The sequence below is a fragment of the Lissotriton vulgaris genome, chromosome 7, assembly GCF_964263255.1.
Source record: "Lissotriton vulgaris chromosome 7, aLisVul1.2, whole genome shotgun sequence".
NCBI lineage: Eukaryota > Metazoa > Chordata > Amphibia > Caudata > Salamandridae > Lissotriton > Lissotriton vulgaris.
The window spans coordinates 1,320,095,067-1,320,167,155 of NC_141695.1; the positions used below are offsets into that span (position 1 = coordinate 1,320,095,067).

The 72,089-nt window shown below is 43.0% G+C and overlaps 2 protein-coding genes across 2 annotated transcripts in view; both read right to left on the reverse strand.

The window, feature by feature from the left end:
* Positions 1–20,086: 20,086 nt before the first annotated feature.
* On the reverse strand, positions 20,087–34,639 carry LOC147703595 (serine protease 27-like). Its single transcript, XM_086931937.1, has 6 exons — positions 34,527–34,639; positions 30,559–30,657; positions 27,540–27,702; positions 25,461–25,732; positions 23,135–23,307; positions 20,087–21,306 (listed from the first exon to the last, which is right to left on the reverse strand). Exons 1-6 carry the CDS (start codon positions 34,570–34,572, stop codon positions 20,989–20,991), a joined length of 1,071 nt encoding a protein of 356 aa, XP_086788063.1. The 5' UTR covers positions 34,573–34,639; the 3' UTR covers positions 20,087–20,988.
* A 34,960-nt stretch (positions 34,640–69,599) lies between these two features.
* Positions 69,600–72,089, reverse strand: part of LOC147703596 (serine protease 27-like) — a 13,714-nt gene continuing 11,224 nt past the window's right edge. Inside the window, exon 6 of the mRNA XM_086931936.1 lies at positions 69,600–70,951. Coding sequence (XP_086788062.1) covers positions 70,634–70,951 — 318 coding nt within the window. The 3' untranslated portion in view covers positions 69,600–70,633. The remainder of the gene's footprint in view (positions 70,952–72,089) is intronic.

Genomic DNA, 72,089 nt, shown 5'->3' on the forward strand with positions numbered 1-72,089 from the left:
CGCTTTGTCTTGGTATTTATTGACTGGACGTCCTCTAAATCAGGTTTTTCTTGTGTCCCAGTTCCTGATGATATAAGAAAAGTACATGCCCATCATGTTTTTTAGTCATATTCTACTCTGTATCGGGCATATTTAATTCATTCTTTTAACTACCCATTTTTAGGTCGGGTTATTTACTGTGTGCTATTATCACATATTTATTCTCTCTCCTTCTCAATTTTTAGCAAGAAAATAAATACAATTCTATCATATGTCGTTATGGGTTGTAATTCTGAATTTGATCGCATTAGTTCACCCATTACTCTATCCCCCTGTCTGTTTAGTAGGAACATTACATCTATTCATTAATCGTGTTGGCCGTCTCAATGTTCATGTGTTACCCGGCGGACACATTGTCTCTACTACCCGTATTTTGTCAAAAAGGGTTATTTGTTTTGTCCTTACATAAGTATTTATAAATTTCGAGGTACCAGTATTGGTAAAACCACCTCGTTCGTGAAGGCTCAAACATTATGTACTTGTCCCCGTTATATTTAAAGGGATCACTGTGGGGTGAAAGCGCATGAATAAGCTTCATGTCTTAACATGGGTAACACTATTATTACGTCTCGTCTCTATCATTAATACAATTTCTCTACAACTATGGTTTCTCAGCATTGGGGATCTTACGTTTTGCGAGAAAGCGATACGGGTAACAGAGCCTATCCCGCCCGACTGCTTACCTTATTAGTATCTCGTAACGCCGTCGACACGTCCTCTCTCCCGTGGAATGATATATAGAGAGAGGATCAATCGCTGCTTTTTATACTCGTAACGGCAGCTTGTTAAGATTTAATTAAGTGCAGCTGCAACACACCGTATGTTGTTAGTCTGCTAAAAATGTTGTATTTCCAAAGCACGGCATGCGGAATTATTTATGTATTTATCTAGTGCAAAACCTCAGGTTTGCCGACTAATTCGAAAAACAGAACAATTATAACAATTTCACGAAGGACAAAGAGAACTCCATCTTGGTAGTTTCCTTGCAGTTTGTAGTTTACGTAATTTACGTTTTGTCACGTCTGAAGCGCCATTTTAGTAGTTTGTTTATTTTCTATAAACTATATTGTTGTTATTTTAGTCGGTCCTATCGTACTCACAAGGCTCTCTTTTATTTCTCATATTCTATGTATTAGCCCGGGTCATAACTACATCCGTAGTGTGTGTGTTACACGTATCTTGGTGTTTTCCGTGCAATACCATCGGAAGTTATGGCGCAGGTTGAATACCCCATATATACACATATTAATACAAATTCTAATATTCGTGTGCACATATTATACATCAAGATACCAAAAATTGGCCCGTAATTACCCTCAATATCTATAGTCCGTATCACCAATCATCAATATTATACACTTTAAAATGCTAAAAAACATGGAGGTTGCATTGTTGTCAAATATACTTCAGGTCTTTCCATTATAAATTCAATACAGCATGCATTTCCATACCGATTCAGACATAATTGCACATATTACATTGTCAATGTGTGTCAGGAATTACAGGTTGGCGTTAAATTTCTCGTAACTTATATATATATATATGCATACTATTCCATTGTGGACTCGATATGACATCAGTTTCAATATAGGTTTAAAAGTTATTACACATGTTGCTTTGTCCATTTACATCAAAATCACAGGTTGACCATAAATTTATTGTAGATTATTTAGTTCATATTATGCACAACGGGATATAGTGATAGTTAGTACATAGCGTTGTACTTTAGTTCAATAATCTATATGTATAAATAAATCATCAACAGTGCAATGAATGTATTTCTATTTTACTTTGCTTCTCTTTTACGTGGGTAAATATAATCCAATTCAATATTCTATGATCCCTTCTAGCTATACTTAGTTCCAGACTATTCACTTTCTATTTTATTTCCGTTCGGTTGTGCGTATAATTTTGGTCTTGAATTGTGCCAAAGGCCTCCCTGTTTCACCCTCATCTGTTCATTTGTTTATTTCTACGGTTATGAAAAGGCCCATGCTAGTTGGTATAATCTTTTTTGATACATGCGTGGGCCCTACTGTTCTACAGGCTAGCCTCTAGAATTTATTTAATCAGTCTTTCCCATTCTTCACGACAATTTAGTCCAGAATGATGGGTCTTGAATTTTGACATATAGATGTATAAAAAAAAGATTATACCAACTAGCATGGGCCTTTTCATAACCGTAGAAATAAACAAATGAACAGATGAGGGTGAAACAGGGAGGCCTTTGGCACAATTCAAGACAAAAATTATACCCACAACCGAACGGAAATAAAATAGAAAGTGAATACTCTGGAACTAAGTCTAGCTAGAAGGGATCATAGAATACTGAATTGGATTATATTTACCCACGTAAAAGAGAAGCAAAGTAAAATAGAAATACATTCATTGCACTGTTGATCATTTATTTATACATATAGATTATTGAACTAAAGTACAACGCTATGTACTAACTATCACTATATCCCGTTGTGCATAATATGAACCATATAATCTACAATAAATTTATGGTCAACCTGTGATTTTGATGTAAATGGACAAAGCTACATGTGTAATAACCTTTGAACCTATATTGAAACTGATGTCATATCGAGTCCACAATGGAATAGTATGCATATATATATATAAGTTACGAGAAATTTATCGCCAACCTGTGATTCTTGACACACATTGACAATGTAATATGTGCAATTATGTCTGAATCGGTATGGAAATTCATGCTGTATTGAATTTATAATGGAAAGACCTGAAGTATATTTGACAACAATGCAACCTCCATGTTTTTAGCATTTTAAAGTGTATAATATTGATGATTGGCGATACGGACTATAGATATCGAGGGTAATTACGGGCCAATTTTTGTTTGGTATCTTGATGTATAATATGTGCACACGAATATTAGAATTTGTATTAATTTGTGTATATGTGGGGTATTGAACCCGCGCCATAACTTCCGATGGTATTGCACGGAAAACACCAAGATACGTGTAACACACACACTACGGATGTAGTTATGACCCGGGCTAATACATAGAATATGAGAAATAAAAGAGAGCCTCGTGAGTACGATAGGACCGACTAAAATAACAACAATATAGTTTATAGAAAATAAACAAACTACTAAAATGGCGCTTCAGACGCGACAAAACGTAAATTACGTAAACTACAAACCGCAAGGAAACTACCAAGATGGAGTTCTCTTTGTCCTTCGTGAAATTGTTATAATTGTTCTGTTTTTCGAATTAGTCGGCGAACCTGAGGTTTCTAAACAAACTTTTGCACTAGATAAATACATAAATAATTCTGCATGCCGTGCTTTGGAAATACAACATTTTTAGCAGACTAACAACATACGGTGTGTTGCAGCTGCACTTAATTAAATCTTAACAAGCTGCCGTTACGAGTATAAAAAGCCGCAATCGATCCTCTTTCCATACATCATTCCACGGGAGAGAGGACGTGTCGACGGCGTTACGAGATACTAATAAGGTAAGCAGTCGGGCAGGATAGGCTCTGTTACTCGTATCGCTTTCTCGCAAAACGTAAGATCTCCAATGCTGAGAAACCATAGTTGTAGAAAAATTGTTTTAAGAATAGAGACGAGACGTAATAATAGTGTTACCCATGTTAAGACATGAAGCTTATTCATGCGCTTTCACCCCACAGTGATCCCTTTAAATATAACGGGGACAAGTACATAATGTTTGAGCCTTCACGAACAAGGTGGTTTTACCAATACTGGTACCTCGAAATTTATAAATACTTATGTAAGGACAAAACAAATAACCCTTTTTAACAAAATACGGGTAGTAGAGACAATGTGTCCGCCAGGTAACACATGAACATTGAGACGGCCAACACGATTAATGAATAGATGTAATGTTCCTACTAAACAGACAGGGGGATAGAGTAATGGGTGAACTAATGCAATCAAATTCAGAATTACAACCCATAACGACATATGATAGAATTGTATTTATTTTCTTGCTAAAAATTGGGAAGGAGAGAATAAATATGTGATAATAGCACACAGTAAATAACCCGACCTAAAAATGGGTAGTTAAAAGAATGAATTAAATATGCCCGATACAGAGTAGAATATGACTAAAAAACATGATGGGCATGTACTTTTCTTATATCATCAGGGACTGGGACACAAGAAAAACCTGATTTAGAGGACGTCTGGACAATAAATACCAAGACAAAGCGAATACCTGTGTACACAATACATACAGGGACCCAAGAAATCATTTCACCAGGTATGTAATTTACGGGGAGATGTGCGATTTATATAGATGTAAAATAAGAACTCAATTTAGTAATATACTGAGATCGGGATGTTTCTCTCACAGATAGCTGGATAAATAAGAAATCCACCAATCAGAACACCCTGCTCAAATTTAAAGACGCAAAGGAACAACGAAGACACGTTAAAAGTTATTCTCCTGTTTTTAAGTAAGTAATATGAGAAACAGGGTCAGTCTCTAAACCAAAAGAGGGTAGAGCATTAAGGATAACATTAGTGTGTCCTTTCTATGTTATAGAGATCAAAGAAATGGAAACATAGACAATGGATACCCCCAATAGGAAGCGGGATTAACCGAAACAAAAGCACTTAAAGTAAGATTGTTTTGCTTCAACTTATAGAAGGATATTAGGTACAATGAGTGCCCAACACCATAAAGATAGACACGAACTCTCAACAAAATTAGATATTAATTGTTTTTATTTAAATTTTAGAAAGAAGAATTATATTTGGTCTCTATAAGTCTGTCCTGAAGAAGGTGCCCCAAAGAACTTAACGCACCGAAAACTCGTCGACAAAGGTCTGCCCGAAGTACTATATATTCAGAGATTTTAATGTATGCAAAAGAATTAGTTTTTTATCTTGTGTTTGATAGTTTGAGCAACAACAAGAATAGGATTTACTTTTGTATTAGATTAGGGAATGCTCAAACATACTTTTTGGATATGAAATGTTTTGTGATGAATTTTATATGAATGTTTTTAACAAATGAAAATAAAATGTTGAGATGAAAAAGTCACTTTATTGTGGTGTAGTAATAAGTACCTGTATAACCATTTTGTTCAGTAAGAAATAAGGAATATAAAAATTGAAAGTAAACCGATTGGTCATAAAAGCCAAACTGAATAACACAGAAAGGAATTTTGCTTTGCTATACCTTGATACCCAGTCCTTTCTGGTTTTCTGGGACACTCTATTCTTTTGAAGACTGGAATGTATTACAGACAGACTCAGATCTAGAAAAAGCTGTAAGCGGTTCACCGCAAATCACTTTTAGAAAGGCACAATCATTTAAAGATATTCTTAGTCCAGCAATGCTACCAAGACTCACTAAAATACCAACAGGGAATATACAAGGATTCTTTGTGTGTGGCAGGTGCAAAGCCTGTAAATATAGTTACAGCTGTAAATCAGTAAAGTTATCCGCACACTGTGGTCCTTTCAAAATTCAAAAACATGTTTCGTGTGAGACGGAATATGCTGTTTATGCCCTGAGGTGCCCATGTAATTTATATTACATTGGTAGCACAAAACACAAAGCTAAAAAAAGAGTTTTGGAGCACCTCAGGGCAATTAACCATCACGACAAACAATATCCCATTGCTCGACACTTTTTCAACACACATAAACAAAACACTAGTCTGCTCTCTTTTGTAGTATTAGACAGTGTTCCCAAAAGAGAAAGAGGAGGGGACAGACTGAAGGAATTGCGAACATTAAAATCGAAAATGATAATCAAATATCAAACTTTGTATCCTTCAGGACACAATGGAGATGAGGGACTAGCGGTCCATCTGGGTTAAAAAGCATCCTCAAAAACTTTAGGGTATTTTCTCTTAATGCTCGTGATAAACATTTCATTGTCATTATTATGACCATTTTGTGAAATAACAGTATTTAAATCATCTATATTTCTTGGAAAGTCACACTTGTACTCACAACACTTACAGGAGAAAATGCATTAGGGTCAAGTTGTATCCCTAGTTCTTGTTGATGTGGCCAACCAAGAATAGATACACCTTTAGACGCCACATACACGTTGCCTTTGATCGTTCTACCTTTGAATTCAATATCTGCCCAAAAGTACCCTTCATGATCGATTCTATGACCTGAGTACCCTCCCGGTTGAATATCAGGAAGACACAGTTTACTTACCCCAAATCTCATTAAATAGTTTATTCCCTATGATGATGTACCATGAACATGAATCTACCATCAATTGAACTGGTTTATCATTGATAGTAGTGATACATGAGGGAAATTTCCTACACTCAGTTTCATTCACTGAAAATATGCAATTTAAACTATGTAGAACAACTTCTTCCTCTTGAGAAATGTAATTAACCTTGATGAAAAGAACGGCAGACATTACTGAAATGTCTGTTTTTCTCACACTTCATACATACTTTGTCCCACGCAGGTCACCTTTTGTAATTACCAACATGGTTAAAACTGGCACATTTATAACATACAATAGTGTTCCTTTTGAAAAAATTCTTGTTATCAACATGTTTCTTATCCACCTCTTTTTTGAAAGAACTTTTAGGATTTGAACTATTACTTATTTGTTTTTTTGCCAACAAAACTTCTGGTTCAGTATTTTGTACTTTAGCAGTTTGGTTCCTTATTTCAGACACAAATAATTCAGATTGTTTGATTCCCTTAGCAATATTGATGACGGCGCTAAGAGTAGATTCTACAGCCAACCAAAGTCTTTCTTGAATTTTTTACTTTTAGTTTTAGTTTTCATCCTTATATGATCTCTAAGCACCTGTTCATAGGAAATAGTTTCAAATGCACACGAACAAGCCAGAGAATTTAATGCTGACACATAGTCCTCAATAGATTCCTCAACTTTTTGGGCACGTGAATAACATTAAAATCTTTCCATTTCTGTGTTAAACTTTCTCTCAAACCGAATTTTCATTTGTTCGGTAGCCCTCTCTAAAACATCCATGTCTCCTGCTCCTTCAATTGGAGGTAAACTGTCAAACTCCTTTATGCCAGCACCACCTAAGCAATGTCTTAATAACGCAAGTTTTATTTTAGCTGAACATCCATCTTTTTCCAGCACATCTACATAAGCCAAGCACATGGGAAACCATGAATGTCATTCAATATTTGGCTCTCCGGCAACTTGTAGGAAATGTGGTGAAGCAGCAATATTAGACATGGTTGAAAAATATTTTTTAGAAGTATAACAATTAGAAGAAGAAAAAAAAACAATACCTTGCACTTTTGAAGAAAACGAGAATATGGAAGACAATAGTGCTTGTATAGGTGAAGAAAATCTTGAAACTTTAGACTAAATAACTAATTTGACAAGTTATATAACACTAAATGTGTTGGGAAGTATTGCTGAGGAATAGACACAACTCCGACTCGAAAAGCAGAAACTGCCGATAATTTCCAAGATGGAGGTACGTAATATGCGTTGTGTTCGATGTGTGTGGTCAAAGTCTCTCAATCCCAGAATGCATTGCCTAACATTCGTGAGAGAACACTGCTGGAGAAGAACTGTGGAGCTCGCACAACGTTCGATGAAAACGAGGGCGCATTCAGGATTCAAAGACTGCCACAGAGTAACGTTTCTCTTCTGCTCGATGATGCGGTCGACAAGGAAATGTTTAAGTAAGTCAACAAATAGTTAATAGGCTTGGAACCAAAATTCAGAGCATGCACAAATAAGTTATATTAACAACAACAAGGGACCCCAATTCAGTCAACACAGGACCTCGGGGAACATACTTTCGGAGCAACAGCGGCCCCATGCATTCAAGAATATATAAGACAATAAATATAGACAGAATCAAATCTATATTTGGAGTGACATGTCCAGCTGGACAGAGGTCTTTTTGTTTACTCAATAAACAAATGATCCATACAGAAAGAATACCTCCAACAATTCACCAGTGTGGTACACAAGCCTGTGCCCAAATACTAGCAGGTCAAATACAGAAGGTGGATCACGAACATAGAAGGGCTTTTTAATGCAAACAAACGTTTTCTGTTTAAAATTCAGCTGTACAGAAGTGTCTATAGAGCACCATTACATTACATAGAAATCAAGTTTTGTATAGGGTGCTAGACAGGTCGACGGCGTTTCGGTCCCCCTGCTTAATCATGGGGACCAAAATCAGGACATACAATTAATGCCTTAACATTATTTAGCCTCTAATTGCCTAAGGAAGAAACAAGAAAAGAAATATGTACATCTAGTTATAGATACAGAAGGTCATTTATTCAGTTCATCAAGTGACTTTAGGTGGAAGGTGCACCTATTCGTTTTTCACGTGAATTAGATCGTTTTTACCTCATCATCAAGTGAAAATATTCTGTGGTGGTGTCGCTTTAGGAATATTCCTTGGGCGTGTCGCTTCAGGACGTGACTTGGAATATTCTGATATTGTGCAACGCTGCAGGAGTGGTGCCGAAGTGGTGATCGAGCAGGGAATGGATTGCACTCGAGTGCCAGTGTTCAGGCAAAAGGAGGACAGACCTCCTCAAACATTCCTATATCATGGTGCGGGCTTTACAAGTGATGTAAGGAACACAAACGGCAGGTGCGAGCAGCTAAGCAGAATGAATTGCCTCGCTGCGAGATGTGAAAGTTTACGTGCCTACAAGTTGGGAGGTGCTGCGGGGCTGGTTATTAAGGTGAGGCCAGGAACGCTTCTCAAGCCTAAGAGCAGCTGCGGTGGATAGTTTACACGGCATGATTACCGTCGTTGCGAGGCGTTCTAGTTGCCAATTTAAAACAGGCTTACCAGCGTGTTGCACTGGTAAATGACCGGCAGTAAGGTGTAGCCTGTATTCGGTTCGGCAGCCCTGTAATTGGAAAGTGAATTAGCGGCCGGTGAACATAATTTTGGATCTAGTGATCGCCGGTGGCCGTGAAAAAGCTCTTACCAGAATCAGGCGAGTTTAGACCGTGGTACAATATCGTAATCCGACGGTGCCAGGATACCACCTGTCGGAAAGTACAGTCCATCAAAGGAATATAGTTTGAAACAATGGCAATGTGGAGGAGCTACGGGCTGCTCAGAACTTACCGGGTTAGTTGGTAGTTTCAATCTGTTCCCTGGCGTGCGCGGGAGAGGGAGGAGGGGAGTGAAGAATGAGTGGAGGGAAGCCGATTGGTCTGTGATCAGAGGGCGTGCCCGGGCATAGAGATAGACGATGGACACGGGACTGTGCGGCCATCTTGGGTGGGATAAGGTGCATTTAACCAAGGAGGTGGTGCACAGTGCAGGGTGAAAGTGACTCAATGTTATAATCTAATTTAAAATCACAGTAAATATAATTGGGAGAAAAAGTTAGACAAGAGAACAATTGTGAGCGATTTAAAACCAGGTCAGAATTTTTGGGTACAAGATTGCGGATCAGATTACAAATAAGGGCAGTCCATTCCTCTTGAAGGTTCAATCCAGAGTTCAAGCTGTCCGTTTTCAATATCCATTTGAGCTCTTCTCTGTTAAGCATTCGAGTCAGGTCACCTCCCCTTGGTGGAATGATGACTTGATTAATCACAGTCCAGCGGATTTCATTTTCCGTGTGCCCTTTGTTGACAAAATGTTCGACCAAAGGGGCATTGGGTGTTCTACACCGAATCCGGCTGCGATGTTTAGATATTTGCAGCTTGATTTTCTGCTTGGTCTGGCCCACATAAATTAGGTTGCATGGACAAAGAATGGCATATATGATGTTGCAACTATTGCAGTTAGTAAAAGTTCTTAATTCATTTTTAACTTCTTTGTATACAAATTCTTTGCAATCTATTGAAAAATCACCCACAACACATGACCCGTACTTAGAGTGACCTCGAAAGGGTGGTAACGACCAATGGTCGTGGAGTGTGGTATTATTTGCATTGACAGAAGGTAGGGCTGCTCTTACCAGCTGATCTTTAAGATTTTTGCTTTTTCTAAATGCAAAGAGGGGAGTTTCCCAGTTGAGTGGGCTTGAGTTCAGTATGTGCCAGTTCCTTTTTACACTTTGTTTGACACGATTGGAGATGGTAGAAAAGGTAGTGACACATACCATTTTGTCAGAGGTTTGTTTAGGTTTAGGCTCCAGAAGAGTCTCACGGGGGCAATACCAGGCCCTTTTCATAGAGTTTTTAATTAGGCGCCTTGGATAGCCTCTGAATCTGAGTTTGTCAAATAGGGTTTTAGCCTCTTTAAAGTAGTCCTCCTTCTTAAAGCAATTTCTCCTTAATCTAAGGAATTGAGAGTATGGCAAACTGTCCCTCAGGGCCCTGGGGTGACAGCTGCCATAACTAAGCAGGGTGTTCCTTTCCATCGGTTTGCGGAAAAGGGATGTACACAGTGCCCCATCTTGATGTTGAATAGTGAGATCTAAGAAAGAGATACTAGTCTTGCTATGGGTAAGGGTGAATGTGAGGCTGTTACAATTGTTATTGAGCCAGTGCAGGAGTCCCGGGAAATCATCAGTTGAACCACCCCAAATGAGGAAAATATTGTCTATGTAACGCTTCCAGGTATGCAGCCCCTGATGAAATGGGTTGCTGATGGAAAGAATCGTGTTACACTCCAACCAGTCCATATAAAGGATCGCCAGGGTGGGGCAAAAATAGCGCCTATAGACGTGCCTCGCACCTGCTGGTAGTATTGGGAGTCATACATAAAGAAGTTCTGGGTGAGACATATCTCAAGGAGTTGTACGATGAACAGAGTGGGAACCCTGTGGGGGCGTGGCCTGGTGTTTAATATGCTTTCTATGACAAGGAGCGAGTCTCTCTGAGGTATATTCGTGTAAAGAGACTCCACGTCAAGTGTACATAGAGTCTTGTTTTCATGATTGTAGGAATGATGTTCAATGAGATTAATCATATGCATGCTATCTCGAATATAGCATTTGGTTACTGGCATGAAGTCCTTTAGGAAGAAATTGACATAATGACCCAATGGTTCTAGAACCGATCCACACCCAGACATGATCGGTCTGCCCGGGGGATTATCCAATCTTTTGTGGATTTTGGGCAGCGTGTAGATGACCGGAGTTCTTGGGTTAATGATGTTGAGAAAGTTATGTTCATGCTTACTCAAAAAACCATTATCCAGAGCTTCCGTGGTTAGTTGTTTAATTAGGGTTTGTATATCTTTAGTAGGGTTGCAAGGAAGTTTGCAATAGTGGTCCGTGTTAGAGACTTGGTGTTGGAGCTCTTCTTTGTAGTTTCCAATATCCTGCAGTACTATTCCCCCACCCTTATCAGCTGGCTTAATAATCAGCTTGGTATTGTTTTTTAGAGTGGTGATGGCAGATTTTTCTTCCAGCGAGATATTGTATGGTATGAAAAGATGTAGTTTTTCCAAGTCGGAGATTTCCTTTAAAATAACCTTCTCAAACGTGACGATTTCTATTGGGATCATGTTAGAGGTGGGTGAGAAGGTTGAAGGGGGTCTAAACGGAGTTACCACAGTTTTGGGCTCCGAGGGATTGAGTTCAAAGAAGGCCCGAAGTCTCAGCTTACGGAAGAAGCCCATTAATTCGGACTGAAGATCCAGGAAATTTGGATAGGTCGTTGGGACAAAGGATAAACTTTTACTTAAGATGGAGGACTCCTGACTAGAAAGGGTGTGGTTAGATATATTAAAGATAGGGATAGTTTCCAAATTGGTACTACTTGTTACCATTGGTAAAATTTGTGTCTGGTCTGGCGTTCTCCTGGAGGATTGTGCCATCTCTGTTGCTGCTCCCTTTCTTCGGGGGTTCGGAGTTGCCTCTGGCTAAAAAATGGCTCTGGTTGCGTGTCGGGCCACTCGGTCCCTCACCAGGATCAGAGCTATCAGATGATTCAGCAGATGAATCAGTAAATCCCACCACAGTGTTTCTTCTATTGAAACGTCCCCAGGGTCTTGGGGTTTGTTGGTGAGGATTGAAATTGCGATTTGTGTAAAAGTGTTTCTGCAAGTAGGGATAAGTTCGTTCAAGGGTAAAAGCTTTAATGTCTTTCTTCACCTTATTAGACTTTTTGTTATGTTCAATACAATGGAATTCTAAGACTGTCTTTTCAATGTTTTCAAGTAGGGCCTTAGCGTCAGTAACCGTTTTGTCATCAATTATTTGTTTTCAATGTCTTTGATAATATCTTCCAATTTTTTGAGTTCTTCACCTGCAGTTTCTATTCCTAAGACTAGCCAATGCCTAGAACAGGTGGTCCCAATACTACTAAAGCCTGTAATGTACTTCGGATTATCAGTAAAAACCCCAGGGATATTTCTGACTTGTAGGCCCAGTGGGATAGTATTGGATTTTAAATATTGGGTGAGCATAAGAGTCATTAATTCAAGTCGTGCATGTTTTTTCTTTTGTTTTTCAAGGTCCTCAGACAGACTAGAGCTGCCAGTCGTATTAGGTTCTTCTTGGTCAGTGAACAAGGAAGGTCTTGCGCAAATCTTTTGAATATATTCAAGTGAGTATAAGGGGGCTGAGTCAGACATTACAGTTTCAGACCTGGCGTGAGAGAAGGGTAGGGGGTGAGAGAGTGTACAGACCCGCTCGTGCCCAGGTAGGGAGGCGAGTAACCACTTGGGAGAAGTGGAGGGAAGGAAAGGCCATTGCAATCAGTTGATTGCGCACAGTTATATTAACAACAACAAGGGACCCCAATTCAGTCAACACTGGACCTTGTGGAACATACTTTCGGAGCAACAGCGGTCCCATGCATTCAAGAATATATAAGACAATAAATATAGACAGAATCAAATCTATATTTGGAGTGACATGTCCAGCCGGACAGAGGTCTTTTAGTTTACTCAATAAATAAATGATCCATACAGAAAGAATACCTCCAACAATTCACCAGTGTGGTACACAAGCCAGTGCCCAACCACTAGCAGGTCAAATACAGAAGGTGGATCACGAACATAGAAGGGCTTTTTAAGGCAAACAAATGTTTTCTGTTTAAAATTCAGTTGTACAGAAGTGTCTATAGAGCACCATTACATTACATAGAAATCAAGTTTTGTTATGCTATGTTATGTTAGGAGTATTTATTCAGCGCACAGCTGCTGCAGCAAAGGAGCGTCCTGGCGCTTGACAAGGTATCCAACACAACACAACCAAGGGACTATAGACTAAGAAAGGGCAAACTCAGGGAAATACCAAAGTCTTGATAGCTCTAGGGAATAAAAAAGAGATTATCAGATGCACGAATCTCTAAGGGAAGAGAGTTCCACAAGGCAGCAGCCCAAACTCGAAAAGAGCGGCCTCCAGCTCGGCTGAGTTTAAACTGAGGAACCACAGCCAAATCCTGACCCAGAGATCTCAGAGAGCGGGCAGGAACATAGGGCATCAAGAGATTCCTGAGAATCGGGGCTGAGAGGCCCTTGAGAATTTTGTAGGACAGGCACAGCACTTTAAATTGGATCCTCTGCTTGACTGGAAGCCAGTGGAGGGAACGTAGGGTATTGGCAGCGGAGCAGAACCTGGGCAGGCCCACCACAGCTCTGGCTGCCACGTTCTGGACACGTTGCAGACGCGTAATTTCCGCTTGGTTCACCCCTACCAGAAGAGAGCTGGCGTAGCAAGCCGAGAGATCACCGTCGCCTGGAACACCAGCTGCCTGGTAGCGGCGTCAAAAAATTTCAGTGCTGGTCTGAGTCCTCGCAAAATGCCAAAACAACTGCCGGCAGTTTTTTTGGTATGGGAAACAAAACTAAGGGTGAGGTCTAACCAGACTACAAGATTTTTAGTCTCCGTTACCGGAGTCGGGGTAGGTCCCAGTTCCGGAGGCCACCATTTGTCGCCCCAAAGTTCCGGTTTCTTGCCGATGATCATTATCTCGGTCTTTTTTGCGTTCAGCTGGAGATAGTTGGAATTCATCCAGCTGGCAAGCGCCCTCAGCCCATTCTGGAACCTAGGGGCGTCCAAAGCAGAGTCCCCGCTGAGCGTGACCGCCAGCTGAGTGTTGTCAGCGTATGAAACCATAGTCAGGCCCCATTTCTTGACGACATCAGCCAGCGGCCTCACATACAGATTGAATAACCTGGGACTCAGCGAGGATCCCTGGGGGACCCCCTGGTCCAGCGGATGGAATTTGGACTGATAGGGAGGGATGGCTATGCAAAAAGATCGATCGGCGAGAAAAGAACGGAACCACTGGAGGGCAGTCCCAGAAATACCAGCTTCTTCCAGGCACTGGAGGAGGATAGTATGGGAGACGGTGTCAAAGGCAGCGCTCAGGTCTAATAAAACAAGCGCTGCCGTTTGACCCGAATCTAACCCCATGCACAGATGTATAGGGTGCTAGACAGGTCGACGGCGTTTCGGTCCGACTACTTAATCATGGGGACCATCATCAGGACATACAATTAATGCCTTAATGTTATTAAGCCTCTAATTGCCTAAGGAAGAAACAAGAAAAGAAATATGTACATTTAGTTATAGATACAGAAGGTAATCTATACAGTTCATCAAGTGACTTTAGGTGGAAGGTGCATCTATTCGTTTTTCACGTGAATTAGATCGTTTTTACCTCATCATCAAGTGAAAATATTCCGTGGTGGTGTCGATTTAGGACGTGACTTGGATTATTCCGATATTGTGCAATGCTGCAGGAGTGGTGCCGAAGTGGTGATTGAGCAGGGAATGGATTGCACTCGAGTGCCAGTGTTCCGGCAAAAGGAGGACAGACCTCCTCAAACATTCCTATATCATGGTGCAGGCTTTACAAGTGATGTAAGGAACACGAACAGCAGGTGCGAGCAGCTAAGCAGAGTGAATTGCCCATTGCGAGATGTGAAAGTTTACGTGCCTACAAGTTGGGAGGCGCTGCGGGGCTGGTTATTAAGGTGAGGCCAGGAACGCTTATCAAGCCTAAGAGCAGCTGCGGTGGATAAGGCATTAATTGTATGTCCTGATGATGGTCCCCATGATTAAGTAGGGGGACCGAAACGCCGTTGACCTGTCTAGCACCCTATACAAAACTTGATTTCTATGTAATGGTTCTTTCTGTATGGATCATTTGTTTATTGAGTAAACTAAAAGACCTCTGTCCGGCTGGACATGTCACTCCAAATATAGATTTGATTCTGTCTATTTTTATTGTCTTATATATTCTTGAATGCATGGGACCGCTGTTGCTCCAAAAATGCACAAATATGTTAACATCCAACCCTGGCTATGGCAAATAATTATGCGTAATACTTCTTTAACCGTCAGAGCAAGAACAATACAGAGCGCTAGGTTAAAAAAAAAATAGATCGCATAAAAAACTGAAGAGTACGTTACCAGAAAGTATTCAAACGGGAAGTGCCAACGAATGTTGAAATAGAATAATTTGAAAAGTTTGTAAACCTTTTGAAGACAAATATAGAGTGAACGATGTCTCCAATACTTAAATCTTGATCCCAATCGTCGCCAATGTTTATGTAGTAATAGATGTCAGGAAAGGTAGATCTCTGTAATAAGATTTATTCCAAATGGAGAACAGCTTAAAAACCACAGGAGGAAGACCAGACAGGCACAACCAATCTCCACTCTTTAGAATACCCACCTTCTCCATGACATCTAACAGTTCTACCACTGACAATTCTACAAGAGACCAAATCTAGAATACCACAGTAAGTAGTGGAGTGGTGTGGCTCACTGGTTAGAGGCGGCAGACCCGGAAGCAGAGAACGGCCCGGGACCAGGGTTCAATCCCCGACGCGGCAGGGTCGTGGACCGGGGTCAACGGACTCGATAATTCTTGCCTCGGTGCCTACTCTAACCAGGGATCACACTCGGCAACTCTGGGAATTAAGCTTGCCACATCTCTACAACGGCCCCCCACAGACGCCGGGGATGCCTGGCTTCACCTTGGAGATACCTAGAAGGGACCATCTCACAGGGAAAAGCCAGGACGGGTTCCCCAGCGGTCTTCAGCGCCAGGACGCTTACGGGCAGCAGTGCGCTTTACAAATCCAGCACATTTACAAGTATGCATATGTGCACCGAATCAAAACATTAATGCTCTATTAGAGATGTTTTGTGGTGATCTGGGCCAGGCCCTTACCATTCAGTGATGGGAGGCAAAAACCGTGTCTATATTGTAGTGAGGTATCCACTTATTGCGATAAGACTAGAATTAGACTGGATTTAGGAATTAGGAGCAGCAGCCTACACTTTATTGAAGCCTTGTCATGTACCCAGATACTGGACACTTACTGTGACATCTACCATGGGCATGACTGTTAAAACCCAGGGATGAGAGTCAACTATCCTGCGTGTAGGTTGCAGGGAACACTGGGTGAGGATGCCTGTTCAAGAAGAAAGTAGTTGGATGAGTTTTGAATCTTCCCACACTATGAGTGGACTCAGGCTCTCATCTTGGATTCAGTACACATTCAAGGCAGACAACATTGTTTAGTCTTGTTGGTGGCCTATATACTTGCATGAAAAGACCATCAGGAGCCATGATGCAGCCAGGCAAGGTTACAACTGAGACCATGCTCTCTTCAGTTTGCACACAGCCCTGTCTGTCTTCATGATGTCTGTGAACCTCTAATCCAATACTGATATACATTGATGGTCAATACAACTGAACTCAATCACTCTAAGTGGGAGGAGGGGTGGCGAGGGGGATACTACCAGAGCTGCAAGGAACGGTCTTTAATTTGTGCATCACTGCCAACACAAATGTCTTTCCCAGTATTTAAAGGCTGTTTCATCTGACTGGCATTATATAATGGCTCATCATCTGTAGCTCCAATCTGCTGTGCTGCTTTCCACGAAAGGCACGTAACAGAAATGCAGCATTTTTGATTGTAGGTCAGGGTAATAGCTGTGCTTTGTTAAACTATGACCCAGCGATTTACTCTGCCCTATTGTCAGGGGTGTAGCTTGGTCAGGAAGATTGGGGAGGTGGGAGGTGTGAAGTGCGCATTTCCCAATAATCACACTGGCATATATATTACAATAGAAGCACACCTAGAAACAGCAAATTGCCTATGATGTTTATGTGCAGTGAGGCCTCCATTCCTGCACATAAACAATCATTTAAAAAAAAAGCCTTTTTTCAACTCGACATTTAAAGATTGTTTATGTGCTTGAAGGGGGGACCTTCTTGCACATAAACAATCTTCCCCTCAACACATGCCCCCTTGCACTATGGTGCAAAGTTGCCTGCATTGGCGCTAGGCAGCTAAAATCAGTGCCAGCACAGGGGGAAACGCAGGGCTGCACCATATTCTAGTAAATATGGTGCAGCCCTTCCTTTTGTAAAGTGACAAAGCGTGTTGTTAGCCTTCTTGGCATAATGGCCCACTCCACAACTTTCTTGTGAATATGCTTCCAGTTTCCCCGCTATCACTGTTACACTGCATACTTGCACCACAGGGTTTAAAAAAAAAAAACATTCCTCGCCAAATCAAAGTTTTCAGAGTAAAAAGTGAACTGATTGGCAGTTTAAAATGGAATGTTTGCTTTAGGTGCATGTGGAGATACAGAGTTTTACTATGCTAATTTATCAAGAAGAATTCATTCAGCCCATCCATGTCTGATTATCAGGATCTTTTATCTTTTGTATTCGTCAGAAGAGGCTTGCAGGGAATCATTGAATTCCACCACTGTCTCCTTATTGCTGCCCTCTATAGAGAAAGACTTGGGGTACCAATGTAGTGTTCTCACTTGGGTCGTCTCCCAAGTGATGGACAATCATAGTCAACTGAACACTGTACTTTTCAATATTTTCAATACAATGTTCACAGTCGGCAGTATGTCCTCTAGTGTGTTTGCCTCTCCATATTATTAAATCCCACCTTTATTTCAACCAATCTTTATTTTCTCCACGTATTATAGGATTGAAAGTACATTTTCTTGCCCGATTACTTTGTGACAGCTTCACTTCCTCCGCTGTCTAAACCTAAATCCGAGTGAAATGCTCTTTCATTAATCTGTTTTTCATGGACTTCAATTACAGTGAATGGTAAGCAATACTAACCTTTACCCTAACCCAAAACTGAATTAATGTACATTTAAGTATTTAATTAAAGTGATAAGTTGGCGATTTCTAACTCTAAACCTAACACCAAACATAAATGAAATTAAGACAATATAAACATTTTATTGCACTAAAATAAACACCAATGCTACCCATAATCCTATTTTAGATTACATTTAACTACAAATAATAAGTTAATTATCCTATTATAATACTAGAGCTAACTCTCACTCTATCATTTATTTCATTTATGGAATTCAAATCAAATTCAACTACCTAAATTAAATCAAATTAATTATTGACTTAAACCTAAATTAAAGTGTACTAAAATAAAATCGAAGAACCTAATTGTAACCCTATTTTTGACCATTATTAAAACATTGAATTTTAATTTATTTTAACACACTTATTTTATACCATCTTCAACTGCAAATATGGATTTCACTTAAATTTCATTCAGCTATTTAATTCGATTTTGTATTACACTCAAGATAAATTCAAATAAAATTTAAATAAAGCTACTTTTTTATTAATAATGTAGTGATTTCCTTAACTCTAACACCAAAGTATAATTCTTTCAGAAATCATTTTCCTTAAAAAATTTGGGAAAGTGATTACGTCACTCAATATAGGCAGTCAAAGTAAAGAGGATGTCAAAATAATTGCAGGAGAGCCAATAACAGATAAAGAATAGGGGAGAAGAAAAGGTTGGACACCAAAGTCATTATATTGACATGAGATAAGGTCATTAGGCAGTAAACCCATAGCCTCCATCTTCATATCCTGATTCCTCAGTCTCTACTGCATAATTTCCATTATTGACAGGGGAGTAATAATCCCGACACAGTGCAGGAGTAGAAATAAGGGTTTTGGGCAGCACATGAGCCTCTCACGTAATACCGATGGAAATTCATTACTGTTAGTCTGGCATCAACAAAGGCCTTTTGTTTTTAATAACACAAGTATACAATATTACATGAAGGGGCTTTAAGACTTTTCTTTTTGACTAAACAAAATACATATACTATACAAAATCATATGCAGGTCCTTTATGTCTTTTGTTTTTGATAAACAATGTATATACTAAACTTACTTAAATGCAGGGACTTTAAGTCTGGCCCTTAATACATCGGTCTGCTGTAGTATCATTCATTTGTTGCTTTCACCCACCACAGAACTGCATAACGCAAGGAGCCCAGGGTCAGCCTACCCCAGCCATTGGCTTACAAGAGTGTGAGTGACAACGTTCTGCTCTTGCAGTGTGCACATCTGCGCAATACATACTTCCCGTCTCTGCCAGCTCAAGTTCAGGCACCAATGCCAGGCCAAGGCCATTACTTGTTTCTTTTGCTTCCAGCACCGCCATTGTACCAATAATATGTTTAAAAAGAAGCAAAATTGGTTCAAGGGAACCATAGATTGACTATATCCCACGCTTAGTTGAAGTATCATTGTTAATTATTTTTTTCTGTGTGGCCATCAAAATTATTTAGTGCAAAAGAGTGGTGTTCAATTTAAAATCGTACCCTTGGCATAATTTACTCGTGACTGTCATGTTTCCAATAGAGTGATGGGAAATAAAATCTTTGAATGTTTTAAAGTTCCATTTTCATTTTTGTAACAGGATATTTCAATTTATGGTTTGATTCAGCATTTTTAAGTATTAGGATTTCACGTTGTATTACTATACATAACATATACACAACCAGTTAACCAATAAAAACATTAAGATCAGCTACTCAAATCAGAGCAGGTCCTGTCTAGTCTCATTTATAGGACAGCTGACAGTTTTTGCATAATTTTATTTTTTATCTCAGCCAAAAATCACATTTTCTCATTACACTGCATGCAGAATGTATCTTACCTCATCCTTTCCCCCGAAAAATAAAACACTTTGCCAGATGTACTGAAACATGCGTATTGTCACCAAAGTATTTTATTATTAACAGCATATAGTAAATAACATGATCGGTTTATTTCATTCTCAGAAGCACTCTAGAAAAGTGTACAAAATAAATATTTTAAATAACATGAATTGACCCAGAGGCCAGACATTACAGACTATTATAGGTTGTATTGCATTTTTGCACAGATTTCACAGTAAATTTGTTTTGGAAGAGAAGTGGGCAGTAAGCAGTTTCCATTGGGTTTTCATAGAATTTCTATAGATTCTACTCAACGTTTCTGAAAATTAGGGTGTTTCAATTAAACGTAAATTTGCAAGAGAAACTCGTTCTAATCTAGAAAGGAGTGTAGGAGTTCTGGTTACAACCCCTATAACAAGGATATGTCTCCGGTCTGAGTGGCTCTACATCCTCTGAGCTGTGACAAATCATTCTTTGATGCGCATCACTTCCTGTGACAGCATTTCCTGATCCGACACCTCACCACTGACTTCCCCAATGCAGGTATCCATTGGCGATTAGAGTTCCAGAAGGCAGCTGGGCACATCCATATGTCCTTTTCTACAAGTACTCTACCCACTTCGAATAACATTTGAATCTTTAATCCATAGGAGCCATGTTGGTCCTCTGCCAGCTGTCTGCTATGGAGTCTACCCACAGTAATTTCATATTTTGAAGCAGCTCATTTTTTCCATATTATCATCATATTTTTGAATCTTCTTACTGGGGTGTCTTGGGGTAATCTAGTGTCTACACTGAGATCCTGCGGTGTTTAAATAATCATAAGAATAAATAATGTAATAATAAATAAATATCACTCTATTTCACATTTTAAATAGTGTTCCACACAATACACACCTAAGAGGAACATTCTTCATGTAACATTGGCCTGGAGTCCATCATACAGACATGTATGTCTGTTTCTTCTCATTCACAGTGGTAGGGTTCCTTCATTGTGTAATAACCTGTGAATGTACAATCAGTTTATGCTAAGAGGATCGCCCCTTAGTTCCCTCATTTATCAGGCGGGATTGGGCGGAGTTGATGTTGGTTATGGGTGATAAGTTGACATTTTAAATGTCACTAAGTTTTCTCAGGAGTATGCTGGCTATGGTAACCAGGGTCAGGCTGACGGTGGGGAGGTGGGCATTAGAGCTCACTTTGGCAGCTCTTCCAAAATTCTGATGCACCAGGCTAGTGGCTGTGATTTTGAGGTTCAGGGTGGTGCTATTGATCTCCGGCACCATCTGCTTGATCCAGTCGATGTAAGCAGGGATCCTGGTGTATACGCCTGGGCGGTTTGCCAATGCACAGCCATCCCCGAAGCTCGAGATTCCTGCCAGCAGCCAGGTCCCATCCTGTTGGCAGACCAGTGGACCACCAGAGTCCCCCTGAAAAGGATAAAGGAAGTCATGCTATTGCTTCAGAACTTTACGTTTGCAGATATGCCCGCCCCAAGCCCCTCTGTAATTACAACCACAAGGACACAACTCAAATCAACAAGTTTCACATCCAAGGCACACATGGAAAGTCTCAGCAGATAAATCTCTTGTTGTCCATGATATCGTAACTGACGAAATAACTGATGTACAATGAGATGGACTGTTAGGTCCATGATTCAGAGTATGGATTTTGAATTTAGCTTATATGGCATCATCATTTTTACAGTGCCAATGTGTTTTAGGGAGTGGTTAGCGTTTTAGTCGGGAGCCTTAGTTTTACAACAACAATTTAATTTCTTCATTAGCTTTGCACATAAAATAGAGGATGCCCCCGCAAAGTCCAAACTAATTTGTAATAATTTGAACATGTTTTCACAGCTGCACTTACTACATGTCCACTTTTTCTAAGAGTTCTAAATATCAGATGTTACTACTACCCATTGTAACGATACTCAGTTTACCAATCACAGACTGATGTAAAAAAGAGCTGGCCATGCTGAGACTTGAACCACAACCTGCGTTAGCTGACATATGTCAACGATGAGGTCCAGTTCACTGAGAGATTAATGTGAGAAATGTTCATGTAATTTAGTTTTCAATTCAAAGTCACCCCATCCTATGCTCTACTGCTGGGGAACTCTGAGGGCCAAGTGACACTCAGCAGGCATCAACTGTATCAGCTGTTCTACAGAGAAGGCAAATTACTGACAGTCATGGAAAGCCTCTCAGAACAAAATGCCCTGCCAGTTGGGCTCTACTCATGTCAGGAGGGCAGACACCACATCCAAAAAGCAATTTGTATTTATGTGTTGATTTTCAAGAAACCTTCAGTGGTGATGGCTCTGGTGGTCAGAGACATAAGAACACCTCATGTGGGGCACATAATTCCAGTCAGGGGGACTGCTATCAATTTTTCAACAATTCATGCTTCATAAAGGTTATGTTGCATCTAAACCAGCGATCAAGAGGTCATATGATGCGAAAATCATAGAAAAAGTTTTGGACTGCCAAGTACCCCTAATGTACGAGTTTACAAGTGAGTTTCACACAACCTCACTCTTAAACCCACCTATGCATGACTTAAAAAGTACATGTTCTTGGTGTTTTCACATTTAATAGAGCAAGATCTCTTTGTAGAACAACCAAAAACACCCCACTCCTTAAAGCACAAACATTGAAGGATAATAAAAATCAAACGTGAGAAGAAAAGGTTCTCAAACTTATCTACCTATACATCTTCAATTCAGAGGCAGGTGACAGATTTTGAATATCCTATCATATAATCTGAAGTTTTATCACTAAGGTGCTTAGATGTGGCGTTAAAATAGGTACATTTACAGTTCCTTTCTATATCTACATTGATAATGTAGTGGCAGTATTACTGTGAAATAAACATTGTTGAATGTCGATATTATTGTAGTCAATATTGTGGAACAACCATAAATCATGGTTTCTGCCACAATGAAGAGGGTAAAGAAGAATGGGGCCAAGAAAGCTGATTGGATACATCATTCTAACGTGTATTAGAGTGTCTTTTCCCATGGAGCTAAAAATTGAAAATAATAGGGTAAAACTTGTATTGATTGCTTTTGCCCCATGAAATGTTGAAAACATTTGCTCTAGGCGCTATATATAGTGTAGTGGTTCTTGGAAACTCACTATCTAGCTTTCCAACGGATTCATCCAAGAAAAATCCCATAAAACCAGTTACACAATACGCAAGCAAATTGAAGTTTTCACTTTTCAACCTGGAAGCTTAGTTAATGATTTAACTCACCTTGCAGCCATCTTTACCCCCTTCCACATATCCTGCACATATCTTATCCTCTTTCACCAGGCTGGTGTTTTCATTCAGCAAGTCATTCTTGATGTGGTAGAGCTCATCGCATGTTTCGGCATCAATGAGGGGCAGCTTGGCCTTCTGCAGGATGCCAGGGGAAGGGAGTGCCTCTGCAATGTACAAAATAGGCAAATGTTAGGCTTCTCTCAACAGTGCAACTCTTTTATAAGCTCTGCATATCTCACTCACCCCCTTTCATTTTGTACTAAATGCCCTTAATGCCTCACTTTTATTTTCTTAAGCATAAGCAGCCATCTTCTAACCTTCCCCATTTTCAGTCTTGCTTTTAGTGTTCTTCCCCCTTTGCCAGCCCTGCTGGGCATAGTCATTGATTTCCTTGATTTAACTTAATTATGATTTGGGTATTTGAATCATGCTAGTAATTCACATCTACTGAATTTGGCATGACGTTATTGTGTTTCTGCCTTATTTAGAGAGAAGAGAAAAGTGTATCAAAATGCTGCTATTTTGTTTCATCTTTGCTGCTGCCAGGTTTTCCCCAGAATCCACCCTTTTTGTCTGGAGAAACTTGAAAAGTATGCTATTTTTGTCCCAACTAATAGAATCTACGTCAAATTTAAAATGTATGCTCCAAATTTAAAATGACATTACTGACATACACAGTTAGCTCACAGAACACTATGCAATGACATTTGGAGAAAGTTTTGAGGGCTGTTCAGTTTCAAAAAGTGACAGTAAATTTCGGGAATGGGAGCAGTTTTGGTTTAAATGTCAAATAAAAATCTTAATGCACGATGACTACTGTGATCACACGTGAAATTAAGTAATTTATATGGTGTGCATTTATTTACATACAGATTTTTTTACTATGCCTAATATTAAGGATTAACCAGTTTCTGAGCAATAATTCTGGCAGTTGAGGAAAATAGTCCTTAAGTGGATTACCAGATTTTTACAGTATCACACAATTTGGTGAGTTGAGGAAACAGGCATAAGAAACCATGGGGCATATTTACAAGAAAATGGTGGTGCGCGGTGTAATGCCAAATTTGGCAACGCCGCGCTCCGACATTTTCAAAACGAAGGGATGTGTTGTATTTGCAAAAATCAGCACACCCCTGAACTTCCTCTAGCGCTGGAGCTAAAAATGCTGCCTAGTGCCAGTGCAGACACCCTTGCGCCATGTTTCAAGGGTTCCTGCGCTGCAGGGGCTATTGTTTATGTGCAGGAAGGGACACCTTCCTGCACATAAACAATCTTTAAAGGCAATTTGCTCTTTCTATGTGTGCTGCAGAATGCAGCACAGATAGAAAGAGCATAATATGAGGAGAAATTAATAATTTCTCCTCGTATCGCCATCCTAAAACCAGATTTTACCTGGCCTTCGTTTTTGGCTCTGCCCCAGCCTTGTAAATCTGGGGCAGCATTAAAAGCAGTGGGTGTTGCAGTGGCAGACCCACAGCAACCACCACTGCCCGCCCTTTAGCTGCAGTGGACTGCTGCAGTTAGGGGCGTATTTACAAGCTACGTTAAGTGGAAAAGTGACACTCCGAAGGTTTTAGAGGCTTGTAAATACGCCCCCACGTCTCCTGGTTTCATGCCTGACAACTAGATCACACAACCAAGTGTGCATCAGTGGAAATTATATTCAGGAGGGACCGCCGCTGGCTCCTATCTGTCATAGTTTTTGGTGCCATGACATACATTTCTTTACAATACTGCTTGTTGCATTCAACTAATTGCCAATTATGCTTATGCTAACCTAACCCTTGCGGTAAACCGCCTTCACCACGAAGTTTTTACTTCGTCTTACATTTTACACTCATTTTTTACATCGTAAAGACTGTTGGCATGCAAGTCTTTACAACACAAGACAAAAACACCCATTTGAGAGTAATTTAAAAAGGGGGTTTGGGACGTCACCCATCCCCCCAAACATTATAAAATGTTCAAAGAGCACCAACCCTGTAAACAACAAAGGCAATTAATGTATCATTTTTTTAACGGTAGGTGGCAGGGTAATACTGTGACAGGATTTTTCAGAAACAGCAAGCATGGTAAAAGTATGCATGGTAGTGGAATGCGAGGGGAAGGTGTTTCTAATGTGAGTGAAAGTAAATGCGTGGTAGTGGTATGCGTTGTAAATTCGGCGATGTAAAGATGTGCGTGGTGACGTAAGGCGTGGTAATGTCATACACGTCCCTTACTTGCCATGAGAAGTTGCAAAGTAGGGTTCTGCTAAAATACAGGAGATAACGATGGTGCATGCTCTGGAGGGTCTTCCATGGCCAGATCCCCTTACCTTGAGAAGAGATGTACCCCCAGCCGGTGACCCAGCAGCCCATCCCAGTGGGGAAGTGGACCGGCGAGTCAGGGAGGCAAACGGGCATGATGTAGTCAGTGAAGTTCACAGGGGTCTGCAGCTCCACCAGAGCAAGGTCTCCAGGGGATCTACTCTGGAAATCGTAGTTGGGGTGCCGTCTGATGCTCTTCACCTTCGAGATCACAGCATGGGGATTGCTGCCGGATAGCTGCAAGGTCCCGAGGACCACCGAGATATGTTTGGGACGCGCCCTGAAAGAGAACAACAGATATGTTAAATACTCTAACCACATTTGTATTTTTTGTCTTCATCAATGGATTGGTGACGTTACAACGCAGGCTATTACAACGCCTGCTGTTACAACGCGGTTTTTACATCGCATACCACTACAACGCATAGTGCTTTTAAGCGCTGGATAGTGAATTATTTAATTTACTATTCCAACTCCAGTCCCCGTGGATAGTAGGGAAGGTGTTGGATAGTAAATTAAATATATTCCCTATCCTAGAGCGCCCCCCAGCGCAATGCGTTGTAATGGTTTGCGTTGTAATGGTTGCGTTGTAATGATAGTGCGTTGTAATGAATGCGTTGTAAGTGATGTTTCCCTCATCAATAATGCTGGGAAACTATTGTGTTTATTTCGACTCTTGTCCTGAAAAAATGTTTTTTTGTTGTTTTTTTTCTCCTGAACCTCCTTCCTATCTAACATTGTTATTTGCAAACTCTGCATCCTCACCCCAGCAACCCCTTCCCTTTGTGGTGTGTTGACCCGGACTGAGTACTGCAGATGAGTAATTACTAGTATGGGTCACAAAGTTTCACTGAAATTCATAACCTAATCCAACATAGTGAGGGAAGGAAGTTAAGCTGCAATGCTTTCTCCCACCCACACAGGTGTCTCACTGTACGCAAGGGTGTAAAATAGGCCCTAGCAGACCCATGGTGCATGGTGGCTGGCCCCTTTGGAGTGTCCCAGAGTCGAGGACCCTTGCATGCCTCTGAGGTCGTGTGAATAAGAACATTTATCTGCCGATATGCTGTGCTGTACCAGTAACTGGACCGAAGGTGTTTGCTTCTGGATCCTAGGGGTTTACTGACGCCACATATTTCCCATTCATAGATTTAAGGCTTATCATAGTCTATAAATAGATTTATTATGTTTTCCATTCAAAACATTTCATGGCATGATATTTGAATGGGATATTAGACTATAAAAAACGTGCAACGGGAACATTTAGAGCATAAACTTGAGAAAGGGGAGGACCTTAACTACTGGTGGCCTGAATTGTGGCAATGACGCTGCACGCTATCTCCTATATTAAAGGGCCCATTCTCTGAACGATGTCACAATAGTTCTCAAAATCAAGGTGGACATCCTCAAGCAAAGGAACATTCTCGAATGCTTATTGTTGCTGATTGTTAGAAATGTAGTCTTGGGCAAAGCGATTTTTTCTCTAGAAATGTAGGATTGGGAAAAGCGATTTATTTCTCTATGCTGTATTGCCCCTTTAAAAAAATACTCTCACACCATATTGAAATCACAATGCATTGCTGTTGAATGAGCTTTCCACTGTAAAACCAATGCAGACAATGTCAAATTAGTGCAGCACAATTAAATCTCTGTACATAACGTGTTGGGAGTTGTTTTCAAATGGGACCTGCAGAAGGCAAATGTTAAGGCATGGTTTTCTGTGTTGAAACATCCCTGGCCATAAACAGCTGGAAGCCAAGTAACATTGTGAACAATGGCTGCCACGACTGATGCATTGTACTGCTGCCTGAATTCTATGGATGGTGTTTGAGGGGAGAACATTCTGTCAAATGCAGTGAATGGCATGAGTGTTTACACAACACTTTCTTTGGAGTAAAGTTACTCACATATGTGCCTCTTCAGTACAATAGACAGAGCTATAGGAACATTAATGGGCATTGCAAAGTTCATATAAGGAGCTGCTGTTGACTTAGGCGCAACAATTTCTGACTGCACCACCAATCCCCTTTTTGCCTTCATGAGATTCCAAACGTGATAGGATATGAAGAGGGAGTACGGACACTTACCATTTGAGGCAGTGAGCAGCGGACAGCACCCATTTATCCGCTATGAGGACACCCCCACAAATATCACGGTCTGACATGCGGACGCTGACTTGCCAGGGCCACTCGCCGCTGCGGGCATCTTGTCCTCCAACGATCCGGCTCTGACCTCTGGATCTGCCGCAGACTACACGAAGGAAAAAGGAGATTTGTTATTGAGTCTAAAATGACATTTACAGACACATACAAAAAATGTCTCTTCAGCCCACTAATGAGCCAGACATTTACTTTCTTATTACTAAAACAGCATTCTGCACTCATTTGAGTGTGTGTGGTGATCTGTTCTTTAATTTGTGCTGGAAGACACAGGTGGTGGCCACCAGCACTCATTTTTTTAGTAACAAGCCTTATTTTTTTGTCATCAGACTTTGAGCCAGCGCTGGTAAGAGAAAAGCAGAAAGAAGGAGGAAGCAAAATATAATAAAACTTTGACAAAGGAAGTAATTAAGAGAGAAATAAAGAGATAGCAGGTCTAGGTTGATGGAAGAAAGAGGCAAGAGGTGGAGTAAATGATAGCGAGCTTTGGCGTGCTCTTGAGAAAAAATGAGGACCCCTGATCTATTTTTAACAAATTAAGCATTGGTGGACATGCTGACCAAGGGCAAGAGAAGTTTAATAGTCCCTCATATGTTAGGGAATGCTGTGATGGGGACAGTGAACTGTAGGAAGCAAGAATATCGTGGTCATGAGAAAAAGACGAAAATGTATGTCCTTTTTATGTTAAGAGTAGGTATTTTGAGTGGGTGCTAGCCTCTCCTGTGCAATAGGCTGTTATATTATGGTCGTTTAAAATCATTTGCTGTTTTATAGTCAGTTTAGCTGAGTAGGAACACTGCAAGGCCTAGTGCCTGGGGAAATCTTCTGTCCCCACACACTGAGTGATGTTCAAATGACAGTGCTAAAAAGGGGAAAGGCCTAAGAACTAACAAGCACTGGCAAAGACAACGTGGCTGGTGTGCACTGTGTCAAGAGCTCGACAGAGGGTCAGGTAGTGCTGCCTTCAGTAGGACTTTGGTGGCGAGAGCAGTTCTTGGAGCTGTGAGCCTTTAGTGTAAACCAGGGGTCTCCAACCTTTTCTGAAGTGAGAGCTAATTCTGCTCAAGGAAAGTCCTGCTGAGCTACTAGCATATTTTATCACTGTCAAATGCTGATGATATATATTAACATTACACTATGACCACCCTAAGCACAATTATCAGTAGTAACCACCAATCAATTCCAGGTGAAGTTATCAGCAGAATACTAGGAAAACGTTTATCAATATTAAATGCTTGTAATCAAGAAACATTCAAATCATCACATGCAGTGTGCCACACAGTAGTGAGTCTCACCAACTCAGATTTAAAGTGCATAAACATGTTTCATGTGGCAGACCCATAGGCCAACGCTGCAGCTTCCACATGCTTAAATACCCTCAACATACTCAGCAAGACCTTCATATGCACCCACCCCCAAATGAAGGAAGACCGTCACCCATACACTCATCACCAGCAGGCTGCACTACGGAAACGCCCTCTATACCGGAATCAACAAATTTCAACTCCACAAAGTTCAGACTGTCCAGAACGCCGCAGCCACTCATCCTCAACATCCCACCACAAGACCACATTACCCAGCATAAACGAGCACTCCCCTTGCTCACCCGTCGAAAAAAGAGCGACCTTCAAGCTGCTCACACACACCTATAAAGCCCTCCACAACACCTGTCTTCAATACCTCAATCTCCTTCTACACCCCGAAAAGAAACCTCCACTCCGCTGACCAGGCCTTGGCCGAAATCCTCTGCATCCACAGAACCAGACAGGAGGCACGCCCTTCTCCTACATCATGGCCAAGACCTGGAATGAACTCCCCCTCAGCATCAGATGAAGCCCCACACTGAAAGCATTCAGGAAGAGCCATAAGACCTGGCTTTTCAAATGACCAAAGCTGCACAAATCCCCCCACACACTCCCCCAGTGCCTGGAGACCCTCACAGGTGAGTAGTGCGCTCTATACATCCCTGATTGTTTGATTGATAGGCCACCACAGTGTGTGTTTGAGTGTTATCAACAGGCCCTGCCATTGGTTTGGCTGTCTGTAACTCTTAAGGGTAGTGAAATGAGCAGTGCTGCCTTCTTTAATATACACAGAATCTCTGAGATTGGCTTGGTTTGGCTTCACCTCTGAGAGCTACTTTGAGGGTGCTAGTGAGCTACCAGTAGCTCCCGAGCTACTGGTTGGAGACCCCTGGTGTAAACCCTCTCCCAGGAATTGAAAAGCTGCTGCTGACAAATGTGCGCTGCTGTTTGTAGCAAGGAACTACTTTACAACAAGACCAAAACCATAATGTAAAATCAAAGGTACAGTGTGTAACCATCTGAAAAATTCTGTGACCATATATTGAGTTTATTAATGTTTGCAGCAGACAGTGTTACAGATCAGAGATGTGATGGTGCGTATGATAAGTAAGTGAAACCGGTCTTGATGAGAATCGTGCTATGCTGGGTTGAAACATATCTGCATGACCGCTGCATGCCTTGCTCAGGCTTCATTTTAGATACATGTATTTTGATCTGCTATTGCCATATTTAACACAGCACTAGAAGCATCAGGCTGGGAACTAATTTGATCACAATTAGAATGGATGGTAGCAACCATTGACCAAATCAAAGTTCTTAAAGATTGGATAGATGTCACAGTCTGTCAAACTTTTACCTCATTTACAGAATCCGCTGTGACGGCACTTTCCGTCAAGGCTTAACTCTAAGTTGGGAGGATAGTTACTCTGTCAGAGCGATAGAGTATTTTACTCTGTTGCATAAAATGAGTGCAATACAAACTCCATAGTCTAAATCAGACCCTTTGTCTTGTGTTGAGGGAACTTTCAGATCCTGATTGCTCCTGGCCTTCATGTAGAAGAAGCACAAAAGGTAAACGCTTACCACTTCTTTTCCTATGTTGAACTGCTCTCTGTTTATTGGAGGTGGGCTGCAGCACTTACCGTTGTTACGGTTCACGTTGTTGGGGCTGGAGTCAAAGGTCATGATGTCAGGGATCATGGTGCTGGGCGCTGAGCGGAGCGAGTTCGCATGGCTGTTGCCTGCAGAATAATGACAAGAGAAGCAGTTAAAAGTGGGCAGTAGGATCCACTTTATCACAAGCGCGTAGACCAACTAAAGGAACAACCACATTTCAAGAGAACAGTCCTGTGTCTGAACCACCATGTTTGGTGCCCCTCACTGGTAATGGGTCTCAATCTCACATGCCACCTTTGTCCGTCAACAATGGCCCAGTAATCCCAGTTTGGCAAAAAAAAAAACCACTACAGACACCAATGGAGAGGTGTTACTGCGCCTGGTATATGTGGTGCTTTTTTTAAATGAGCCCCCCCCCCCCCTTCATCATAACATACACTGAAGACTGTTTCCATTATGAAATGTCTGGAAATACAGGTTTACTTGTGGGAACCAGTGCAGACACACCGATTCCTGTATGTTACTCCTCACTGCACAGGGGACTAAAGGGCATCAACTCTTGTCCCTCAGATTTCCGGAACTTGATATCACCGAAATAAAACGTCTCCTCAATACCTGGTGAACCGGGTCGTACTGGGTCAGATTATAGGCCCAGGCACTCAATTAGAATTGTCACCCGTTAGCGAATCAGATGGCTAAAAAGTGACCCACATTTTCAAACATGGGCAGTTTTGAACTTGGAAAGATAAGCTACATATAGGTGTATTGCAGGTAAGGAAGACTGCATGGATGTGTGCTTGCTGCAGGCAATGTTTGTGGTTATAGGAATACAATCAGCAGTAAGAAGTGGTCCACCAAACCATAAATAAGGCCCACAAACACCTAAAAACTGGCCCACACACTAATCTGACAGACCAGTCCTGCCAGATTGGCCTATAATCAAGTCCAAACCTGCTAAAACTTCTGGGGATTATTGCTTCTTTCTGGTTCGCATACATTAAAGGAAGTATACAAAAAGTAGAACTGTTGAGTCAAATCTTTCCGGAATTATCTTCTGAATATTATAAAAAGTAATATAGTTTGTGCTCTGTGCGTGTTACTGGGCATTGCCAGGGCACCTGTAACCAGCCACTTAAGAATGAGCGGCAGCTTTCCAAAACACAGGAAGTGCTTACTAATGAATCTGGACCAAAGGTAAGGCACGTGCACAGGATCTGCACATGAAACTGACAAGAGTGAACCATGAACGTGCAGGCGTCGATGAGAGGGAATAGTGGAGTGAGTCAGGACCGGAAGTAGATGGAATGTACCTGGCGAGGAGGAGTGAGGGCGAATCATCCCGTAAGAATTAAGTAATCTAGGACACAACTCAGGGAATCGAGATGCTGTCACGCGCTCGGTGCTGCAGGCCCACGTGTTACGTAAGTGCGTAGCTCCTTCCTAGCTGAGTTCAAGGAAGATGCGGCGTACACTGAGTTCTGCTCTCCAGTAACAGCATGCTTTGGCATCTGTCCAGTGCGGGAAATATAAAGTGTGTACAGCCTTTTTCAGCTATCAGGATCAAAGCAGCCGGCTGCTCTTCCCGACATTTATTGCACACCATTGCCAGCTCATTCAACCATTTTTGACAGCGCTGCCAGGACGATTATGAACCCCAAAAAATCATGGTCGCTCGGGGTACACTCGCTCTCTCTCTTTTATGGTTCTTGAGAACAGGATCTCTGCTAAAACCTGAAAGGATCCATTTGGGAACTTACGCCTGGTCATTAAACTGGACCTTAGCGGCCGCTTCTTTAAATGAAAAAAGAATCACAACCCATATGTCTGACGTCACGTTCGCGAAGAGTCCTCTGTTTAGATTGTAAGCTAAAGGTGCTATAGATATCACTTCTGTGCTCTTCTGCCTTTCTATAGCATTTACATTTTCAATTTGTATGCTATGCTATATGATATGATACATAATTTATGATAAATATGATATGCTTATACGATATATATATATTATATATAATATGATATATGATATATCTGCTATGAAATGATACTATATGATATTATATTATACTGCAGTTCTTTTTTTATGAATGCGCCCCTTTTAGGTTTTGTCATGTCAATGCTGGAATGCTGTCGCTTCACACGAAAAGGGGATTAACTGATCTTTTTTCTCTATTTTTCATTCCTAGTAGTTTTCAAAAACACATTTTCAATAGGAAATCCAATCTTCGTGTGTTAAGTCGTAATATGAACACGTGGAGTCATGTTGCGTGAAATAACATGTTTGAAAGTTGTGGATAACATATCACTGTTCTACATATTCACTGAGGGTTAATGGTGCCTTTAATTTACGCCTTCAAATCTTAAAATTGCCATAAAATGCCGCAACTAAATCAAAATACAAAGAGTAACTCTATAATTTATGGAAAGTCTGTATCGCCACAGTAGCCCAACACATGACGGCAAACAATCCTTATAAATAAATATATAATCCTTCAAGCACTAAAAAGTCTAAAAAGTCAACAAAAACGCTTGAAATTATTTATATTATACAATCGTCGTAGAAACCTAACTAGGCCATACAATAATGACAGTGTGTAAAATTAGGACACCACAAACATGCCATGAAAAGCACTGATGAGGAAACCACATTGAGAGACATCGTATAGGCCACCAAGGAAACTCATTGGCCTCTTATAGACAGAAGGCTTTATTTAGAGTTAGGCGGATGGGATACTTCGTCACAAACGTGTAAGATATCCTGTCTGCCATATTATTTTATTTATTTAGTTATTTATTTATTTGCTAACTTTTATATAGCGCTGGCTAGACCCGGAGGTATCAGAGCGCTTTACATGAGGATCAGAGCATTACAGGTAACATAGTTACATCAATTACAAGTTTCAAGTAAGGTCATAGGAGAAAACAAAAAGATGAGATGCGGGGGAGGGAAGGAAACACAACAGGGCGATGAGGAAAACAATGTCAGATGTCCGGCTGGGTAGGTGTCGGCCGAGGGAGTGAACCAGAGCCAAAACTCCTCTATAGCTGCATAGGACAGCTCCACTGGGCATCGGCCAAGGTTGCTCGGGCTCCGAGGTAAGTACAAACAGTTATGGTATCCGCCGAGGGGGCATCGTCAAAGTGCCATTGACAGGCACCGGTCCTGGTGTTATATATGCCATATTACAAGAGCAGTTTAACCTATGGCACTTGCAATACGGTGGATGGAGTATCCGTCACGTTTTGTCTGAGTATCCCATGTGCCAAACTCTAAATAAAGGCCAGAGTCGCCCTAAGACATATGTATGCCGTGATCAGTCCAAAATGAATGAGCATAAGAAAGTCTGTTGTCCCTCAAGGTATCTGGTCTGGTCGGTGCAACTGATCAATTATGTTGGTCACAACCACATACACAGCCTTTTCGGCCACCTTTGCCATATTCCTAGCCAAATGCAACCTTCCTCTGGCCAGGGATTCAGAAATCCTTCCAAAATCTCGTTATGAAACGCATCACAGGCTACTTGCCTTGGCAGCTTCAAGGCGGAAGTCATGGAGGGCTAGCTGCAGGAGCCACCTCATAGGATCACAATATGCAGAACGCGTGCCCTGTTGCATTCAGGACAATAAGAAAGGTATTACCCTAGCAGCCTGGCTGATCACCTGCTTTTCCTTTTGAAAGTATTTCAACAGGTACCAGCAGACCTTCCAGGCAGCTCGTAAATGTATGCATCTTGTGCTGAGCTGAGTCTACAGTTTATAATCTCCCAGGCCAAAGTTTTGGGCTATTTAGGTGGCATAATAATAAAGTAGATATTTTGGCCTTTGTCGGAAATCAAAGTGAACAATCATTCCAAATATTTTCAAAATATACCTACTGTTAAATAATTGGATCACGTTTCCCGTAATTTTTGTCTCTATGCTTGGCCTAAACAGGCCTTGGATATTCAAAATTACGAAGACAATCAACAGGGCTACATTTGTTACAAAAAAATCTTACCCAGGAAGAGGACGAATAGAGCTGCAAACAATGAGGTTGGTCCCATTTTCTGGATCAGTGTTGGCTTCTGCCTCCTTGTGTCTGGGCTTGCCTGTTTGTCTCTGCACCCAGGGACTGTATGTTTATCTGTGCTGTTGATGTTCTTGTTTGGAACTGCAGCAGAGCGCTTCTTATATTGTCTGTCCGTTGAAGAAGGCAGGGAAAATACCACAGATGTTGCAATCCCAAGCTCTTCAACGCTATACTTCCTTCTCAAAGGAGACTCTTGAAAAATGTGGTTAAACCGGTTCCAGGGATTGCTGGATCCCGCATCCTGTACTAACCGTGCCACGTTGTGTTGTTGTACATGTGGTGCTGCCGGAGAATACTGTAGCCTCGGGACTCAAAGCTGGTAGAGTTTCTACAGGTACTAGAACCCATGGGTGAGCTGCTGTTGACTCAACAGTGACATCAAGCAGTCAGCATGTGACTCACAACTTCTGATAATTCAAGTTGTACACCAGGGTGTCACGTTTACAAATATAGAGATACTAAATGATGTAATCAAACTGTGCTGCCAGGGTGGAAATTGTGTTTACTGACCCTTCTACCATTCAGTTCATTGGGTTCCCACCTATGGGATGTTCTCAACCACACCCCATCAAAAAGCCTAAAACTCCAGTGCCCTGTTGGATTCTGAAGTTAACATTATCCCACAAGACATAAAATTGTCTCCAGAAGCTATGTCAACCCTTTGCAGAAAAAACATGGGATTCACCAGTGACTTACACAAGTCATATGATCACACTGGTCCTTGAGTATTAATTGACTAGCCTCGACAGAACCTGCTCATAGATTTATTTCTTCAAATTGCCCAACCTCTTCGTGTTAAATGGTCTTCCTTCTAACTTTGAGCATCCCCCACCCTTCCAGAGTTCACGCTTGTCCTCAAACCCCTCCAGAGACATCTTGAAAACATAATCACCTGGTCAACCCAGTCATTTTGCCCTATAGACTCTGGCCATTTTGTAGTCAAACAAACTCCCCAAACTTGATGCGCACCAACGTATAGCCTGTAAGTGTGATCCAAATGTATAGTACCATTTGACCACTCTAACTCCTCAAAATATTAGATCATTATCTTATTCCTACATAACATCCCCTATGTTCCCATGTACCAAAATATAACTTGCTAACATCGCTGGTAGAATGGCACCAAATTCAATTAAAACACATTCATCTGCATAGAACGCCAGATCAATACCACTTGTACACTCTGTATGCCCAATACTTTCCTTGTACTCCCATATCATCTTTAAATTGCCTATCTCCCAGGAAAGAACTATAGCCAGATGTGCTTAAGTAGACTACCAGACATAGAAGTATCCCACTTCAAGACTATTTGCCTAGTTCATAAGGCACTGCAAAGCACCAGACTACCTCACACAAGTCTTTGCCTCTGGGAGCCAATCGGATGCCTAAGATGGAACTGCCCAAGTAACCACTCATACAACTGGCTAGATTCGGATACCTCATTACACACAAGGCTCCCCACACTAGAATTCAAACCAGCCCATCTCAGGGGCAAAGAAGACTTCCGGAGGTTTTGGCAGAGAGCGGAGGACTCACCTGTTTATTACCACTATGACAGACATATGCCATAATGTACATAAGAATTCTTACCTCACAAGCCAGTCATATGAGTTTCTCCCCATTTCATTCTTACTGGATGTGCTCTGAAGTGACTGCGAAGAAGTATGAGCATTATGAAAACCCCAAATAAAACAATCACAGAAAATGTGATATAAGATATAAAGATGGCCAATACGGCCATGAGGACCATAGAATCTACCCACTGCACTGCTGATTTCAGGAACACAGTTCCTACTTTGTCCATATTTCGCTGGTAGAAGAACCAAATATTTCCCTGTCTTTATCGAGGACAATATTTACGCCTGGTTACGCCAACCGCTAATGTTCAATACTCAGTGAATGGGCTTGGAACATCCCCCAGCAAACTGTTGGCTTACCTGAGCGAGCCCACCTCAACCATTGGTTTGAAATAGTGTCAATCACCTTCATTTTAATTAGATGTCCAACACCTTGCCGTCCCCAACAGACTCATTCAACCACTGGACTTCTGATAAGGTTTTTTGTGTCTCAGCTCCTTGTTTCTGCTGCTAGGCTACTGATGAAGTAGAAATTCAGCACACCTGGGTGTTTTGCTCTCCCTAATATGTACCTATACTTTTTGGAGAAGTGCCCTCCAGAGCTAGACTCCGTACACCGGATGACAAATGACTAACAATGTAATCAGTAAGACCGGAACATCTTGTTTTCTGATTGTTGTACCCCACTCTGGGAACTCCAACTCTCCGGTGAGTCACACTATTTTTCACATACATTTAAAACTGAAAACAGTTAATAAGATAGGCTGTATAGTTTTCCTGTCTTCAAGTCCCCAAGTCCCTATCCCCATTGTATTGTAATTGCATTTATATAACGCGCACTACCCCTGATGAAAAGTCAAAGCACTTTTTTGGCAAGTAGCACACTGCTCTGGGACCCATAAAGGATTAGTGTTGAATTAGTATAGTGAAATATGAAATTAATTTGTGTGATGGATATGTTAGTCAGTTTTTTGAGTTGAGAAGGATAGTGGAGGGATAGAAGAGGTAAAAAAGGTTTGCATTTATATAGCGCTTGCTACCCCTGAAGGGGTATTGAAACACTTTTCGGCAAGTAGCACGGTTCTCCGGAACTCATAAAGGATTAGTGGTGAATTAGTATAGTGAAATATGAAGGTAATATGAGGGGTGGATATGTTAGTCAGTTATTTGGTTTGAGAAGGATTGAAAATGAAAAAGGTTTGCATTTATATAGTGCTTGCTACCCCTGATGAGGTGTTGAAATGCTTTTTTGGCGAGTAGCATGCTACTCTAGAACCCATAAAGGATTAGTGGTAAATTAGTATTGAGTGGAGGGGGAAGAATTTTGATTATTTTTTTGGGAGCTCACAGCAGTAGGAGGAGGCTTGGGATGAGGAAAAGGGAGGTGGAGCGGCAACAGTCTGAAGGAAGAGTTTAGAAAGGCTTGTTTGGGAGATCTGAATAGTAAAGTGGTAGAGTTGGGAATAGTTTAGAAAGGGTTATTTTGGGGATCAAAGTAGTGGTATGGGGTTTAGGATGAATGAGAGAGTGGAGGTAGAGGGTATATTGATAGAGGTATAGGGTGAGGAATAGCGTAGTGCATCTGAAAGAGTAGTAGAATGAGTTTCGAAATGAGTCAGAGAGATGAAGTAAATGATATATTGAGAGCGGTGTTGGTTGAGAAATAGGCTAGTGCATTAGATATGCTAAATTAGAAGAAAAGTAATACATAATATCAATACATAAGTACAAGGAAGGTATATATATCCATACTAATATAATAAAGAGAGAGCCCAAACCTTTGAGGCGGGTAATCTCAGGAACCACAGCTCCAATCACAACACCCAATACAGCATTGGAAAGGGCAGTTGCAGCAGAAGAACATAGGCTATGCAGACGCCCACCAAATACATTTAAAAGGTAAAAGAACTGTGGCAGCAAAGTAGTCCCTTGTGGGTGTGTCTGCGTTGTGCTGTGGGCGTGTGCTGGGGGGTGTGACAAACGCTGGGGGCGTGTGGTACAGTCTGCCCTTCATGCCATGTCTCATATCGTGTGCTAATCCCAGCCTGCTCCATTTAAATACCCCTGCACCCCATAATCATAACCCACCATTACTCCTTAAAATACCCCAACACCCTTAAACTCTAACCTATCTTAACCCTATACATATACCCTGTGTGAGAAGTTGGCCTGGTATATAATGCTCACCAATTCTTAGTGATCACTTTGTACCATGCCAAGCAACCCTTATGATGATGGTTGTAATTCAACCTTGTAGACCAGTTATCCAAGTGGTAACGTGGACAAAGCAGTCTTAGGCTAAACTCTGAAAGGCATGTGAAGCCAGCTGTTATACCATACACAACCCCCTTGAATACCAAATGAAAGGACACCACACAGATATATATTGAAAATATATATTGATTTATTAACTATAAAATCCCCTGGACTCTTTATGAGCAAAGAAGCACAAGCGTTAAATCACAAGACAGTTTAAAATACACAAAAGTTGCACAATATGGATGAGCCCTAGGGGCCACCTAAACCATATACTAAGAAAGTGGTATAAGAGATACCAATAGGAAAGGGAACAGGCCTAGGGCCTTGGGAATCGCTGGAGCTATTCGAGACTAGCAGTGACTAAGTCGGGAAAGGCCCGCGAGACTCGGTGCAGTGTTCAAAGTGCACGCACTTTCCAATGCAAAGTCTATGGTACGTAAAAAGTACAAAGTTAGAAAGTTAGGAACCTTCCGAGTGACCTACGGAGCTGAAACTTAAGACACAGGCCCTTGAGATGTGTACCAGTGCAGGAGCACCGGCGGAGCTGAGTTACCTCACCCACAGGAAGCGGGTGCACAGGGTCGAAGTAGTGTCGGGTTTCGTCACGCTGGTCGATGGTGCTTGGAGCTGAAGATGCTGCAGGCGGCTCGATGTGAAGAGGTCCGGTGGATCCAAGGGTGAATCTGAAGTTGTGAAGACCTGAAAGCAGAGGGGACAATGTTCAAAGTCACTAGCCAGTGACTACCGTGGAACCAGATTGGAACCAGGCGATGTCGGGTGCAAACAGGCGTTGTCGGATAGCTTCTCTCTGCAGCCACGTGGACACCCGGGGTCGAGGACATCCAGGAGTCGGTCACGAGCTGTCCCACGCAGGCTTCTCGCTGTTGGCGGTGTCGGCGACCTGATCGGAGCAAACAGGCCTTGGCAAATGCAAGCCACGCAGAAGTTGAAAGATGCTTAACACTCGGACCAGCAAGGTCAGAGCGAGTGCTCCTTTTTACAGGAGCTTGGGTAGGTCTGGAGCAACCAGACCTGCTGTGTAAATTGTTGGTTTCGTCGCCAAGATGGCCGCTGACCACGTGGCTAGTGGCCGGGATGGCGCGTCGAGTGGCACAATGCAAAAGGGCCCCACGCAGATCGTGGAGATGCTGGAGGGCTGATCTTCGGTGCAAGGGCTGCTCGGTGGTGGAGGTTCTCAGTCCCCAAAGCACAACGTCGAGGATACCTCAGAAGCTGCGCAGTCAGCTTTTCGAGTGTCTTCCAAGAGGTCCAGTCCCACGTCACTCGGTGCCTCCACGGGTCCCTTCTTTGCAGGGACTGTGGATCGGGCTCTGAGAGGTCTGGGAGTCTGGTTCTTGTCGGGCTCTGGGCTCGGGCTCCGGCGGGAGGCGGCGGCAAAGCAGACGTCGAGTTGCTGGTTGGTACCTGTGTTCACAGGGTGGCCACTCCTAGGCCACAAGGGAGATTCTCTTCAGTCTTCTGAGCAGCAGAATGTCGAAGTCCAGTCGTCTTCTTAGTTTCAAGTTGATTCAGGATGATCTGCTGTGCAATGGCACTGCTCCCACTCTTATTCCCAATCTGAGGGTTGGATCACCTACTAGGTCCCTCCTCTGGGAGGAACCAGGAAGGGGGGCGGTTACACCCCCTTTCCTTTGTCCAGTTCCGCGCCAAGCCTGGGTCTGGAAAGTCCCAGGACCGGTTTGGACTGGCCTATGCACGGGGACACCTTGTGTGCCCCGGGCATGTCTGATTCTATTCAGCCCTGTCCTACCCAATACACAAAACCCTGTCTGGGGTGGTGCTCGCACCTCCCAAGGCAGGAAACCCTTTGTCCAGGCCACCATCTGCCGAGTTTCGGTCAGCAGCAGGAGGCCAGACTCGTGTCTGTGGTGGCAGCATCCATTTTGTGACGCTGAGGCTCTGTTTAACTTTAACCGGGGTTAAGGCTACACACATGTCGTGTCCCTCTAAAAGGGTGGAATGCTATCCCCGTCGCCAGAACTGGCGAGGGGATAGTATTCCAATTCGTATGACACCTTACTCGACATGTTTTGATAAAGCCAAACCAAAGATAGCATTTAACCGCGAGGATTATAATGCACTTAAGAGTATATGGTATGGCAATATCCCGGAACAGCTTAGGGAGTGGTTCCCGACAGCTGCAGACAGGCTCAGCTCATGCTAGAGCACCATCTCACATATTTCCAAGCACTCTGCCTCCAGGATTGATGAGGCCTTCCATAGGAGTGGCTGATAGGAACATATGTGTCCAGTTTAGGGTTAGGCACAGGCATACTGTACCTAAGTAAGAGGTGATTACACCAACTTACCCCAGCTGAGTGATCAGCCAGTTGTGTCAAATATGGAGGCCAGGCCAGGGGTGGCATAATACATGCTGCAGCCCCTGGTAGGCCTTGGATACACCTATGCCCTGGGTACCTATGGTACACTGTTACAGGGGCCTATAAGGTGAACCACTTCCAATTGTGTTATGCACCTAAGGTACATGGAGTCCATTTTAAGGGGAGAGCAATCAGCCTGGGGACCTGAATAGCAGGATCCCAGGCCAACTAAGTCAAAAACCAGCTAAACACCAGGCAAAAAGTTTGGGGGTAACCATAGTCAGATATCCACCTTCCTACACCCTGTACCCCCAAACCTATCCCTAAACCCTAAAAATAACCCTTTTCCCCCAAAACCCAAACCTAGCCCTGAACCCTATAAATACCCCTGTACCTCAAAACCCAAACCTACCCTGAAACCCTAAACATACCCCTGTACCTCTAAACCCAAACCTAGCCCTGAACCCTAAAAATATCACTGTACCCCAAAACCCAAACCTTCCCCCTGAACTCTAAAATACCCCTGTACCCCAAAACCCAAACCTAGCCCTGAACCCTTAAAATACCCCTGTACCCCAAAACCCAAACCTACCCCTGAACCCTACAAATACCCCTGTACCCCAAAACCCAAACCTAGTCCTGAACCCTAAAAATAATCCTGTACCCCAAAACCCAAACCTAGCCCTTAGCCCTTAAAATACCCCTGTACCCCAAAACCCAAACCTACCCCTGAACCCTAAAAATACCCTATACCCCAAAACCCAAATCTACCCCTGAACCCTAAAAATACCCTGTACCCCAAAACCCATACGTATCCCTAAACCCTAAAACTACCCCTGTACCCCATAACCCAAAACTATATCTGAACCCTTAAAATACCCAAACACCCCAAAACATATACCCCTATACCCATACTTACCTTATACAAACATGTTAAAAAAAACATGCTTTCACCGACATACACTTTTAGACACAAGTTCTAGAATTGCGAACTTTAGAGCTGTGGAGCTATATTTGAATCTCGGCATCAGCTGAACATCCTGTGATTCCAGGCAAATCGCTTTGTCTCCCCGTGCCTAACACAAATGAATGTGTTCTTCTGTAATGTAAATTGTGCTCCCCATTTGAAAAATGCACAGGTCTCTCTCATTGATGGCCAGCACCGACATACACTTTTAGACACACCTCCCGCCACAAGTTCTAGAATTGCGAACTTCAGAGCGGGGGAGCTTCGTTCGAATCTCGGCATCAGCTCAACATCCTGTGATTCCAGGCAAATCGCTTTGTTTCCCCGTGCCTACCACAAATTAATGTGTTCTTCTGCAATGTAAATTGTGCTCATGCCATGTTGTCGGGTTTGCGCTATATAATATTGCAAGGAAAAATAAAGTAGGGAAACTGGAGTTCACACACTACTGAATGCGCACTCTTAAGTGGATCAGCAGTGCATTGTGAATCGGAGCGTTTCACAGGCCTGTCACAGATAAGAAATGCTATCAAAACGAAATCCTACAAAACAATATACTACTGGCCGGCAGCAATTCATACCCAGACAACGTCACCCCAATAACCTAATCCAGAGTATCCCGTATGGAGAACTGTTACGGGCAAAAAGAAACTGCAGCACGGTGGAAGGTTATAAAATGGAATGTGAGATAATGACCAAACGATTTAAGGAAAGAGGGTACAGTGACCAATGTATAGCTACTGCATGCATAAAGGTTGAGGCAAAAGATCGAGAGGATCTATTAAAGGTCAAAAATGTACTGATCGGTGGCCAAGATCGCGACGGAGTAGGACGTGCTTCAGTCCCCTCCAGCGCCGGGCCCTACAAAGCTTATTCCAGCGTTGGCCCGAGCGTCCTCCTGGGGCTTTTGGCCGCTCTGGAGCCTTCTTGCAGAGGTGGCCGGCAGAGGAGCGGTTCCCAGCGATCCCTGAGCTCGAATTCGCGGGACCGGAGCCGGCGGCGCTGCCCGAGGCCTGAGCGGCGCTACGAGCTGCGGCGCAGGGAGACAGAGAGGAGACTCTTGGAGGTGTCCGGCGGAAAGTAGCTGGCGGGAGCACGGGACATAGTGATAAGTTGCTGTGAGGGACTGGCGGCGGTAAGAAGAAGTCCAATTGACGCCGGAGCCCTGGACCCGGTGAGGAGGCGGAGCCTATCTTCCGCGAGCACCTGGAGCTGCAGTGCGGCCGCCAGAGCAATCGAGGCCGTGGTTTGAGGCCTAGTCCGGAAGGCGGTCCGCGCTGCTGCCGAGGCCCGCGCCCAGTGACCCGACCCGTGGGCAGCAGCTGTAACGGCCCCGAGGGGAGTGCGGTCGGCCCCCGTGGGAGCGAGCATACCCGAGGCCTCCTACCTGGGACCACGTGTGTCTGGCTGGTCTGGCCTGGTGGCTGGGGGCCAGGGTAGTGGCGCAGGACACCGTGAGCGCCAAAGACTGTGAGCGCAGGCATTGAGAGGACCGTGGGGGCCGTGGGGGCGGACATTTGGCACAAGTTTGGTCTCCACCTCCCCCCCTACAACTCGGAGACTGAGTCTTTGCTGAAGCACGGGGGAGTGCGGGTCCGCCTGAGGAGTTACTCTGAAGAGGGGTTCTGAGAGGGCATCCCTGAAGCGAGACCAGGCTAGTCGGAGTGCCCCGCTGGTGCTGTGGCCCACAGGGAGGGGTCGGGCCCCCTGGACCTTCGCCTCCCCTGAGGCTGCGTGTTGGTACTGCAACAACGTCCCTGGCATTGGAGTGGGAGCTGGAGCTACGAGGGCTTCCCCTGCGGGACCGGGGCTGCCTGACGCACTGAGACATTTGGGGACAACAACTCAAGCTGGAGCTTTGGGCACACATTGAGGGAACGAGGTGGTGGCAGCCACTAGATTCTGCCCTAGTGTGGGAGGGCGCTGTTCGTGGTGTCTCCCAGGAAAATGAAGGGGGCCGCAATGTCTACCGTCTTGCGCAAGGGGAAGAACGGTAAGGACGGCCAACCGAAGAACACCCAGCAACCGGCGTCCCCTGGCCCGAGCTCCTCTCCCAGAAGGTCGGACGATGAGGCTCCAGTCACCAAAGCTTTTATGACTGACCTCTTTAAATCCATCAAGGAGGATATCTCGGACCTCCGAGCGCAATTGGCGTCTGACCTTCGGGAGGTGAGGCGAGACGTGGATGGCATTGGGGAAAGAGTGGCCACGCTGGAGGATCACGATCTCAGCATGGCGAATGACGTCCACCAATTGCAGCAGGACGTGCTGAGGCTCACTGAGCAGAACTTGGACTTGCTATCCCACGCGGAGGACTTAGAGAATCGCTCTCGAAGGAATAACATTTGTATCTGAGCGGTACCGTGGAATGGCGAAGCAGGGGATCTACGGGGCTATGTGCAAGAGCTATTCCTTCAGATCCTGGGCGAGGAAGATGTACGTGAGATTCGGATGGACCGTGTCCATAGAGTTGGTCTACCTCGGAGGGGAGGAGGGCCGCCCCCTGATATCCTCGTTTGTGACCATGATTTTCAGCTAAAGGAGAGAATCCTCAGGAAAGCGCGAGACGTTCCTAATCTGCAATTCCGGGAACATCGCCCGCAGCTCTATCAGGACCTGGCGGCAACGACCCTTCAGAAACGGCGAGAGTTTAGACCAGTAACGGCGTTTCTACGGAATCACAGCATTCCTTGCTCCTGGGGCCACCCCTTCCGCATAGTTTTCCGGTGGCAGAATAAGCTGGCGCAGATCCGCTCCTTACAGGTAGCAAAGGAGCTCCTATGCATCGAGGATGAAGCCCCGACCTCACGGGCGAGCAGCCCCTCGATGAGGAGACGACATCGATCCTCCTCTTGGCACAGAGTGGGATTGACATCAGATCGCGGGCGGCCTGATCAAGCTACCAGCCTACAGGAGAGGGGTGACGCGGTAGCTTCCGTTGCTTCAGTGACGTTGACAAATTCACAGCAGAGCTCCGGAGCGGCCTGAATTGTGGACTGCTGGTCTGAGGGCGCCGGAGGGGCCCGTGCGCTCTGGTTCCGTGGGTATGGTGGTACTTTGTGAGAAGACACCCCGGACCGAGGCCTTGGGAGTCCTGCTTGGAATCTCCCGTCCCCTTCCCGGTGACTATTCTGTGCGCTGCACTGATCTGGGACGATCCGTTGAGACTGCTAAGTATATTTGTTTGTTTTTGAGTTGGGGTTTGGCTTGGGGTGGCAGTGGGGGTGTAGTGGGGGGCCTGGTGGGAGGGGGGTGGGTGGGCTGGTTGGTGGTGGCGCCTGGTATGAATGTACGGTATGCTTTCCTCACGTTGCTTATGTGTTCCTGGAGCTTTTGACTGTCCGGCCTCTGGGGGAGAGTATTGACTGGGTGGAATCTGTTACTGACCTTGAGTTCTCGGATGCTGACAGGGGTCCAGAGTTCGGTGGGGACCCGGTGGAGAGGGTGTCACTGAGCCAGGAGGGTGTGTTTCCTAGGTATTGGAGAAGAGGGATGGCACTAGCATTGACGGGGAGGGGGCAAATTCTACCTTACCATTATGCCGATTAGTATTGGGACATGGAACGTCAAGGGTATTAACTCCCCTCAGAAGCGCCAAAAAGTATGGAAATATATTACTGATCATCACTTGGATATTGTGGGACTCCAGGAGACTCATGAAAACAATGGGAGGAGTATCCCCTACGTAGAGTTTTGAAAAAACTTTCGGAGGGTGAACTTCTTGGCAAAAAGGAAAAATTCAACCTTTTGTTTTAAAACCCCTCACTCACCAACCTAGTGGTGACTTGCTTCATCATCGGGGTCCACCCTGGTGACCTAGCGTCACCAGGATGTGCTTCGACACCTGTGTTACAGTGGAGCGGGTTGTGACTGTAAGTGCAAAAAAAAAAAAATGTGTTAAAAATTGTCCTGGTTTAACTTAAAACATAATTTTATTTTAAAGTAACAGAACAATGTTAAAAATATCGGTGGCGAGATACTGGTAGGTGAGTTACGACCAATGTATCTCTATATGTGTCTGTGTAGCTTGGTCAACATGTTTCTACCAATAGGGCAACTGCCCGGTATTCTTCAGGACCAAAAAACAGGTGGACGGGAGGTGTGGGCCCCCTAAAAGGCGCACCCTACCCTGATCCCCTGTGTACCTACTGGAAGAATAGCCAGTGGTTAATGTGCTCAATCAAGATAATGAGAGCCGTCAGAAAAGGTTAAAAAGAAAAAGAGACTTGTTTCTAGCCTCTAAAGTGCTTCAACGGGCAGGGGGTAGGTTCTTCAAACCGACATAACATAATAGTTTGCGGAAGAAGGTAACTGCTTGACTAGCCGAGCAGAGGAGGATAGCAGTAGGTTAATGGCCGTTACCTTCTTCCGCAAACTATTATGTTATGTCGGTTTGAAGAACCTACCCCCTGCCCGTTGAAGCACTTTAGAGGCTAGAAACAAGTCTCTTTTTCTTTTTAACCTTTTCTGACGGCTCTCATTATCTTGATTGAGCACATTAACCACTGGCTATTCTTCCAGTAGGTACACAGGGGATCAGGGTAGGGTGCGCCTTTTAGGGGGCCCACACCTCCCGTCCACCTGTTTTTTGGTCCTGAAGAATACCGGGCAGTTGCCCTATTGGTAGAAACATGTTGACCAAGCTACACAGACACATATAGAGATACATTGGTCGTAACTCACCTACCAGTATCTCGCCACCGATATTTTTAACATTGTTCTGTTACTTTAAAATAAAATTATGTTTTAAGTTAAACCAGGACAATTTTTAACACATTTTTTTTTTTTTTTTTTGCACTTACAGTCACAACCCGCTCCACTGGAACACAGGTGTCGAAGCACATCCTGGTGACGCTAGGTCACCAGGGTGGACCCCGATGATGAAGCAAGTCACCACTAGGTTGGTGAGTGAGGGGTTTTAAAACAAAAGGTTGAATTTTTCCTTTTTGCCAAGAAGTTCACCCTCCGAAAGTTTTTTCAAAACTCTACGTAGGGGATACTCCTCCCATTGTTTTCATGAATATTCCTATCAGGGGAATAGGAGTTATCTCTCTTTTTTCACTTCTCAGTGAAAATATCCCTTGCTCTCTCTTTTGATCTAAAACTCCAGGAGACTCACCTGGCGCGTAAAGACGAACTACAGCTGCGCCATAAGCATTTCCCGCTAATCTATAGGTCCTCTGCATCCACCAAACATAGGGGAGTGGCGCTTCTCTTTCGAACGTCTCTACATTTCCAACCTTTGCGGGTTAGCGGGGACAAGGAAGGGAGGTGGCTTATGGTCAAGGGAGTGCTTGATGGAGTGGCGTGTACATTTGTTGGGGTATATGTCACCAACGCGGGGCAGAATGCCTTTCTCCTTGACCTGCTTGACAAGGCGTGGGATTTTGCTGAAGGCCCCATGGTACTTATGGGGGATTTCAATATGATTTGGGACAGAGATCTAGACAGCTCACGGGCGCAGAGGGCGGGTGCTGGGGTATTTTTCCGCTGAGAATCAGAGTATGATAGGTGAACTTGGCTTGGTTGATTGCTGGAGATTTCTGCACCCCCAATCGCGCGACTACACGTTCTTCTCCCATGTTCATCACTCCTACTCAAGGCTTGACCATATTTTTGTGAGCCAGGCACTTCAGGGGGACGTCCGGGATTCTAGCATTTTCCCTTTGTCTGTATCGGACCATAGCCTGCTGGTACTGGGGTTACACTGGCCCTCCGGGGGGGATGGGATGAAGAAATGGTATTTCCCACCGGCTCTTGTCCGGGATGACGTCTCCTGCAAGGTGCTGCGCAAGGCATTAAGGGAGTTCTGGACTCTCAATCCGGCATCAAACACCTCCCTCTTTAATACCTGGGATGCGTGTAAGGCCTCCATAAGGGGCACGTGCCTTCACCTTAATGCTAACCTCAATAAGTTGAGGCGGAAGGAAAGGGAGGAATTAGAGACGGAATTGACTATCTTAGAGCAGGCCCACAAAGTCAACCCGTCTAGGCTCACACTAAGACCACTGACTGCAGTGCGGGGTAAGTTAAAGGCCCACTATGCCAACCGTGCAGAGCTTACCCTACTTCGGCTTTGGCGCATCTCCTACTCTCAGGGGAATAAAATAGGCAAACATCTGGCTCGTCAACTGCGCGATAAACGAGAGAGGGACTATATAGGTGGCATTTTGGACTCCTCGGGGTCACTCTGCCACAACGATGCGGATAAGGCACACCTCTTTGGCTGGTTCTATGAGACACTGTATAAGGGTGACTCCCTGGACCAAGCAGCCCAAGACCGCTTTCTTGCTGCCCTCTCCATTCCGGAAGTCTCGAAAGAATGGAACGAACTGCTTGCAGCCCCCATCTCTAGAGAGGAGGTGTTGGAGGCTATCAGAGACCTTATGCTTCACAAAGCTCCCAGTCCGGATGGTTACACAGTGTTATTCTACAAATCTTTTGCTACGGAGCTCTGCGAATTTTTGGTACCCCTCTTCAACGAAATGGCAATCTCGGGTCGTACCACGGGTTCCATGTCTGAGGCTATGATTTCCGTGATTCCTAAAACGGGGAAGGACCTGTCCCACTGCTCGTCCTACCGCCCGATAGCTCTACTCAACATAGATGCTAAGTTATACTCCGCTATCCTGGCACGTAGACTCCGGGATTTGATGCCGGCCATTATTCACCCAGATCAATCGTGGTTTATCAAGGGGCGACAAACTCATGACAACTTGCGGAGGGTGATTCACCTCATTGAGAAGGCCTCGAGGTTCCGTATCCCAGCAGTGCTGGTGGGGCTGGATGCGGAAAAGGCCTTTGACCGGGTAGACTGGAACTTCATGTTCCGTACTTTGGAGGCCTTTGGATTCTCGCAACACTTCATTACCATGATTTGCGCGAACTATAGCACTCCCTGCTCCAGGGTGATGGTTAATGGGCATCGTTCCTCCGGCTTCGCTCACACCAGGGGTACGAGACAGGGCTGCCCTCTTTCACCTCTGCTCTTTGCCCTAAGCATCGAACCTCTAGCCATCGCGCTGCGCGAGCAGGAGCAGATAAAGGGACTCCACTTTTCGGGTGAGCAACATAAAATCTCCCTTTTTGCAGACGATGTGCTACTCTCTGTGGGGGACCCGGCGCAATCTCTGCCACACATTCGAAATCTGCTGTCCGCTTATGAAGAGGTGGCCGCTTTTAAAGTAAATTTTGACAAGTCATATATTCTGAACTTAACACTCCCGCCGGCCGAGTTGGGGGCGCTTGCGACTGCTTACGACGTTGGCTTGGGCGCCGACCTCCCTCCTTTATTTGGGGGTCCGATTGACACCTTCTATTGGCTCCCTGTTCGCAGCGAACTTTCCACCCATGTTATCAGCGGTGAGGGGGGAACTAGATCGGTGGAAGCCGAAATACATTACTTGGCTGGGCAGGATCCATGCCATCAAGATGGTCCTCCTCCCTAAATTTCTATACCTTTTTCAGGCCCTTCCCATACCAATGGAGTTAGATTTCTTTCGAAGGCTGAAGACCATCTTGCTGAAATTCATCTGGCAGGGTGGACGGGCACGTCTCGCCTATGCGACTTTGCGGCGCCCGAGGGAGGAGGGTGGAGTAGGCCTCCCGGATAAGCATCTGTACTATAAGGCTGCACAACTGCTGGTCATGGTGGAGTGGTCGCAATAGGAATCTGAAAAACACTGGCTACACATGGATAGGAGTGTGGCTGGGAGGTCGATCCGGGATCTGGCTTGGAAACCCAAGCCAGACAGGCCTAGGAATGCTTACATCAGCACCCCCACGGGCACTGTTCTAAAGGTGTGGGATACGGTCTCGGGAGACGAGCGCTGGACGTCGTTCCTCTCCCCCTTCACTCCTTTGCACTTCAATCTGGCTTTCCCGCCGGCGCTGCAGGAGGGGCCATTTCGGCCTTGGAGAAAGGGGGGTTGTAGGGCCCTTACACACCTATTCCATGGCATGGAACCCCTCATATTTTCCAATTGCATGAGGGACTATGGCCTGCCGCCCACGGAACAATTCCATTATGCCCAGCTGATTCACTGGGCGACTTCCCCTGGTGTGAGAGAGGCAGCCACGAGACCGCCCTCGCCTTTTAAGGCCTTTATTTTACGAACTGCTACAATGAAGGGAACGATCTCCTTTTTATATAAGCTCCTGCTTAGCACAGTGGTCTCCCCTCGTCCCCGCTATATGGACCATTGGGAAGGTCAGCTGGGTAGGGACATAGCGGAAGGTGAATGGAAGGGCCTCTGGCGGGACATTAGGACCCACAATCACTCAGCGGATCTCCGCGATGGCCATTATAAAACTATGTTTGATTGGTACCTTTACCCCTCGAAACTCCATCGCATATTCCTGGCGACCTCAGATCGCTGCTGGAGGGGCTGTGGCTTACTGGGAGATTTTCGCCACATCTGGTGGGATTGTCCAATCATCCGACCTTTTTGGACCGAAATTCTATCCCATATCAAAGATATGTTGGGATCCCGGACTCCCTGTCTTTTGTCATCCTGGGTCTCCGGGATCCGCTACTGGAACATCAGACGAAAGCAGAAAAACAGATTATGTGGCTATGCCTGGGGGCGGCCAAGCTTACACTCGCTGCGGCCTGGAAAAGGCCGACGGCCCTGGCTATGTCGCTATGGCACTTGATGAGCATGGAGAGAATGGCGGACATCTTCTTGGGCAACTTTAAGAACTTTATGTTCCGGTGGGGACCATTAGTCAGATTCTTATTATCGAATGGTTTACCGTCTGCTGTTTGTCCATCGGCCCTGCGAGCACTCCACCTTTTCCAGGTCTAATTGCGCGAATGATGTGAATGTGTGAGGCAGAGAGAGAATGTTAGTTGGTGCCATCACCTGGGGGGGGAGGGACGTCGGGGAGGGGGGAGGGGAACGCGGTTGGGGGAGTTTCGTCTTGTTGCGGCATAGCTTGCTGGAGGGGGGGCACTGGCCTTCCCCGGAACATCCCGGGGGAATTAGTGTGATGGGATGGCCCCTTCTCATGGAAGACTCAGCAGAGACATTGAGGATCGTCTGACGGTTGAAACCCTTAGCTATCTCCATCTTCCTGGACTCTGCTTTGTTTGATTAACTGTAACCCGAAGCTCTTACTGGGTACGCCAGACGTAATTGCTGGGCTAATGTGTGTACCACTGCAATGTTGCCGCCTGTTTTTTCTTTCTGTTTTTTCCTCAATTTGGTTCCTTTTTCAAATGCAATAAAAACAACTTTTACAAAAAAAAAAAATGAACTGATCCCCGACTCAAACAAAGTGAGATTTGTGGCAACATATAGCAATAAAGCATACAAAATGAGAAAATGCCTAGATAAGTACTAGAATGTATTACAGACAGACTCAGATCTGGAAAAAGCTGTAAGCGGTTCACCGCAAATCACTTTTAGAAAGGCACAATCATTTAAAGATATTCTTAGTCCAGCAATGCTACCAAGACACACTAAAATACCAACAGGGAATATACAAGGATTCTTTGTGTGTGGCAGGTGCAAAGCCTGTAAATATAGTTACAGCTGTAAATCAGTAAAGTTATCCGCACACTGTGGTCCTTTCAAAATTCAAAAACATGTTTTGTGTGAGACGGAATATGCTGTTTATGCCCTGAGGTGCCCATGTAATTTATATTACATTGGTAGCACAAATACAAAGCTAAAAAAAGAGTTTTGGAGCACCTCAGGGCAATTAACCATCACGACAAACAATATCCCATCGCTCGACACTTTTTCAACACACATAAACAAAACACTAGTCTGCTCTCTTTTGTAGTATTAGACAGTGTTCCCAAAAGAGAAAGAGGAGGGGACAGACTGAAGGAATTGCGAACATTAGAATCCAAAATGATAATCAAATATCAAACTTTGTATCCTTCAGGACACAATGGAGATGAGGGACTAGCAGTCCGTCTGGGTTAAAAAGCATCCTCAAAAACTTAAGGGTATTTTCTCTTAATGCTCGTGACAAACATTTAATTGTCATTATTATGACCATTTTGTGAAATAACAGTATTTAAATCATCTATATTTCTTGGAAAGTCACACTTGGTACTCACAACACTTACAGGAGAAAATGCATTAGGGTCAAGTTGTATCCCTAGTTCTTGTTGATGTGGCCAACCAAGAATAGATACACCTTTAGACGCCACATACACTTTGCCTTTGATCGTTCTACCTTTGAATTCAATATCTGCCCAAAAGTACCCTTCATGATCGATTCTATGACCTGAGTACCCTCCCAGTTGAATATCAGGAACACACAGTTTACTTACCCCAAATCTGATTAAATAGTTTATTCCCTATGATGATGTACCATGAACATGAATCTACCATCAATTGAACTGGTTTATCATTGATAGTAGTGATACATGAGGGAAATTTCCTACACTCAGTTTCATTCACTGAAAATATGCAATTTAAACTATGTAGAACTTCTTCTTCCTCTTGAGAAATGTAATTAACCTTCTGAAAAGAACGGCAGACATTACTGAAATGTCCCTTTTTCTTACACTGTATACATACTTTGTCCCACGCAGGTCACCTTTTGCAATTACCAACATCGTTTAAACTGCCACATTTATAACATACAATAGTGTTCCTTTTAGAAAAAATTCTTGTTATGGACATGTTTCTTATCCACCTCTTTTTTGAAAGAACTTTTAGGAGAACTATTACTTATTTGGTTTTTTACCAACGAAACATCTGGTTCAGTATTTTGTGCTTTAGCAGTTTGGTTCCTTATTTCAGAAACAAATAATTCAGATTGTTTGATTCCCTTAGCAATATTGATGACGGCGCTAAGAGTAGATTCTACAGCCAACCAAAGTCTTTCTTGAATTTTTTACTTTTAGTTTTAGTTTTCATCCTTATATGATCTCTAAGCACCTGTTCATAGGAAATAGTTTCAAATGCACACGAACAAGCCAGAGAATTTAATGCTGACACATAGTCCTCAATAGATTCCTCAACTTTTTGGGCACGTGAATACCATTAAAATCTTTCCATTTCTGTGTTAAACTTTCTCTCAAACCGAATTTTCATTTGTTTGGTAGCCCTCTCTAAAACATCCATGTCTCCTGCTCCTTCAATTGGAGGTAAACTGTCAAACTCCTTTATGCCAGCACCGCCTAAGCAATGTCTTAATAACGCAAGTTTTATTTTAGCTGAACATCCATCTTTTTCCAGCACATCTACATAAGCCAAGCACATGGGAAACCATGAATCTCATTCAATATTTGGCTCTCCGGCAACTTGTAGGAAATGTGGTGAAGCAGCAATATTAGACATGGTTGAAAAATATTTTTTAGAAGTATAACAGTTAGAAGAAGAAAAAAAAACAATACCTTGCACTTTTGAAGAAAACGAGAATATGGAAGACAATAGTGCTTGTATAGGTGAAGAAAGTCTTGAAACTTTAGACTAAATAACTAATTTGACAAGTTATATAACACTAAATGTGTTGGGAAGTATTGCTGAGGAATAGACACAACTCCGACTCGAAAAACAGAAACTGCCGATAATTTCCAAGATGGAGGTACGTAATATGCGTTGTGTGCGCTGTGTGTGGTCAAAGTCTCTCAATCCCAGAATGCATTGCCTAACATTCTTGAGAGAACACTGCTGGAGAAGAACTGTGGAGCGCAGACAAGGTTCGATGAAAACGAGGGTGCATTCAGGATTCAAAGACTGCCACAAAGTAACGTTTCTCTACTGCTCGATGATGCGGTCGACAAGGAAATGTTTAAGTAAGTCAACAAATAGTTAATAGGCGTGGAACCAAAATTCAGAGCATGCACAAATAAGTTATATTAACAACAACAAGGGACCCCAATTCAGTCAACACGGGACCTCGGGGAACATACTTTCGGAGCAACAGCGGTCCCATGCATTCAAGAATATATAAGACAATAAATATAGACAGAATCAAATCTATATTTGGAGTGACATGTCCAGCCGGACAGAGGTCTTTTAGTTTACTCAATAAACAAATGATCCATACAGAAAGAATACCTCCAACAATTCACCAGTGAGGTACACAAGCCTGTGCCCAACCATTAGCAGATCAAATACAGAAGGTGGATCACGAACATAGAAGGGCTTTTTAAGGCAAACAAACGTTTTCTGTTTAACATTCAGTTGTACAGAAGTGTCTATAGAGCACCATTACATTACATAGAAATCAAGTTTTGTATAGGGTGCTAGACAGGTCGACGGCATTTCGGTCGCCCTACTTAATCATGGAGACCAAAATCAGGACATGCAATTAATGCCTTAACGCTATTTAGCCTCTAATTGCCTAAGGAAGAAACAAGAAAAGAAATATGTACATTTAGTTATTGATACAGAAGGTAATCTATACAGTTCATCAGGTGACTTTAGGTGGAAGGTGCACCTATTCGTTTTTCACGTGAATTAGATCGTTTTTACCTCATCATCAAGTGAAAATATTCTGTGGTGGTGTCGCTTTAGGAATATTCCGGGGTGGTGTCGCTTTAGGACGTGACTTGGATTATTCTGATATTGTGCAACGCTGCAGGAGTGGTGCCGAAGTGGTGATCGAGCAGGGAATGGATTGCACTCAAGTGCCAGTGTTCAGGCAAAAGGACGACAGACCTCCTCAAACATTCCTATATCATGGAGCGGGATTTACAAGTGATCTAAGGAACACGAACGGCTGGTGCGAGCAGCTAAGCGGAGTGAATTGCCTCGTTACGAGATGTGAAAGTTTTCGTGCCTACAAGTTGGGAGGCACCGCTGGGCTGGTTATTAAGGTGAGGCCAGGAACGCTTATCGAGCCTAAGAGCAGCTGCGGTGGATAGTTTACACGGCATGATTACCGTCGTTACGAGGCGTGCTAGTTGCCAATTTAAAACAGGCTTACCAGCGCGTTGCACTGGTACATGACCGGCGGTAAGGTGTAGCCTGCATTCGGTTCGGCAGCCCTGTAATTGGAAAGTGAATTAGCGGGCGGTGAACATAATTTTGGATCTGGTGATCGCGGGTGGCCGTGAAAAAGCTCTTACCAGAATCAAGCGTGTTTAGACCGTGGTACAATATCGTAATCCGACGGTGCCAGGATACCACCTGTCGGAAAGTACAGTCCATCAAAGGAATATAGTTTTAAACAATGGCAATGTGGAGGAGCTACGGGCTGCTCGGAACTTACCGGGTTAGTCAGTAGTTTCAGTCTGTTCCCTGGCGTGCGCGGGAGAGGGAGGAGGGGAGTGAAGAATGAGTGGAGGGAAGCCGATTGGTCTGTGATCAGAGGGCGTGCCTGGGCATAGAGATAGATGATGGACACGGGACTGTGCGGCCATCTTGGGTGGGATAAGGTGCATTTAACCGAGGAGGTGGTGCACAGTGCAGGGTGAAAGTGACTCAATGTTAGAATCTAATTTAAAATCACAGTAAATATCATTGGGAGAAAAAGTTAGACAAGAGAACAATTGTGAGCGATTTAAAACCAGGTCAGAATTTTTGGGTACAAGATTGCGGATCAGATTTCAAATAAGGGCAGTCCATTCCTCTTGAAGGTTCAATCCAGAGTTCGAGCTGTCCGTTTTCAATATCCATTTGAGCTCTTCTCTGTTAAGCATTCGAGTCAGGTCACCTCCCCTTGGTGGAATGATGACTTGAGTAATCACAGTCCAGCGGATTTCATTTTCCGTGTGCCCTTTGTTGACAAAATGTTCGACCAAAGGGGCACTGGGTGTTTTACACCGAATCCGGCTGCGATGTTGAGATATTTGTAGCTTGATCTTCTGCTGGGTCTGGCCCACATAAATTAGGTTGCATGGACAAAGAATGGCATATACGATGTTGCAACTATTGCAGTTAGTAAAAGTTCTTAATTCATTTTTAACTACTTTGTATACAAATTCTTTGCAATTTATTGAAAAATCACACACAACACATGACCCGCACTTAGAGTGACCTCGAAAGGGTGGTAACGACCAATGGTCGTGGAGTGTGGTATTCTTTGCATTGACAGAAGGTAGGGCTGCTCTTACCAGCTGATCTTTAAGATTTTTGCTTTTTCTAAATGCAAAGAGGGGAGTTTCCCAGTTGAGTGGGCCTGAGTTCAGTATGTGCAAGTTCCTTTTTACACTTTGTTTGACACGATTGGAGATGGTAGAAAAGGTAGTGACACATACCATTTTGTCAGAGGTTTGTTTAGGTTTAGGCTCCAGAAGAGTCTCACGGGGGCAATACCAGGCCCTTTTCATAGAGTTTTTAATTAGGCGCCTTGGATAGCCTCTGAATCTGAGTTTGTCAAATAGGGTGTTAGCCTCTTTAAAGTAGTCCTCCTTCTTAAAGCAATTTCTCCTTAATATAAGGAATTGAGAGTATGGCAGGCTGTCCCTCAGGGCCCTGGGGTGACAGTTGCCATAACTAAGCAGGGTGTTCCTTTCCATCGGTTTGCGGAAAAGGGATGTATACAGTGCCCCATCTTGATGTTGAATAGTGAGATCTAAGAAGGAGATACTAGTCTTGCTATGGGTAAGGGTGAATGTGAGGCCGTTACAATTGTTATTGAGCCAGTGCAGGAGTCCCGGGAAATCATCAGTTGAACCACCCCAAATGAAGAAAATATCGTCTATGTAACTCTTCCAGGTATGCAGCCCCTGATGAAATGGGTTGCTGATGGAAAGAATCATGTTACACTCCAACCAGTCCATATAAAGGATCGCCAGGGTTGGGGCAAAAATAGCGCCCATAGACGTGCCTCGCACCTGCTGGTAGTATTGGGAGTCATACATAAAGAAGTTCTGGGTGAGACATATCTCAAGGAGTTGTACAATGAATAGAGTGGGAACCCTGTGGGGGCGTGGCCTGGTGTTTAATATGCTTTCTATGACAAGGAGTGAGTCTCTCTGAGGTACATTCGTGTAAAGAGACTCCACGTCAAGTGTACATAGAGTCTTGTTTTCATGATTGTAGGAATGATTTTCAATGAGATTAATCATATGCATGCTATCTCAAATATAGCATTTGGTTACTGGCACGAAGTCCTTTAGGAAGAAATTGACATAATGACCCAATGGTTCTAGAACCGGTCCACACCCAGACATGATCGGTCTACCCGGGGGATTATCCAATCTTTTGTGGATTTTGGGCAGCGTGTAGATGACCGGAGTTCTTGGGTTAATGATGTTGAGAAAGTTATATTCATGCTTACTCAAAAAACCATTATCCAGAGCTTCCGTGGTCAGTTGTTTAATTAGGGTTTGTATATCTTTAGTAGGGTTGCAAGTAAGTTTGCAATAGTGGTCCGTGTTAGAGACTTGGCGTTGGAGCTCTTCTTTGTAGTTTCCAATATCCTGCAGTACTATTTCCCCACCCTTATCAGCTGGCTAAATAATCAGCTTGGTATTGTTTTTTAGAGTGGTGATGGCAGATTTTTCTTCCAGCGAGATATTGTATGGTATGAGAAGATGTAGTTTCTCCAAGTCGGTGATTTCCTTTAAAATAACCTTCTCAAACGTGACGATCTCTTTTGGGATCATGTTAGAGGTGGGTGAGAAGGTTGAAGGGGGTCTAAACGGAGTTACCACAGTTTTGGGCTCCGAGGGATTGAGTTCAAAGAAGGCCCGAAGTCTCAGCTTACGGAAGAAGCCCATTAATTCGGACTGAAGATCCAGGAAATTTGGATAGGTCGTTGGGACAAAGGATAAACCTTTACTTGGAGGACTCCTGACTAGAAAGGGTGTGGTTAGATATATTAAAGATAGGGATACTTTCCAAATTGGTACTACTTGTTACCATTGGTAAAATTTGTGTCTGGTCTGGCGTTCTCCTGGAGGATTGTGCCATCTCTGTTGCTGTTTTACCCTCCCTTTCTTCGGGGGTTCGGAGTTGCCTCTGGCTAAAAATTGGCTCTGGTTGCGTGTCGGGCCACTCGGTCCCTCGCCAGGTTCAGAGCTATCAGATGATTCAGCAGATGAATCAGTAAATCCCACCACGGTGTCCCCAGGATCTTGGTGAGGATTGAAATTATGATTTGTGTAAAAGTGCTTCTGCAAGTAGGGATAAGTTCGTTCAAGGGTAAAAGCTTTAATGTCTTTCTTCACCTTATTAGACTTTTTGTTTTGTTCAATACGATGGAATTCTAAGACTGTCTTTTCAATTTTTTCAAGTTGGGCCTTAGCGTCAGTAACCGTTTTGTCATCAATTATTTGTTCTCAATGTCTTTGATAATATCTTCCAATTTTTTGAGTTCTTCACCTGCAGTTTCTATTCCTAAGACTAGCCAATGCCTAGAACAGGTGGTCCCAATACTACTAAAGCCTGTAATGTACTTCGGATTATCAGTAAAAACCCCAGGGATATTTCTGACTTGTAGGCCCAGTGGGATAGTATTGGATTTTAAATATTGGGTGAGCATAAGAGTCATTAATTCAAGTCGTGCATGTTTTTTCTTTTGTTTTTCAAGGTCCTCAGACAGACTAGAGCTGCCAGTTGTATTAGGTTCTTCTTGGTCAGTGAACAAGGAAGGTCCTGCGCAAATCTTTTGAATATATTCAAGTGAGTATAAGGGGGCTGAGTCAGACATTACAGTTTCAGACCTGGCGTGAGAGAAGGGTAGGGGGTGAGAGAGTGTACAGACCCGCTCGTGTCCAGGTAGGGATGTGAGTAACCACTTGGGAGAAGTGGAGGGAAGGAAAGGCCCTTGCAATCAGTCGATTGCGCACAGTTATATTAACAACAACAAGGGACCCCAATTCAGTCAACACGGGACCTCGGAGAACATACTTTCGGAGCAACAGCGGTCCCATGCATTCAAGAATATTCAAGACAATAAATATAGACAGAATCAAATCTATATTTGGAGTGACATGTCCAGCCGGACAGAGGTCTTTTAGTTTACTCAATAAACAAATGATCCATACAGAAAGAATACCTCCAACAATTCACCAGTGTGGTACACAAGCCAGTGCCCAACCACTAGCAGGTCAAATACAGAAGGTGGATCACGAATATAGAAGGGCTTTTTAAGGCAAACAAACGCTTTCTGTTTAAAATTCAGTTGTACAGAAGTGTCTATAGAGCACCATTACATTACATAGAAATCAAGTTTTGTATAGGGTGCTAGACAGGTCGATGGCGTTTTGGTCCGACTACTTAATCATGGGGACCATCATCAGGACATACAATTAATGCCTTATCCACCGCACAGGCTTGTGCACCACACTGGTGAATTGTTGGAGGTATTCTTTCTGTATGGATCATTTGTTTATTGAGTAAACTAAAAGACCTCTGTCCGGCTGGACATGTCACTCCAAATATTGATTTGATTCTGTCTATTTTTATTGTCTTATATATTCTTGAATGCATGGGACCGCTGTTGCTCCAAAAATGCACAAATAAGTTAACATCCAACCCTGGCTATGGCAAATATTTATGCGTAATACTTCTTTAACCGTCAGAGCAAGAACAATACAGAGCGCTAGGTTTAAAAAATCAGATCGCATAAAAAAACTGAAGAGTACGTTACCAGAAAGTATTCAAACGGGAAGTGCCAACGAATGATAAAATATAATATTTTGAAAAGTTTGTAAACCGTTTGAAGACGAATATAGAGTGAGCGATGTCTCTAATACTTAAATCTTGATCCCAATCGTCGCCAATATTTATGTAGTAATAGATGTCAGGAAACGTAGGTCTCTGTAATAAGATTTATTCCAAATGGAGAACAGCTTAACAACCACAGGAGGAAGACCAGACAGGCACAACCAATCTCCACTCCTTAGAATACCCACCTTCTCCATGACACCTAACAGTTCTACCACTGACAATTCTACAAGAGACCGAATCTAGAATACCACAGTAAGTAGTGGATTGGTGTGGCTCACTGGTTAGAGGCGGCAGACCCAGAAGCAGAAAACGGCCCGGGACCAGGGTTCAATCCCCGACGCGGCAGGGTCGTGGACCGTGGTCAAGGTGACTTGATAATTCTCGCCTCGGTGCCTACTCTAACCAGGGATCACACTCGGCAACTCTGGGCATTAAGCTTGCCTCATCTCTACAACGGCCCCCCACAGACGCCGGGGATGCCTGGCTTCACCTTGGAGATACCTAGAAGGGACCATCTCACAGGGAAAAGCCAGGACGGGTTCCCCAGCGGTCTTCAGCGCCAGGACGCTTACGGGCAGCAGTGCGCTTTACAAATCCAGCACATTTACAAGTATGCATATGTGCACCGAAACAAAACATTAATGCTCTATTAGAGATAATTTGTGGTGATCTGGGCCAGGCCCTTACCATTCAGTGATGGGAGGCAAAAACCGTGTCTATATTGTAGTGAGGTATCCACTTATTGGGATAGGACTAGAATTAGACTGGGTTTAGGAATTAGGGGCAGCAGCCTACACTTTATTGAAGCCTTGTCATGTACCCAGATACTGGACACTTACTGTGACATCTACCATGGGCATGACTGTTAAAACCCAGGGATGAGAGTCAACTATCCTGCATGTAGTTTGCAGGGAACACTGGGTGAGGATGGCTGTTCAAGAAGAAAGTAGTTGGATGAGTTTTGAATCTTCCCACACTATGAGTGGACTCAGGCTCTCATCTTGGATTCAGTACACATTCAAGGCAGACAACATTGTTTAGTCTTGTTGGTGGCCTATATACTTGCATGAAAAGACCATCAGGAGCCATGATGTAGCCAGGCAAGGTTACAACTGAGACCATGCTCTCTTCAGTTTGCACACAGCCCTGTCTGTCTTCATGATGTCTGTGAACCTCTAATCCAATACTGATATACATTGATGGTCAATACAACTGAACTCAATCACTCTAAGTGGGAGGAGGGGTGGCGAGGGGGATACTACCTGAGCTGCATGGAACGGTCTTTAATTTGTGCATCACTGCCAACACAAATGTCTTTCCCAGTATTTAAAGGCTGTTTCATCTGACTGGCATTATATAATGGCTCATCATCTGTAGCTCCAATCTGCTGTGCTGCTCTCCACGAAAGGCATGTAACAGAAATGCAGCATTTTTGATTGTAGGTCCGGGTAATAGCTGTGCTTTGTTAAACTATGACCCAGCGATTTACTCTGCCCTATTGTCAGGGGTGTAGCTTGGTCAGGAAGATTGGGGAGGTGGGAGGTGTGAAGTGCGCATTTCCCAATAATCACACTGGCATATATATTACAATAGCAGCACACCTAGAAACAGCAAATTGCCTATGATGTTTATGTGCAGTAAGGCCTCCATTCCTGCACATAAACAATCATTTTTTTAAAAAAGGCTTTTTTCAACTCGACAGTTAAAGATTGTTTATGTGCAGGAAGGGGGGACCTTCTTGCACATAAACAATCTTCCCCTCAACACATGCCCCCTTGCACTATGGTGCAAAGTTGCCTGCGTTGGCGCTAGGCAGCTAAAATCAGTGCCAGCACAGGGGGAAACGCAGGGCTGCCCCGTATTCTAGTAAATATGATGCAGCCCTGCGTTTCTAAAGTGACAAAGCGTGTTGTTAGCCTTCTTGGCATAATGGCCCGCTCCACAACTTTCTTGTGAATATGCTTCCAGTTTCCCCGCTATCACTGTTACACTGCATACTTGCACCACAGGGTTTAAAAAAAAAAACATTCCACGCCAAATCAAAGTTTTCAGAGTAAAAAGTGAACTGATTGTCAGTTTAAAATGGAATGTTTGCTTTAAGTGCATGTGGAGATACAGAGTTTTACTATGCTAATTTATCAAGAAGAATTCATTCAGCCCATCTGTTATAAATAAGAGGAAGAAACAGCGGGATCCGGTAAATGAAGTTTATTCCATAGTTAGATGACTCCACCTGTCAAGGACGTCTGGTCTCCGTTCAGCCGGTGGTTACAATGGCGAACAGGGAGACACAGCCGACCGTGCGCGAGGAGAGTATTTGAAACACAACATGTTAAAACAGTAGGCACGGGCCGTGGCTCGTGAATGCAACTTTTAAAAGGAAACAATGTTAGCCTCGGGTTTTGGCTCGTGATATGGACGCGAGTCGAACTCACGAGCCAAACCCCACGAGCTAAACCCGCGTGAGATTCAACGCGAGCGAAGCCCGCTATTACACCACCTTCCCCCTTACAACAATCAAAAAAAAAAAAAAAAAAAAAATGGAAAAAGAAGCATTGTTGAATTAGAAATGGATCAAATCAGAAATAACACAATTGCCTAAAATTTAATGAACTCGTTATATCTCTCAGGAGCCCTGATGCGCCTGCCAAAAGAAGAAACTTTTGTGTGGGAGGGAACATCCTGGTCAACGACAACGTTCGGAGGATCCACAGAGATCTCCCTTGATAGTTGTACCGAAGACTGGGGAGCTTGTGAAAAGGAATGGATAGGGGCACTGGGAACAGAAGGAGTATCCATCCAAAAACTCCAATCCAAGTTACTGGAGCTCCCATTATGTTTCCTTCCTTTGATAATCTGAGCTTGGTGATCAGAGACTTTCACAAGTTGGCGTTTGTTCCACCAACCCTTTTTTCCCAGAAAGGCTGCTCCTTTACTTACTTTAACTACCTGAATGGGTGCAAAAAATTTTGAGCGTCCTTTCACTACTCTACCTGGACTCTTGATTAAAACCCAGTCTCCAACCTGCAGATCCACCAATTTACCATCTGGGGTACCATCAAAGTGTAACTTCATTTGGCTCTGTTTTTCTAGAACAGATTTCTTAACAGAATCCAAATCGATAATTTTATCAGCAGAGCCCTGGTGTAACCATGAAGGAAATAGGACAGAGCGATTCTCTCTACCTCTCAGCAAGGAAAACGGGGAGACCCCAGTTACGCAGTGCGGGGAGGTATTGTAGTGCCACACTTTTTGCTTTACAAATTCAACCACATTGTAACCACAAGAAATCGCCGTCTGAACACCTTCTTTAACCACCTTATTCCCCCTCTCGACAAGACCATTCGAAGCTGGGGAATAAAGAGAGACTTTGAGTTGTTTGATGTCCAATTGTTTCAAAAATGTGGACATTTTATCCGAAACAAAATGAGTTCCGTTATCTGAGACGATAAACTTGGGAGATCCCTCTAAATCAAACACCCTTTTGAGAAAGGTAATTGTGGAATCTGAATCAGGAGTCTTAACAAAATCGAAGTACATCCACTTCGAAAAATAGTCCACCAAAAGAATAATGTACTTATTTTCTTGTTGAAGAATGGAATATGGCCCCGAAAAGTCTACCCCAACTTTCTCCCAGGGAGAGCTAGGAAAATCCGTGGGATGTAAGGGAACTTTCAGTGTGCGCCAATGTTTATCGGATAATAAACACTCCGGGCATAAATCAATCAAATTTTTGACTTGGGCATCAATTGAGGGCCACCAATAGCGCTGTTTAATGCGCATAGAGGTTTTAGTTGTCCCCAGATGCCCTTGATGTGCCTTATTAATAATAGACTCCCTCAGTTTAAAGGGGGGAACAAATTTCTCACCTCTTCGTACTATGCCGTTCTCAACAGACAATTCCTCAGAAATTTGGGCAAAACTACGTAGATCGCCATTCAGACTTCTTGGTTCAGGCCAACACCGTGTGGTAAATTCTATCACTTTTAACAACACATTGTCTGAAGCAGTGGCATCCTTCCAATCGCCCTCAGAAATCACGTCACTAACCACGTCTACTGCATCCACCAAGGTAACACATTCTACGTCCTCTACCAGAAAATCCTCCTCATCGTCCTTCTCCATAGCCATTCTAGATAGGCAATCAGCCCGGAAATTCTTGCCACCAACTATATGCTTGACAGAAAAATTGAACTCTTGTAATTTCGAGACTAACCTCATCAGTCTAGCTGACATGGACGCTGAACTGGATTTATCAAAGATGTAAATAAGTGGCTTGTGATCAGTGACCAACTCAAATCTTCTACCCCAAATGTACATTTTAAACTTGTGGACCGCCCAAGCACAAGCTAGGGCTTCCCTTTCGATAGTGCTGTATCTCTGTTCGAACTCTTTGAGTGCTCTAGACGCAAATGCTACAGTTTGTTCCTGACCATTCACCTTTTGTGTAAGAACTGCCCCTAGACCAGACATACTCGCATCTACAGTGATAACTGAGGTGGCATCTTCTCTGAAGGCATGTATGGCTTTAGCAGAAACAATCATCTTCTTGATCTCGCAAAAAACCTTGTCTAACTCTTGTGTCCAAACAAAACTAGACCCTTTCCTCAAAAGTTTTCGTAAAGGTTCCACTATTTGAGAATACGACTGGACAAACCTTGCATAATATTCTGCAAGTCCTAGGAAGGACCGTAAGGCATCCTTATCAGGAGGAGGTTTTGCGTCTTCAATGGCTCTAATGACTGAAAACTTGGGAGTGATACCTTGGTCCGATACTGTATGCCCTAGATAATCAATTTTGTTAACTGCAAACTTGCATTTGTCTGCACGGACAGTCATATTCCTAGACATTAAAATTGAAAGCACATTTCTAAGAATAACGTCGTGTTCGTTTAGTGATTTGGCAAAAATCAGGATGTCATCAAGGTATGCCTGCACACCCGCTATGCCTTGAAACATCACATCCATCAGCTTCTGGAAAACGCTTCCAGCAGACGCTAACCCAAAAGGGAGGCGAAGGAATTTAAAAGCTCCAAAAGGAGTAATAAAAGAGGTAAGTTCTTGGGATTCCTTCGCTAAAGACACCTGATGGTACGCTGACCTCAGATCGATCAAAGAAAACCATTTAGCGTCGCCTATGTTAGCCAGAAGCTCGTGGATTCTCGGTAGCGGGTGGCAGTCAACAATAATGTTCTTATTTAATGAGCGTAAGTCCGCACATAATCTAATTTCCCCAGTCTTTTTGCGTGCGACTACAATTGGTGCGACCCATTGTGAAGAATTGATGGGGGAAATGATACCTTGTTTACACAAATCATCCAACATCATTTTTAATTCAGATCTGACACTCAGTGGGACAGCTCTAACTTTATGACTAACTGGTTGCGCACCGGGTATCAGTCTAATCTTATGCTCAAACCCTTTGACACTACCTACTGTCTCCATGAATACAGGTTTAAACTCTGCTAAAATTTCTTGAACCTTTGCGTTATGATCATCAATTACAGCAATAGGTAAATCAGACTTAAAGGTAGGTAACTTCCCCACCTTAATGGGGTTCTCATCACCTGGGACTAAATAAAGACCCATCAAGGCTAAGTCTTTCCAGCCCACGATGTCTTTGCCTTTTTCTGCTACATAGATTTTAGTGACAGTCTCCCTCCCCAAGCATTGGACTAATCCTATAAAATATCCCAGCATGTTAATATTTTTCTCCCCAAATGCTAGAGGATTAACATCAGATTCAATCAGTTCGACCCTTTTGTCCCATTTTTCGTAAAAGGTTGAGTCTCTAAGGATAGTGTATGGGGAGCCTGAATCTGCCATGACTTGAAGGTGTACGTTGTCAATAATAGCTGCACATAATGGACCCTTAATAGAATCAATGTCACCATTAGCATCAAGAGTTACAATAATGTTCTTAAAGGATTCAGTACATGCATCAAAGTCAACCATATTAACATTCGGAGGTTTCTTTGCAAACCTGCAAACCCCCTGAAAATGTCCAATTTTTTTACAAATGGAACATCGCTTCTTGAGAGCAGGACAATTTGGGGCGTTCCCAATGTGGTCCTTTGAACCGCACCTATAACAAAAGTAGGTTTTCTTCCTTTGGTTAGATTTATTTGGTTGAACTCTGCCTTTATTAGTAATGGCACAGAGAGTTTCTCCTTCATCAGAGTCGTAGCAGTCTATAGCATTAACACCCTGTTTAGGTTGGTCCATAACAACTTTGCTGGTTAATGTAGAACGTTCAATGCTAAGAGCGAGGTCTATGACTTCACTTAAAGATGGGTTCTTGCACCCTAGAATTCTCTGTTTAATCTTCCTTGATGCGCAATTAAATACGAACTGGTCTCTTATAAACTTATCAGGAGAAGGTTCGAAATTGCAAGTGATTGCTAAAACTCTGAGTGCAGCGATGTACTCTTCCACCTTCTCGTCCTCATTTTGTTTCCTGGCGTAGAAATTGTGCCTTTCTAACATAATGTTAGGTTCATCACAAAATTGTTTTTTTAATCTTGCAATGGCTTCAATGTAAACGTTCCAAAGGTTGTCTCCACTTTCATCTAGTGAAATAGGCGGTGCTATGGGAACAATACTCTTAAAGATTCGTTGACCAGCTTGTCCTAAACAACCGAAAAGAATAGCGAACTTTCTTTTATCAGAATACTCAGTGGCATCAATAGCAATTAAATGATTCTCGAACAACCCAAACCATTCAGACCAAATTATGTCCGGGGTGCCTGGTTTGCTCAAGAAAGGTGGAGGTTGAGTGATCTGATGCCACTGGTTATTAGCCATGTTAAATATTAATGCAGAAATATGAGTGGGTTTATAATTCTAAAACCACAATAACCTTAGCACCTTAGTAATAACAAGAAGTCATTTTAAAAATGAGTATTTATAATTTAAAATGTGGAATAGACGTTTAAATAATGAAGAGAATGTTTCAAAACGTTGTAATTATGCAATTTCGACAAATGAAAAGCGTGCGTATCGCTGTAAAGATACGCTGTATACAACCTTGTAAATATCAAGTAATTATCTGTTGAAAGCGTGCGTATCGCTGAAATGATACGCAATGTTTACTTGTTGATCCAATAATAACGTGCGTATCGTTGGAAATGACACGCAATGATCGGATCTTTAAAATAAATTATTTAAAAGATAAATGCGCTGTAAGTCGAAAGCGTGCGAGTCGCTGAAGTGACACGCAATGTTTTTAATTACAACGTGCGTATCGTTGAAGGTGCGCACAACAAATAAACACTTAAGATCAACACAGTACCTTGTGGTTGCATCTTGAAAACGGTCTTCGTACGATACCTCGATAGAGTTGCATAAAATTATATCCAATGAGGTTGATCGTTTTGAAGAAGATTGCCACCGTCCAATAAGGGTTGCCGGTTGAAGAAACTTGTAGAGGCAGCTCAGTTGATTGGAAAACCAAGAGACTCGACCGTCCAATGGAAAAGTTTGCAATTGACGAGGCGCTGAATCAGGAGGAAAATCAGCGTGGGAGAGGTGGAGTCTCCGTCTCGTCGCCAAAATATGTTATAAATAAGAGGAAGAAACAGCGGGATCCGGTAAATGAAGTTTATTCCATAGTTAGATGACTCCACCTGTCAAGGACGTCTGGTCTCCGTTCAGCCGGTGGTTACAATGGCGAACAGGGAGACACAGCCGACCGTGCGCGAGGAGAGTATTTGAAACACAACATGTTAAAACAGTAGGCACGGGCCGTGGCTCGTGAATGCAACTTTTAAAAGGAAACAATGTTAGCCTCGGGTTTTGGCTCGTGATATGGACGCGAGTCGAACTCACGAGCCAAACCCCACGAGCTAAACCCGCGTGAGATTCAACGCGAGCGAAGCCCGCTATTACACCATCCATGTCTGATTATCAGGATCTTTTATCTTTTGTATTCGTCAGAAGAGGCTTGCAGGGAATCATTGAATTCCACCACTGTCTCCTTATTTCTGCCCTCTATAGAGAAAGACTTGTGGTACCAATGTAGTGTATCTCACTTGGGTCGTCTCCCAAGTGATGGCCAATCATAGTCAACTGAACACTGTACTTTTCAATATTTTCAATACAATGTTCACAGTCGGCAGTATGTCCTCTAGTGTGTTTGCATCTCCATATTATTAAATCCCCACCTTTATTTCAACAAATCTTTATTTTCTCCACGTATTATAGGATTGAAAGTACATTTTCTTGCCCGATTACTTTGTGACAGCTTCACTTCCTCCGCTGTCTAAACTTAAATCCGAGTGAAATGCTCTTTCATTAATCTGTTTTTCATGGACTTCAATTACAGTGAATGGTAAGCAATACTAACTTTTACCCTAACCCAAAACTGAATTAATGTACATTTAAGTATTTAATTAAAGTAATAAGTTGGCGATTTCTAACTCTAAACCCAACACTAAACATAAATGAAATTAAGACAATATAAACATTTTATTGCATTAAAATAAACATCAATGCTACCCATAATCCTATTTTAGATTACATTTAACTACACATAATAAGTTAATTATCCTGTTATAATACTAGAGCTAACTCTCACTCTATCATTTATTTCATTTATGGAATTCAAATCAAATTAAACTACCTATATTAATCAAATTAATTATTGACTTAAACCTAAATTAAAGTGTACTAAAATAAAATCGAAGAACCTAATTTTAACCCTAATTTTGACCATTATTAAAACATTGAATTTTAATGTATTTTAACACACTTATTTTATACCATCTTCAACTGCAAATATGGATTTCACTTAAATTTAATTCAGCTATTTAATTCGATTTTGTATTACACTCAAGATACATTCAAATAAAATTTAAATAAAGCTACTTTTTTTTATTAATAATGTAGTGATTTCCTTAACTCTAACACCAAAGTATAATTCTTCCAAAAATCATTTTCCTTGAAGTGATTATTCACTCAATAAAGGCAGACAAAGTAAAGAGGGTGTCAAAATAATTGCAGGAGAGTCAATAACAGATAAAGAATAGGGGTGAAGAAAAGGTTGGACACCAAAGTCATTATATTGACATGAGATACGGTCATTAGGCAGTAAACCCATAGCCTCCATCTTCATATCCTGATTCCTCTGTCTCTACTGCATAATTTCCATTATTGGCAGGGGAGTAATAATCCCGAGACAGTGCAGGAGTAGAAAGAAGGGTTTTGGGCAGCACATGAGCCTCTCACGTAATACCGATGGAAATTCATTACTGTTAGTCTGGCATCAACAAAGGCCTTTTGTTTTTAATAACACAAGTATAGAATATTACACGAAGGGGCTTTAAGGCTTTTCTTTTTGATTAAACAAAATACATATACTATACAAAATCATATGCAGGGCCTTTATGGCCTTTGTTTTTGATAAACAATGTATATACTAAACTTACTTAAATGCAGGGACTTTAAGTCTGGCCCTTAATACATCGGTCTGCTGTAGTATCATTCATTTGTTGCTTTCACCCACCACAGAACTGCATAACGCAAGGAGCCCAGGGTCAGCCTACCCCAGCCATTGGCTTACAAGAGTGTGAGTGACAACGTTCTGCTCTTGCAGTGTGCACATCTGCGCAATACATACTTCCCCTCTCTGCCAGCTCAAGTACAGGCGCCAATGCCAGGCCAAGGCCATTACTTGTTTCTTTTGCTTCCAGCACCGCCAATGTACCAATAATAGGTTTAAAAAGAAGCAAAATTGGTTCAAGGGAACCATAGTTTAACTATATTCCACGCTTTGTTGAAGTATCATTGTTAATTATTTATTTCTGTGTGGCCACCAAAATTATTTAGTGCAAAAGAGTGGTGTTCAATTTAAAATCCTACCCTTGGCATAATTTACCCGTGACTGTCATGTTTTCAATAGAGTGATGGGAAATAAAATCTTTGAATATTTTAAAGTTCCATTTTCATTTTTGTAACGGGATATTTCAATTTATGGTTTGATTCAGCATTTTAGGATTTCACGTTGCATTACTATATATAACATATACACAACCAGCTAACCAATAAATACATTAAGATCAGCTACTCAAATCAGAGCAGGTCCTGTCTAGTCTCATTTCTAGGACAGCTGACAGTTTTTGCATAATTTTATTTTTTATCTCAGCCAAAAATCACATTTTCTCATTACACTGCATGCAGAATGTATCTTAACTCATCCTTTCCTCCGAAAAATAAAACACTTTGCCAGATGTACTGAAACATGCGTATTGTCACCAAAGTATTTTATTATTAACAGCATATAGTAAATAACATGATCGGTTTATTTCATTCTCAGAAGCACTCTAGAAAAGTGTACAAATAAATATTTTAAATAACATGAATTGACCCAGAGGCCAGACATTACAGACTATTAAAGGTTGCATTGCATTTTTGCAGAGATTTCACAGTAAATTTGTTTTGGAAGAGAAGTGGGCAGTAAGCAGTTTCAATTGGGTGTTCATAGAATTTCTATAGATTCTTCTCAACGTTTCTGAAAATTAGGGTGTTTCAATTAAACGTAAATTTGCAGGAGAAACTCGTTCTAATCTAGAAAGGAGTGTAGGAGTTCTGGTTACAACCCCTATAACAAGGATATGTCTCCGTCTGAGTGGCTATACATCCTCTGAGCTGTGACAATTCATTCTTTGATGCGCATCACTTCCTGTGACAGCATTTCCTGATCCGACACCTCAACACTGACTTCCCCAATGCAGGTATCCATTGGCGATTAGAGTTCCAGAAGGCAGATGGGCATATCCATATGTCCTTTTCTACAAGTACTCTACCCACTTCGAATCACATTTGAATCTTTAATCCATAGGAGCCATGTTGGTCCTCTGCCAGCTGTCTGCTATGGAGTCTACCCACAGTAATTTCATACTTTGAAGCAGCTCATTTATTCCATATTATCATCATATTTTTGAATCTTCTTACTGAAGTGTCTTGGGGTAATCTAGTGTCTACACTGAGATCCTGCGGTGTTTAAATAATCATAAGAATAAATAATGTAATAATAAATAAATATCACTCTATTTCGCATTTCAAATAGTGTTCCACACAATACACACGTAAGAGGAACATTCTTCATGTAACATTGGCCTGGAGTCCATCATACATACATGTATGTCTGTTTCTTCTCATTCACAGTGGTAGGGTTCCTTCATTGTGTAATAACCTGTGAATGTACAATCAGTTTATACTAAGAGGATCGCCCCTTAGTTGCCTCATTTATCAGGCGGGATTGGGCGGAGTTGATGTTGGTTATGGATGATAAGTTGACATTTTAAATGTCACTAAGTTTTCTCAGGAGCATACTGGCTATGGTAACCAGGGTCAGGCTGACGGTGGGGAGGTGGGCATCAGAGCTCACTCTGGCAGCTCTTCCAAAATTCTGATGCACCAGGCTAGTGGCTGTGATTTTGAGGTTCAGCGTGGTGCTATTGATCTCCGGCACCATCTGCTTGATCCAGTCGATGTAAGCAGGGATCCTGGTGTATACGCCTGGGCGGTTTGCCAATGCACAGCCATCCCCGAAGCTCGAGATTCCTGCCAGCAGCCAGGTCCCATCCTGTTGGCAGACCAGTGGGCCACCAGAGTCCCCCTGAAAAGGATAAAGGAAGTCATACTATTGCTTCAGAACTTTACGTTTGCAGATATGCCCGCCCCAAGCCCCTCTGTAATTACAACCACAAGGACACAACTCAAATCAACACGTTTCACATCGAAGGCACACATGGAAAGTCTCAGCAGATAAATCTCTTGTTGTCCATGATATCGTAACTGACGAAATAACTGATGTACAATGAGATGGACTGTTAGGTCCATGAATCAGAGTATGGATTTTGAATTTAGCTGAGATGGCATCATCATTTTTACAGTGCCAATGTGTTTTAGGGAGTGGTTAGCGTTTTGGTCGGGAGCCTTAGTTTTACAACAGCAATTTAATTTTTTCATTAGCTTTGCACATAAAATAGAGGATGCCTCCGCAAAGTCCAAACTAATTTGTAATAATTTGAACGTGTTTTCACAGCTGCACTTACTACCTGTCCACTTTTTCTAAGAGTTCTAAATATCAGGTGTTACTACTACCCATTGTAATGATACTCGGTTTTCCAATCACAGACTAATGTAAAAAAGAGCTGGCCATGCTGAGACTTGAACCATGACCTGCGTTAGCTGACATATGTCAACGATGAGGTCCAGCTCACTGAGAGATTAATGTGAGAAATGTTCATGTAATTTAGTTTTCGATTCAAAGTCACCCCATCCTATGCTCTACTGCTGGGGAACTCTGAGGGCCAAGTGACACTCAGCAGACATCAACTGTATCAGCTGTTCTACAGAGAAGGCAAAATACTGACAGTCATGGAAAGCCTCTTGCCACAATGCCCTGCCAGTTGGGCTCTACTCATGTCAGGAGGGCAGACACCACATCCAACAAGCAATTTGTATTTATGTGTTGATTTTCAAGAAACCTTCAGTGGTGTTGGCTCTGGTGGTCCGAGACATAAGAACACCTCGTGTGGGGCACATAATTCCAGTCAGGGGGACTGCTATACATTTTTCAACAATTCATACTTCATAAAAGCTATGGTGCATCTAAACCAGCGATCAAGAGGTCATATGATGCGAAAATCATAGAAAACCTTTGGACTGCCAAGTACCCCCAATGTACGAGTTTACAAGTGAGTTTCACACAACCTCACTCTTAAACCCACCTATGCACGACTTAAAAAGTA

Bases quoted from the DNA above. Each gene is read 5' to 3' on its own strand.
- LOC147703595 (XM_086931937.1), bottom strand. From the start codon at position 34,572: ATGGGACCAACCTCATTGTTTGCAGCTCTATTCGTCCTCTTCCTGG. The intron at 25,733-27,539 runs GTAAGTGTCCGT...GTTCTCTTTCAG, and splicing joins GCTGCTCACTGCCTCAAATG to GGCGCGTCCCAAACATATCT. The intron at 23,308-25,460 runs GTAAGGGGATCT...TGTACATTGCAG, and splicing joins GGGGTACATCTCTTCTCAAG to AGGCACTCCCTTCCCCTGGC.